The 72089-nt window shown below is 45.5% G+C and overlaps 1 protein-coding gene and 1 long non-coding RNA gene across 5 annotated transcripts; one reads left to right on the top strand and one right to left on the bottom strand.

Moving 5' to 3' along the window:
- The first annotated feature begins 37521 nt into the window (after positions 1 to 37521).
- On the top strand, positions 37522 to 48823 carry LOC109774004 (uncharacterized). Of its 4 annotated transcripts, XR_002235472.4 has the most exons (4): positions 40004 to 40501; positions 41303 to 41340; positions 41536 to 41608; positions 48306 to 48823. It is a non-coding gene; the product is annotated as an uncharacterized lncRNA (long non-coding RNA). The 4 variants fall into 4 exon arrangements; XR_006664258.1 differs by adding an exon at positions 37522 to 39997 and having other exon boundaries at positions 40114 to 41608; XR_012184855.1 differs by having other exon boundaries at positions 41303 to 41608.
- Positions 48824 to 54774: 5951 nt separating this feature from the next.
- LOC109774003 (cinnamoyl-CoA reductase 1) lies at positions 54775 to 58837 on the bottom strand. Its single transcript, XM_020332722.4, has 5 exons — positions 58532 to 58837; positions 58280 to 58434; positions 57991 to 58179; positions 56633 to 56985; positions 54775 to 55139 (listed from the first exon to the last, which is right to left on the bottom strand). The coding sequence occupies exons 1-5, from the start codon at positions 58689 to 58691 to the stop codon at positions 54947 to 54949; spliced, it is 1050 nt and encodes a 349-aa protein (XP_020188311.1). The 5' UTR covers positions 58692 to 58837; the 3' UTR covers positions 54775 to 54946.
- Between the last annotated feature and the right edge of the window lie 13252 nt (positions 58838 to 72089).

Here is a 72089-nt window from a genome sequence, read left to right as displayed (position 1 = left end):
GGAGTAATAGTAGTAGATGCAGGCAGGAGTCGGTCTACTTATCACGGACGTGATGCCTATATACATGATCATACCTAGATATTCTCATAACTATGCTCAATTCTGTCAATTGCTCAACAGTAATTTGTTCACCCACCGTAATACTTATGCTCTCGAGAGAAGCCACTAGTGAAACCTATGGCCCCCGGGTCTATCTTCCATCATATTAATCTTCCAACACTTAGCTATTTTTATTGCCTTTTATTTTACTTTGCATCTTTATCATAAAAATACCAAAAATATTATCTTATCATATCTATTAGATCTCACTCTCGTAAGTGACCGTGAAGGGATTGTCAACCCCTTTATTGCGTTGGTTGCGAGGATTTATTTGTTTGTGTAGGTGCGAGGGACTCGTGCGTGGCCTCCTACTAGATTGATACCTTGGTTCTCAAAAACCGAGGGAAATACTTACGCTGCTTTACTGCATCACCCTTTCCTCCTCAAGGGAAAACCAACGCAGTGCTCAAGAGGTAGCACGGGTGGAACTGCGCAGACTTAACAATTTTTGTTCAAGAGATTACAAAACATGAAAAGAAAAAGATAATCTGGCCACCTAGGCCAGAGGAGCAACAGCTGGATTGGAGGGGTCGGCGAAGATCGAGGCTCCGGGTGGTGGAGCGGCCGCCTGGCTGGTCTCGGCCTGGTCAGCGCCAGCAGGAGTCGGCTCGTCGGCGCGCCACCCGTTGGTCGAGACTTGGTCGGGCTGAGGCCGGCTGTCGTCTCCACCATCCAGCGCATCGTCTTTGTCGTCCTCATCCTCCTCCTCGCCTTCATCGCTGGAGGCGATCACCTCCACCGACTCCTCGCCGTCTTCTGGGTTCATCCCGAACCAGTTAGGCGGCACCTTGGCGCCCGCCTCATCTAGCTCGGGGAGGAACACGCTGGTGTCCGTGTATTCGGTGATCGCCGCGGCACGATGATAGATCTCGGGCGCCACCGCCTCCAACTCTTCGCCTGCTTCAGCATGGAGAGTGGCCAACTGGGCTAGGTTCAGCCCAGGGTACCACCCCTTGATGAACTCCAGGGCCCGCCTTCCGCCTGCCCGGGCTGCGGAGCCCTTCCACGCCTCATGCGGTCGATTGCCACCTCTAACCAGTCGAAGGTCCGACCGGGGTGCACAGAGCTGGGGTACCTGGCCAGAGGGCGGAGACCACCTGAGCTCCGGCGCGCTGCAGACGGCGGAGAGCCTGGTGCACCAGCTGAAGACGAGCTTGGACAGCGAGCAGCTACTCGGCGAGAGTTCGGGGGGCGTTGGGTGCAATTTCTACACTAGCCAGCCTCCGCTCATCATGGTGAGCCTCGACGGCTTGGCCGGCGGCGACGGCGTAACTAGGGAAATACTCTGCACGGGAAGAAAAAAGAAGTATGAGGCCAGAGGCCGGCTCATACAACAAGACGGCAGGGAGAAGAAAGAGAAGGATAACTCACCATTGAGCATGTCCTCGATCTCACCGTACCCGTCGGACAGGGCCTTCTCCCTCTCGACCCAGTTCGAGCGCTGAGTCTCGAACTCGGCCTGGAGGGCCTCCTCTGCGTCCTTAAGCCTCTGCAGCTCCGCCTTGTGCTGATCCGCCTGGTCAGCCAGCTGCTTGGCCAGGCGGTCGCGCTCCTGCTCCATTTTTCTACGCTCCTCCTCCTTGGCGTGCAGCGCGGTTTGAGCCTCGCCCAGCTGCTGCCGTAAGGTGGCGTTGGCTCCTGCAGAAGACAAGAAAGAAAATCAGCAAATCAATAAAGAAAGAAGTAGTTGCCAGAAGATCCAACCCGACTGCTCAGCAGTCGGCCCGAATCTCGGGGGCTACACCCCCAGGGGGCGCTGACGCGCCCCCGCGAGACTAAGGATTGAGCGATTCAATGAAAGAAAAAAGAAGAATGGTCGCCGGAAGATCCGACCCGACTGCTCAGCAGTCGGCCCGAATCTCGGGGGCTACACCCCGCGGGTGCATTGCCACGCCCCCGCGAGAACGAAGAGCGGAGTGCTTACTCCGGCTGTCGGCCAGGTCAGTGGCCCGCTAGGCCAGCTCCTGGACCTGGGAGTTGAAGGCGGCCGCACGGATGTTGTGGTCGTCCGGCGACGAAGACAACAGAAGAAAAGAAAGGGTTAGCACTCGGAACTTACCTTTAAGTTCCGAGCCGCCTGCTCAGCAGCCGGCCCGGAACTCGGGGGCTACACCCAGTGGGTGAGCTGGTGCGCCCCCACAGAAGAATTCAAGAAAATTACAAGAATCAGAACCAAGCAGTCAAGGAACATACCCGGACGGCGGCTCGCGACGCTAGGAACGTCTGCGTGTAGTTCTAGAGGGCGGTGCCTTGGGCCTCAAGCAGAGACTAGACTTCATGCGCAGCCTTGTTCAGGACGCCCGTCCCACCCCCATACGTCCACTCTCGCGGGACGGCGCTAGTGGCCTCCGCCTCTGGGGCCGACGAGCTCGAGGCCCCGATCTCCTGGGGCCGCGGCGCTGAAGTCTCCTTCGCCGCGCGCCGGCGCGCTGGAGTGCGAATAACGGGGGGTCGCCCCCACCACCAGCTCGCCGCCGACTTGAGGCGTTGGCGGCACGACAGGCCGACTGCCCTGGACCTCGGTAGTCGGCGCTTGCCGAGGCACCTCCGTCCTCAAGGTGGTGGCGTCGCCTCCTTCCCTTTCCATGACCCGCTGCTCATTGCCGGCTCCTCCAGTCGGTGCCGGGATCTCAGGTGCTGGCGGCGCAGAGTGCAGGGGGACGACAAGCTGCAGCGTCTGGTCGCACGTGGCCTTCTCCGCCCGCACCCTAGCGACCACGTCCGCCCGCTCCTTAGCCGCGGCGTTGGCCTGGGCCCTGGCAACCACGTCGGCTTCTTCCTGCTCCGCCTTGGCCGCCGCCGCCTTCTGCTGCTCCGCCTCCTCCCGCACCTCACGCGCCTCCCGCGCGTTCCGCTCCGTCGCTGCCTAGAGCTCAGCGTGCGGGTCCACGCGGCGGGTATTGATGGAGCCCTCCGTCCCCCAGATGATGGAGGCGGAGGTCAACCGCTCAAGGGAGAGAGGGGCCCTGTTCAAGCAAGACAAGAAGAACTTTGTGTCGACCGAGTTCATCTCCATGGGGTTGTGGTGTTCTTTTTTTCAAGAAGAAGGATGGCACGGACCGACTTTGTGTCGACTACCGTCCATTGAACAAGAAGACAATCAAGAACAAGTATCCACTTCCCAACATCAATGAGTTATTCGAGCAACTCAAAGGTGCTAAAATATTCTCCAAGCTTGACCTTCGTATGGGTTATCATCAGATTCGCATTCGTGAAGAAGATATTCCCAAGACAGCATTCAGAACAAGCTTTGGTTCTTATGAATATACTGTCGTGTCTTTCGGCCTTGTCAATGCTCCTCCAGTATTCTCTCGGATGATGAATTTCATCTTCAACCCCTATACCAGTGAATTCGTTCTGGTGTATCTCGATGATATCTTGGTCTTCTCCAAGAATAAGAAGGATCATGCCAAACATTTGCGATTGGTGCTCGACAAGCTCAGAGAGTATCAATTCTATGCGAAGTTCTCTAAATGTGAGTTTTGGCTCGATGAAGTTCTTTTCCTTGGTCACATCATCTCTGCCAAGGGCATCGCTGTTAACCCCGAGAAGGTGTCCGCAATTGTGAATTGGGAACCTCCTCAGAATGTCAAGCAGCTTCGCAGTTTTCTTGGTCTTGCAAGCTATTGCCGAAGATTCGTTGAGAATTTCTCCAAGATTGCAAAGCCTCTTTCCAACCTCCTCCAGAAGCATGTGAAGTATGTCTGGTCTCCTGAGTGTGACGGTGCTTTCAACACTCTCAATGAGAAACTAGTCACAGCTCCTGTCTTAACTCCTCCTGATGAATCCAAGACATTTGAAGTGTTCTGTGATGCTTCTCTCCAAGGTCTCGGTGCTGTGTTAATGCAAGAGAATAAAGTTGTGGCCTATACCTCTCGTCAGTTGAAGCCCAATGAAAAGAACTACCCCACTCACGATCTTGAGTTGGCGGCAGTTGTCCATGCATTAATAACGTGGAGACATCTCTTGTTGGGAAGACAAGTGGACATTTTCACCGATCACAAGAGTCTCAAGTATATCTTCACTCAGCCCAACCTCAACCTCAGACAGACTCGATGGGTCAAAATGATTCAAGAGTACAATCTGAGTATTGAATATACTCCAGGCAAAGCCAATGTCATTGCAGATGCTTTAAGCAGGAAGGCTTATTGCAACAGCCTAATTCTCAAGCCTTTCCAACCGGATCTTTGTGAAGCTTTCCGCAAGCTGAATCTCCAAGTTGTTCCTCAAGGCTTTCTTGCCAACCTCATAGTCTCTCCTACTTTGGAAGATCAAATTCGTGAGGCACAACTCCTTGATGCCATGGTGAAGAAGGTGAAACGTGGTATCGACAAGGGTCTTTCCAAATACAAGTGCTATCGCATTGATGACAGAGACACTTTATTCTTCGAGGACCGGATTGTGGTTCCTAAGGGTGATCTAAGGAAAGTCATTATGAATGAAGCGCACAATTCTCTTCTGTCCATTCATCCTGGAAGTACGAAGATGTACCATGACCTCAAGCAGTCGTATTGGTGGACTCGAATGAAGCGAGAAATTGCTCAATTCGTGAATGAATGTGATGTCTGTCGAAGGGTGAAAGCAGAACACCAACGACCAGCTGGTCTCCTCCAACCTCTTGCTATCCCAGGATGGAAGTTTGATCATATCGAAATGGACTTCGTCACTGGTTTTCCAAAGTCCAAGCGTGGAAATGATGCTATCTTCGTTGTCATCGACAAGCTCTCTAAAGTGGCTCATTTCCTTCCAATCAAAGAATCCATCACAGCAGCTCAGTTGGCAGAGCTATACACCTCCAGAATTGTCTCCCTGCATGGCATTCCACAATTGATTTCTTCAGATCGTGGAAGCATCTTCACCTCTAAGTTCTGGGACTCCTTCCAGAAGGCCATGGGCACAAACATTCGATTCAGCACAGCTTTCCATCCTCAAACTAGTGGCCAAGTCGAGCGAGTCAATCAAATTCTTGAAGATATGCTCAGGGCTTGTGTCATTTCCTTTGGCATGAAATGGGAAGATTGTCTCCCATATGCTGAATTCTCCTACAACAACAGCTTCCAAGCAAGTTCGGGCAAGGCCCCATTCGAGATTCTCTATGGCAGAAAGTGTCGTACTCCTCTCAATTGGTCAGAGACTGGTGAACGCCAACTTCTTGGCAATGACTTAATCACAGAAGCTGAAGAAATGTGTGAAGTCATCTGTGATAATCTCAAAGCCGCGCAATCGCGTTAGAAGAGTTACTATGATAGTAAGCACCGTGATTTGGCTTTCGAGATCGGAGACCATGTCTACCTCCGCGTCTCTCCAATGAAAGGCACTCGTCGCTTCGGTATCAAAGGGAAGCTTGCCCCTAGATACGTGGGTCCTTTCAAGATCATTGGCAAAAGAGGCGACCTCGCCTATCAACTTGAGCTTCCTTCCAACTTCGCGAACGTGCACGATGTGTTCCACGTGTCACAGCTCCGCAAGTGCTTCAAGACGCCTGAGCGCACTATCAACTTCGAAGAGATTGACCTCCAAGAAGATTTGTCTTATCATGAGCACCCCGTTGCTATTCTTGAAGAAACTGAGCGCAAGACTCGCAACAAGTCAATCAAATTCCTGAAAGTGAAGTGGTCGCACCATTCCGACCGGGAAGCCACCTGGGAACGCGAGGACCATCTCCGTTCCGAATATCCGGAGTTCTTTCAGTCCTAAATCTTGGGACGAGATCCTCTCGTAGTGGTGGAGTGTTGTAACACCCCGCATTTAACTTTCCATATTTGTAACTCCAACTCTTGCCATTTTCGGCTATGTGTTATGATATTCCCTCCGTGGTCGGGTTTTGTCTTTAGTTTTGCATTTTGTTCATGTCATGCATTTCATGTCATGTCATCATGTGCATTGCATTTGCATACGTGTTCGTCTCTTGCATCCGAGCATTTTCCCCGTTGTCCGTTTTGCAATCCGGCGCTCCTATCTCCTCCGGTGCACCCCTCTTGTTTTCTTTCGTGAGCGGGTGTCAAACATTCTCGGAATGGACTGAGGCTTGTCAAGTGGCCTTAGTATACCACCCGGAGACCACCGGTCAAGTTTCGTTCCATTTGGAGGTCGTTTGGTACTCCAACGGTTAACCGGGCATCCGCAAAGTCCATTTGTGTGTTGCAGCAAAACCCCCTCAAAAACCAGCCCAAAACCCACCAAACTCTCTTCCATGCTCTAGGTCGTTCGATCACGATCGTGTGGGCGAAACCACACCTCATTTGGAGTCTCCTAGCTCCCTCTACCTATTTATATGCATCTCCCCCGAAAAATGAAACGCAGACGAACCCTAACCCGCTCCTCGCGCCGCGCCGGACGTGTCCGCCGCCGGCCGGACACAACCGCGCCGCCGACCGTAGCCATTCCCGCGCCGCCACGTGTCGCCGTCCCCGCGCCCGTACGCCGCGGCCCGCCGGCCCGTTCGGGGCCCTCCCGGCCCGTCGCCGCGCCCCCGCGCCGTCTCCTCCGTGCCCCGCCGCCCTGCTCGCCGCCACGCCCGAGGCCGCGCGCCTCCGGTCGCCGTCGCCGGTGCCGCCGTGCACCGCACCGCCTCCTTCCTCCGGCCTCCCTCCGCCGGCGCCGCACCGCGCCCCCTCCCTCCGGCCTCCTCCTTCCCCTCGCCGTACCTCTTCCTCGTCCCCGCCGGCGGCAGCCTCCAGCGCCGGCCGAAGCCCCGTCGAGCTCGAGCCCATCGCCAGATCTCGATCCGCTACTGTAGCAAGGTTGACTTTCCCGAGCCCAAGAAACTTCCAAGTCTTTTTATTTCACAGCATGTGCCCATGTTCAACAGTGCATAACTCCTTGCATGTAGCTCCGTTTCGTGCGTGTAATATGTCAAATTGTTTGACTCGTGATGATCTACATTTTGTTAAATTGCACCATGTTCATTAGAGGTCATCTTGATGCCCAAATCTCTGTTGCAAGAGGGCTAGTTGCTGTTATCCTCTGGTTCTTATCAGAACTTGGAGATTAGTCATTTTTGTATCATTAAATCTGTGCATCTTATGGGCATGAGCTCTACATGTGTTTTGTTGTATGCCATGCCATCTTTCAGTGGTGTATGCCATATATTTTTGTGATCTCTGTGGTGGCTAGCACAAGCATGCAAAGTAGGCCCCGTAATGTTACTGATTTCAGGGACTTGGTGATTTCTCCAAGTCTTTGTCTGCTGATATTTTGTTGCCATGTAAACTTGATGCTACAGAGAGATCCATGCATATTTTGGAGATGTTAAGTAAGGATGTTTTGTATATATTGTTGTAATTGATCCATTCCTTCCCTTGTTTGAAATTATGGAGTGCCATAGCATGACTCAATCTTGCTCTACTTTTGCTATAAAATATTTCTGGCAGATTCTTAACATGATATTCATTTTTGCCAAGCTTGTTGTAGTTGATCCATACATGCTATCCTTTTGTTCTTGCCATGGATAGCTTCATAAACATGCCATCTTGCTGTAGGTATGCTAGTTTTTGTCATTTATTGCCTTGTAGTGAGTGCATCAAGCTCATAAACATGCCTTCATATTATTGTTTCTGCCATGCTCTGTTTTCTGCTAAGTCTGAAACCTGTTAACGAAACTTGCTATGTTTACATGCTTGCCATCATATCTTCTGGTCCTTTTTGGCTTATGGTCATTAAGGGACTTTTGTCATATTCTTTTAGTAGAACACTGCCATGCCTTGTTTTGACATGTTAACTTCCTGTAGCATGTTGATTTCGTGCTCTGAACATTGCTACCTGATGCTGTTTTCTGCCATGTCCAGTAATTTCACTAAGTCTGTGAACCTGTTATCTTTTGCACTTTTGCCATGCTTGTTTGAGCTTGTTAAGTTGTGAACTAGCCGTAGCTCAGTGTTCATATTTTGTCAAGCATCTCCTGTAGATTACTTTCATATGCGTTGTTGCTATGTTGGAGTGCTGTAGCATTGTTATTTGTTGCATTCTAAGTGCTATCATGCTGTTAATCGCAGATTCATGTCATTCTTGTTTTGCTTGCCATTTTCAAACCGTGCATACGTTTCCGGTGATCTTTATATCGATTTCGACCGAAATCATCTCATATTTCCAGTGGCATGCTTGGTTTGCCAAGTTACTGCCTTGTTCATCATTTTCCTTCCGGAGCACGCATATGCATCGCATATCATATCTCGCATATCATACATGTTTTGCATCATGTTGCTTGTGCATTTCTCGTGATTGATTGTGGTTCCGTTTGCTTGTGTTCTCGTCTTGGGTAGAGCCGGGAGACGAGTTCGTGAACGAGGAACCTGTTGAGTATGCTTACGAGGATCAAGCTTTCGACAACTCTGAGAACCTTGCAGGCAAGATGACCACCCCTCGAAATCACTTCTATCTTTGCTTTGCTAGTTGTTCGCTCTATTGCCATGCCGCGTTACCTATCACTTGCTATATCATGTCTCCCCTTTTGCCATGTCAGCCCCTAACCATCCTTTCCTAGCAAACCGTTGTTTGGCTAAGTTACCGCTTTTGCTCAGCCCTTCTTATAGCGTTGCTAGTTGGAGGTGAAGTTGAAGCTTGTTCCATGTCGGAACATGGATATGTTGGGATATCACACTATCTCTTATTTAATTAATGCATCTATATATATTTGGTAAAGGGTGGAAGGCTCGGCCTTATGCCTGGTGTTTTGTTCCACTCTTGCCGCCCTAGTTACTGATATACCGGGATTATGTTCCTTGAGTTTGCGTTCCTTACGCGGTTGGGCGATTTATGGGACCCCCTTGACAGTTCGCCTTGAATAAAACTCCTCCAGCAAGGCCCAACCTTGTTTTACCATTTGCCACCTAAGCCTTTTCCCCCGGGTTTTCTAGAGCCCGAGGGTCATCTTTATTTTAAACCTCCGGGCCAGTGTTCCTCTGAGTGCTGGTCCAAACTAGAGCCCTTTGCAGCACCACCTTGGGGAAACTCGAGGATTGGTTTTAGTTGTACGGACTGCTCATCCGGTGTGCCCTGAGAACGAGATATGTGCAGCTCCTATCGGGATTTGTCGGCACATTCGGGCGGCTTTGCTGGTCTTGTTTTACCATTGTCGAAATGTCTTGTAAACCGGGATTCCGAGACTGATCGGGTCTTTCCGGGAGAAGGTTTATCCTTCGTTGACCGTGAGAGCTTATGATGGGCTAAGTTGGGACACCCCTGCAGGGTATTATCTTTCGAAAGCCGTGTCCGCGGTTATGAGGCAGATGGGAATTTGTTAATGTCCGGTTGTAGAGAACTTGTCACTTGACCCAATTAAAATACATCAACTGTGTGCGTAGCCGTGATGGTCTCTTCTCGGCGGAGTCCAGGAAGTGAACACGGTTTGAGTTATGTATGACGTAAGTAGGAGTTCAGGATCACTTCTTGGTCATTGCTAGATGACGACCGTTCCGTTGCTTCTCTTCTCGCTCTATGTTGCGTATGTTAGCCACCATATATGCTTATTGCCGCTGCAGCTCCACCTCATTACACCATCCTTTCCTATAAGCTTAAATAGTCTTGATCTCGCGGGCGTGAGATTGCTGAGTCCCCGTGACTCACAGATTCTACCAAAACAGTTGCAGGTGCCGATGATGCCAGTGCAGATGATGGAGTCGATCTCAAGTGGGAGTTCGACGAGGAACGTGGTCGTTACTATGTGTCTTTTCCTGATGATCAGTAGTGGAGCCCAGTTGGGACGATCGGGGAGCTAGCATTTGGGGTTGTCTTATTTTCATCTGGTTTTTTGACCGTAGTCGGTCTATATGTTTGTATTTTGGATGATGTATGAATTATATTTATGTATTGTGTGAAGTGGCGATTGTAAGCCAACTCTTTATCCCATTCTTGTTCATTACATGGGATTGTGTGAAGATGACCCTTCTTGCGACAAAACCACCATGCGGTTATGCCTCTAAGTCGTGCCTCGACACGTGGGAGATATAGCCGCATCGTGGGCGTTACATCCTCCATGGCGGCCGCCCCCAAGTCGGGGTCGTCCGCATCACTCACAGTTCGGTCCGGCATGTACTGCTGGCCCTGCGCCAGGGCGTCGGCTACCGGCTGGGTCGTGAGGAGCTGCGTCGTGACCGACTGATCAGTCGGCAAAGCAGAACCCAGCAGACAAAGAAAAGACCAAGAGTTAAGAAGATTACCGCAGGTGGCGGGTGTGTGCGGGAATACGGCCGCTTGCCGAACTACCACTCTGACTCCGAGAGTTTGCAGTTTGAGATCACGTTCACCAGGCGGGCCACCTCCATGGCCGGCATCTCCCTGGTAGACATTCGGCATGGGTCTCGATGCCCGCTCATCCAGCTGATCAGATGAGGCCGGCCTTGAAGAGGGAGAACCCGGCGCTCCACGAAGGCGGTCAGCAAATCGGCGGCTTGGAGGCCCTCTGAATCCGTCATCACCTTGAGCCGGGCGACGGCAGCGGCGGAGGCGGCCGACGGTGTCCTCGGCTTGAAGGCCTAGTTGGTGCGAGGCTCAGTCAGCGGGCCGGCTTCATAGGCCGGCAGGTTGATGAAGTCGATAACCGGGTTGACGTTCTTGACATAAAAGTACGATTTTTGCCACAGCTTGACCGATTGCGTCAAGCTAAGGGATGGGAAGCGGTTCCTAGCACCCGGGCGCCGCACTGCAATGAAGGCTCCGCACTAAGCCGCCTTGTTCTTGGCGGAGGTACCGAGTTTGGTGTAGAAGAATTCCCCCCAGAGCTCGAGAGTGGGGAGAACACCGAGGTAGCCTTCGCAGAGCGTGACGAAGGCCGACAGCAGCACCACCGCGTTCGGTGTGAGGTGGTGCGGCTGGAGGTGGTAGAATTGAAGGAAGGATCGGAGGAAGCCGCTTGCCGGCAGGCCGAAGCCACGGAAGAAGTGTGACCGAAATACGACACGCTCACCTTCCTCCGGCGCCGGCGAGATCTCCTTCACCGGCGGAACGCGCGCCTGGACATAGCCCTCGCCAGGCAGCCGCCGCGTGTTGCGGAGGAAGGTGATGTGGTCATCAATGACGTTCGAACCATCCCAGTCACCGCCCCGCTCGCGCGCCATAGAAGCTCGAGGTCGACTAGGCAACGGCGTGGTGGAGAGGCTGGGCTCGGTGACGACGGGCTGCGGCAGCACCTCGACACGATGCGGGGTGCGGCGGCAGCGAAGAAGAAGAAGGGGAAGAAAAATGGCAGAGGGAGAGGAGGGCGCGCGTGCTAGTGCCGCCCCCTCCTCCCCCTACTTATAGCCCTAGGCTGCGAAGCCGAGGGGACGGGGAATGGGCATCGTTGGATTAACTGTGCCCATGACCCCACGACCCCGCATTTACCGCACGGTAACGGCGCGAAATAATTACGCCACGGAATCCAAACCGTCCGCCTCGAATGCACCGGATCCGCGCGCGCACCGAGGCTCGGTAGTGGCGGGCCCCAGCCCGCGGCGACGTCCCGTCGCGCGCGTGGGCTGGTAGGCCGACCCGGTTGGCTGGTGCCGCATGGCACGCATGCATCGGGCGGTGAGCCTGGCGCCTAGCTGGCATACCACCCGGCTCCCGCCGCGACATTTCGAAATCATCAGGAGGCCTGCTTGGCCATTGCCGGCTCCTAGCAGTCGGCGCTTCAGAAGACGAACAAAGCAAGAACAATCAAACCACTCGGAGTAGGTAGCTGCTAAGGCTTCTCGCCTTTTCAGCCGCGGCGCCCCACCAGCTTCGGGGACTACTGTCGGAGTAAATGGGCACGGGTAGCCTCATCTGCCCCCATGGCGATTCAAGACATCGGGGCTGGCTGCGCCCCTCACGCCTCGAAGGCGAAGAGCCGCCTTCTCAAGGCTGGCTGGTCCGAGCGGCCGGCTGCTAGAGGGCGGCAGTTCCTCGAAAACCGCCTTGACGTGGGCCGACTCCTACCAGGCGGCCTCTAGAGAGGCCGACTTCCAGGAGACGGCCCCCCTCCACCCCCTTGAAGTTTGCACCACGTTATGACAACGAGACGGGGCGTGGCTACAATGCAGCCTGTCACCCCTGAATCCAGGGCGGAGCCTGGCTACAATGCGGCGTAGTGGCGGACATCCCCCGCCCGGCACGGCGCTGTTGTCACGCGGCCCATGACATCACCGGTTGTCGGTACGGCCCACCCGCGGGGGGCCCTACCTGTCAGTGAGAAGCCAGAAGGCGGCGAGCCAGGACCAGTCAGCTCGAGGGGAGGCCGAGTCCCAACATGCGGCCCTCTCCCTCCCTCAAAGTCCGTGTGCCATTAATTAGAAGAGATGGGGAGTGGCTACAGTGATCGCCCGCCAGGCGGCGGTACTGTAGCCATGCTTTCCCTACAAAGCACACATCATCAGTGGCGTCGCCACAGTACTAAACAGCCGGCAGGACCAGCCAGCGGCGGGCACGGCCTATCGGCTAAGTACGAGACAGCCAGCATGGCCCACTAGGTGGCGGGCCCCAGCGGCTGGCGGAGAAGCCGGCGACCATAGTCACTGACAGCCGGGTCCTACACCCGGCCAAATTACCTTTGTACCCCTGGGGGGTAGGCCTATATAAACCCCCAGGGCACCCATGCAAAGAGGTTCAGCCTCGTTGAGACCTTAGTTCACCCACACCCATGTATAGAGAGAGGAAGCTAGGGCTAGCCTTGTTCTTCTTCCCCCTCTAGAGAAACAGCTCAGGGAGCAAGCTTGTAGCCACCGTTGTTGCTTGAGTGATCATGCGGAGACCCCGCAGAGCAGGAGTAGGGGTGTTATCTCCTAGGAGAGCCCCGAACCTGGGTAAGATTCGCCGGCGGGCATGTTTGCACCTTATCCCGTTTCCTGGCACCGGCGACGTATTATTAGCCCCCTCCATGATAAGCCATCCCTTGGCATATGTCGCACGAGACCCCCGACAAGGACCAAAAACAGTGAAAACCTGGCCAATCACAATGTTTGGCTATTGGGGTGGCTGCACAACAGGCGGCTGGTAAAGTACAATCGCATCAGGCAGTGAATCATTGCTGTTGGCACTGTCAGGAGCATCAGATTGACGCAAAACCACGGACTCTGAGATTGATCATTCTCATTGGCGGGCTCCACCTGAGCCTCATTGTTTTTAGGAGGAGGATTATCATCAGCAGAAGGCGGCACATCATTCCAACCCATCTCGGGGAACTCGGGCATAACCCAATTCAGGTTATCAAACTACAGCTGGCCAGGGAGCGGATGCGGATTCCCATTAAGTGGCATGGGGTCTTCATCCGCAGGAAGAATATCTGCGAAATCCATCGACAGAACATATACAGGAGCAGTCCAAGATACTTTAGTGGCATCAAAATCATTGTACTCCCTATAGACCACGTCACGAGGGACGAGAGAGGGAGCAGGGAATGAAACGTATGCCAAAGTAAGGACTAAGAGCTGATCAGCTTGGTGCCAAGTATGGAAACGCCCAAAAGTACTAACAGCATCAGCAATATACTCAGTGCGACAGTAATCCAGAGGAACCCCTAGCAACATGACCCAGCCACGATGAAAACCCTGGGTAGCTCTGTAGTTGATGCCTTCATCATGCGGAATAAATCAAACAATCTATTGTTGCCAAGCTTCAACGGAGGGTGATCTATCATAACTTGTCTAGAAGCAGCACTACGGAAGCGGAAAAGTCCAACTCCTTGGATCCATGGCTGAGCATCTAGAACATCTCTCCCAAGTTGATTAACCACAAAGTCACTCACCAGATGGCGGAAGTGTGCAGCTTCAACGGGCAACGGCTCTGGCTCCACAATGCTGATGGCATAAGGTTCATGATGTCTAGCCGGAGCCACAGATGGAGATAAGAAGGATCTTGGCAGACACAGAGGACCACCATCGATGACGTCAAACCCAGGCGACATGTACTCCATCGGATCCACCATGAAGTTCGCCATGACCTCAGGGGATGGTGGCGGCGAAGATGGCGTGGAGGGTGGAGGTGGAGGTGGAGTTGGCGATTGTGGTGGAGGGGGTGGCGGAGACGGCGAGGCCGATGGCTGTAATGGCGATGTGAGGGGTGCAGGCGTGGCAAGAACCGCCCTGTACCCTGATACGTCTCCAACATATCTATAAGTTTTGATTGTTCCATGCTATTATATTATATGTTTTGGATGTTTTATATGCATTAATATGCTATTTTATATTATTTTTGGGACTAACGTATTAACCTAGAGCCCGGTGTCAGTTTCTGTTTTTTCCTTGTTTTTGAGTTTTAAAGAAAAGGAATATCAAACTGAGTCCAAACGAGCTAAAACTTTACAGTGATTTTTTATGGACCGGAAGAGACCCACAGAGCATCGGAGTTGGGCCAGAAGACTCCCCAGGAAACCACAAGCCTAGGCCCCCCAGGGCGCACCCCCTGGCTTGTGGGCTCCTCGGGAACCCCCCTGACTTGTTTCCGACGCCAAAAATTCCTATAAATATAGAAACCTCCAGAAAGGAACCTAGATCGAAAGTTCTGACGCTGCAAGCCTTTGTAGCCATGAAAAACCAATTGGGAGCCAGTTTTGGCACCCTGCCGGAGGGGGAAACCATCACTGGAGGCCATCTTTATCATCCCGGCGGCCACCATGACGAGGAGGGAGTAGTTCACCCTCGGGGTTGAGGGTATGTATCAGTAGCTATGTGTTTGATCTCTCTCTCGTGTTCTTGATTCGGCACGATCTTGATCTACCGTGAGCTTTGTTATTATAGTTGGATCACATGGTGTTTCTCCCTCTCTATCTTCTCTTGTGATGAATTGAGTTTTACCTTTGAGGTTTCACTATTATCAGATTGAACACTATTATGGATTTGAGAACACTTGATGTATGTCTTGTGTGGGATGCCCGTGGTGACAATGGGGTGTTCTATTGATTCACTTGATGTATGTTTTGGCACTCAACTCACGGATTCCTGAGGTGACATCGGGGTAATATATGCATAGGGGTTGATGCATGTTTTTGTCCTTGTTTCTCTGGTAGAAATCTTGGGGCACTCTTTGAGGTTCTTTGTGTTGGATTGAATATTATAAATCTGAAGTTGTTTGATGCATATCGTATAATTGACCCACGGATACTTGTGGCGACATTGGAGTATTTTGGTGACATTAGGGTTGATTGATGTGTATCATATGGTTTTATTTTACTACGAACTCTAGGTCTGTTTGTGACACTTATAGGAATAGCTCAATGGATTGATCGGAAAGAATAACTTTGAGGAGGTTTCATACCCTACAAGCAATTTCATCTTATGTTCTTTGCGAGAGGAACTTTGGAGTGACTCTTTGTCGCACGTTGAGGGATTGCCATATGATTTAATTATGTTATCATTGTTGAGAGACTTTGCACTAGTGAAAGTATTAACCCTAGGCCTTGTTTTCAAGCATTGCAATACCATTTTTGCTCACTTTTGTTACTAGTTACCTCGCTGTTTTTATATTTTCAGATTACAACAAAAACCTATATCTACTATCCGTATTACACTTGTATCACCATCTCTTCGCCAAACTAACGCACCTATACAATTTACCATTATATTGGGTGTGTTGGGGACACAAGAGACTCTTTGTTATTTGGTTGCAGGGTTGTTTGAGAGAGACCACCTTCATCCTACGCTCCAAAGGATTGATAAACCTTAGATCATCCATTTGAGGGAAAATTTCTATTATCCTACAAAACTCTGCGCTTGGAGGTCCATCTATGGACTGGTGCAAGCATCTCGGAGTTGGAATATAAGCTTTGATGAAGTGATCAAAGCATATCGTTTTATACAGAATTATAGTGAAGTCTGTATTTACAAGAAAGTGAGTGGGAGCTCTGTAGCATTTCTAATATTATATGTGGATGAGATATTGTTGATTGGAAATGATATAGAATTTCTGGAAAGCATAAAAGGATATCTGAATAATAACTTTTCAATGAAAGACCTCAGTGAAGCTGCTTAGATATTAGGCATCAAGATCTATAGAGATAAATCAAGACGCTTGATAAGATTTTCAATGAGTACATACCTTGACAAGATTTTGAGGGAGTTTAAAATGGATCAGTTAAAGAAGGAGTTCTATCCTGTATTGCAAGGTGTAAAGTTGAGTAAGACTCAAAGCCCGAGCACAACAGAAGATAGAGAGAGAATGAAAGGCATTCCCTATGCCTCAGCCATAGGTTCTATAAAGTATGCCATGCTGTGTACCAGGCCTACTGTGTGCCTTGCCATGAGTTTGGCAAGGGGTGATACGTCTCCATCGTATCTATAATTTCTGATTGTTCCATGCCAGTATTATTCAACTTTTACATACTTTTGGCAACAATTTATATAATTTACTTGGACTAACCTATTGATCCAGTGCCTAGTGTCAGTTCCTGTTTGTTGCATGTTTTTGTTTCGTAGAAATCCATATCAAACGAAGTCCAAACGTGATAAAAATTTATGGAGAATTATTTTGGAATATATGTGATTTTTGGGACTTGGAATGACCGCAAACGGGGGCCCACAGTGACCACAACCCACCGGGGGGCGCCAAGGGGTGCCCGGCGCGCCCAGGTGTCTTATGCCCACCTCAAACGTCGGTTGGGGGCCTTCTTCTGGCACAAGAAAGCTAATTTATGGGGGAAAATTGTGTTAAAATTTCAGCGCAATCGAAGTTATGGATCTCCGGGAATTTAAGAAACGGTGAAGGGCCAAATCTGGGGAACGCGAAACAAAAGGGAAGAGAGAGAGACAAATCCAATCTCGGAGGGGCTCCCGCCCCTCCGCCGCCATGGAGGCCATGGACCAAAGGGGGAACTCTCCCCCCATTTAGGGGGAGGCCAAGGAAGAAGAAGGAGGGGGGCTCTCTCCCCCTCTCTCCCGGTGGCGCTGGAGTGCCGCCGAGGCAAGGATCGAGATGGCGATCTACATCAACAATCTTGCTACCGTCAGCACCAACTCTCTCCCCCTCTATGCAGCGGTGTAACACCCCTTCTCCGCGCTGTAATCTCTACTTAAACATGGTGCTCAACTTCATATATTATTTCCCAATGATATGCGGCTAGCCTACGATGTTTGAGTAGATCCGTTTTGTCCTGTGGGTTAATCGTGATCTTAGTTGGTATGATTGTATATTTTATTTATGGTGTTGTACTACGGTGTCATCCGTCTCGCGCAAACATGAGGGATCCGGATGTAGGGTGTTGCAATATGTTCATGATTCGCTTATGGTGGGTTGCGAGAGTGACAGAAGCTTAAACCCAAGTAGGTGGGTTGTTGCGTATGGGATAAACAGGACTTGATACTTAATGCTATGGTTGGGTTTCACGACCTCAACGATCTTTAGTAGTTGCGGATGCTTGCTAGAGTTCCAATCAAAAGTGCATACGACCCAAGTAGAGAAAGTATGTTAGCTCATGCCTCTCCCTCGTATAGAACTACAAGAATGATTACCGGTACTTGTTATCGATTGCCTAGGGACAAATGACTTTCTTGTTGACAAAAGTTATCCACTTTTATTATCTTGCAATTTATCCTTAGTTTTATTCTCGCAAAGTGCTCGTAGTTTTATTCTTGCAAAATAGTTTCATACTTGTTCTAGGTAAAGCAAACATTAAAGTGTGCGTAGAGTTGTATCGGTGGTCGATAGAACTTGAGGGAATATTTGTTCTACCTTTAGCTCCTCATTGGGTTCGACACTCTTATTTATCGAAGAAGGCTACAAAAGATCCCCTACACTTGTGGGTTATCAAGGGGGTACAATGGTGATCCAGGAGTAGATCACTGGAGCGGTCACAAATTATCCTTAGGTACCTTAAAGAGGACTAAGGAAATGTTTCTCGGTTATGGAGGTGATAAAGAGTTCGTCGTAAAGAGTTACGTCGACCCAAGCTTTGACACCGATCTGGATGACTCTGAGTCTCGATCTGGATACATATTGAAAGTGGTAGCAATTAGCTAGAGTAGCTCCATGCAGAGCATTGTAGACATAGAAATTTGCAAAATACTTACGGATCTAAATATGACAGGGCCGTTGACTAAACTTCTCTCACAAGCAAAACATGATCATGCCTTAGTACTCTTTGGGTGTTAATCACATGGCGATGTGAACTAGATTATTAACTCTAGTAAACTCTTTGGGTGTTGGTCACATGGCGATGTGAACTATGGGTGTTAAATCACATGGTGATATGAACTAGATTATTGACTCTAGTGCAAGTGAGAGACTAAAGGAAATATGCCCTAGAGGCAATAATAAAGTTGTTATTTTATATTTCCATATTCATGATAAAGGTTTACTATTCATGCAAGAATTGTATTGATCGGAAACCTAAATACATGTGTGAATACATAAACAAATATTGTGTCCCTCGTGAGCCTCTACTAGACTAGTTCGTTGATCAAAGATGGTTAAGGTTTCCTAACCATGGACATATGTTGTCATTTGATATGTCTCCAACGTATCTATAATTTATGAAGTATTCATGCTATTATATATTCTGTTTTGGATGTTTAATGGGCTTTATTATACACTTTTATATTATTTTTGGGACTAACCTATTAACCGGAGGCCCAGCCCAAATTGTTGTTTTCTTGCCTATTTCAGTGTTTCGAAGAAAAGGAATATCAAACGGAGTCCAAACGGAATGAAACCTTCGGGAGAGTTATTTTTGGAACGGAAGCAATCCAGGAGACTTGGAGTAGACGTCAGGGAAGCTTCGAGGAAGCCACGAGGCAGGGAGGCGCGTCCTACCCCCCTGGGCGCACCCCCCACCCTCGTAGGCCCCTTGTGGCTCCCCTGACCGACTTCTTTCGCCTATATATATCCATATACCCTAAAAACATCGGGGAACACAATAGATCGGGAGTTCCGCCGCCGCAAGCTTCTGTAGCCACCAAAAACCAATCGGGACCCTGTTCCGGCACCCTGCCGGAGGGGGGAACCTTCACCGGTGGCCATCTTCATCATCCCGGCGCTCTCCATGACGAGGAGGGAGTAGTTCACCCTCGGGGCTGAGGGTATGTACCAGTAGCTATGTGTTTGATCTCTCTCTCTCATGTTCTTGAGATGGTACGATCTTGATGTACCGCGAGCTTTGCTATTATAGTTGGATCTTATGATGTTTGTCCCCCTCAACTCTCTTGTAATGGATTGAGTTTTCCCTTTGAAGTTATCTTATCGGATTGAGTCTTTAAGGATTTGAGAACACTTGATGTATGTCTTGCATGTGCTTATCTGTGGTGACAATGGGATATCACGTGATCTACTTGATGTATGTTTTGGTGATCAACTTGCGGGTTGAGTGACCTTGTGAACTTATGCATAGGGGTTGGCACACGTTTTCGTCTTGACTCTCCGGTAGAAACTTTGGGGCACTCTTTGAAGTTTTTTGTGTTGGTTGAATAGATGAATATGAGATTGTGTGATGCATATCGTATAATCATACCCACGGATACTTGAGGTGACATTGGAGTATCTAGGTGACATTAGGGTTTTGGTTGATATGTGTCTTAAGGTGTTATTCTAGTACGAACTCTTGAATAAATCGATCCGAAAGAATAACTTTGAGGTGGTTTCGTACCCTATAATAATCTCTTCGTTTGTTCTCCGCTATTAGTGACTTTGGAGTAACTCTTTGTTGCATGTTGAGGGATAGTTATATGATCCAATTATGTTATTATTGTTGAGAGAACTTGCACTAGTGAAAGTATGAACCTTGGGCCTTGTTTCAACGCATTGCAATTCCGTTTACGCTCACTTTTATCATTAGTTACCTTGATGTTTTTATATTTTTAGAGACAAAAAGCTATATCTACCATCCATATTGCACTTGTATCACCATCTCTTCGCCGAACTAGTGCACCTATACAATTTACCATTGTATTGGGTGTGTTGGGGACACAAGAGACTCTTTGTTATTTGGTTGCAGGGTTGCTTGAGAGAGACCATCTTCATCCTACGCCTCCCACGGATTGATAAACCTTAGGTCATCCACTTGAGTGAAATTTGCTACTGTCCTACAAACCTCTGCACTTGGAGGCCCAACAACTTCTACAAGAAGAAGGTTGCGTAGTAGACATCATCATTTGATAATGGGATCACATCATTAGGAGAATGATGTAATGGACAAGACCATATGTTAGCTTAGCATATTGATCGTTCAGTTTATTGCTATTGCTTTCTTCATGTCAAATACATATTCCTTCGACAATGAGATTATGCAACTCCCGGATACCGGAGGAATGCCTTGTGTGCTATCTAACATCACAACGTAACTGGGTGATTATAAAGATGCTCTACAGGTATCTCCGAAGGTGTTTGTTGAGTTGGCATAGATCGAGATTAGGATTTGTCACTCCGAGTATCGGAGAGGTATCTCTAGGCCCTCTCGGTAATACACATCATAAGAAGCCTTGCAAGCAAAGTGACTAATGAGTTAGTTGCAAGATGATGTATTACGGAACGAGTAAAGAGACTTGCTGGTAACGAGATTGAACTAGGTATGAAGATACCGATGATCGAATCTCGAGCACGTAACATACAGACAAACAAAGGGAATAACGTATGTTGTCATAATGGTTCGACCGATAAAGATCTCTGTAGAATATGTAGGATCCAATATGGGCATCCAGGTTCTGCTATTGGTTATTGACCGGAGAGGTGTCTCGGTCATGTCTACATAGTTCTCGAACCCGTAGGGTCCGCACGTTTAACGTTCGTTGACGATATAGTATTATATGAGTTATGTGATTTGGTGACCGAATGTTGTTCGGAGTCCCGGATGATATCACGGACATGACAAGGAGTCTCGAAATGGTCGAGAGGTAAAGATTGATATATATATATATATAGGACGATGGTATTCGGACACCGGAACCGTTCCGGAATGTATCGGGTATTTATCGGAGTACCGGAGGGGTTACCGGACAACCCCGGGAGAATATATGGGCCATGAATGGGGAGCACACCAGCCCACAAGGGGTGCCCCCCCATGGCAGGAGGTCAATTGGGAGAAGGAAAAGAGGGGGTTGCCCCCCTTCCTTCTCTCTTCCCCCTTCCCTTTTTCTCTCCGGTGTATTATGGAAGGGAGGGGCGCCACTTGGGGAAACCCCAAGTAGGATTCGGATCCTACTTGGGGCGCACCCTGTCTGCCTCCCCTCTCCCTCCTGCCTATATATATATATGTGGGGGGCGCCCTAGCACACCCTATAAAATTGCCTAGCCGTGTGCGGCGCCCCCTCCACCGTTTACACCCTCCTGCGAGGATCACTTCACCATCACCGTCACCACGCCGTCGTGCTGACGGAACTCATCTACTACCTCGACGTCTTGCTGGATCAAGAAGGCGAGGGACATCACCGAGCTGAACGTGTGCAGAACGCGGAGGTGCCGTGTGTCCGGTACTTGATTGGTTGAAGCGCGAAGAAGTTCGACTACATCAACCGCGTCGAGAAACGCTTCCGCTTACGGTCTACGAGGGTACATAAACACACTCTCCCCCTCGTTGCTATGCATCTCCATGGATAGATCATTGCGTGTGCGTAGAATTTTTTTTGTTTTCCATGCAACGTTTCCCAACAAGTTGCTATCTATGATGATTATTGTGATGACATGTATACTATAAAGAGTAATGATATCCATGAAACTTGTCATCATGATTTTAATTTTCAATTGGATTATGCCTCCCATGATAGTTATTTTGTTGAATTTGCTCCCACTATTATGAATGAGAAGAATTTTGCTTATGTGGCGAGTAGTAAAATTTATATGCTTGTGGATCATGAAATGAATGATTTATGGGATAATTATATTCTTGAATTCATTCATGATGCTACTGAAAATTATTATGAGAGAGGAACATAGGGTTTTACATATTGCAATAATATCAAGTTTCATCTCTATGTGTTGAGAATCTTGAAGTTTTGCTAGTTTTTCCTTCCCATGCTAGTTGATTCTCGTTCCCATAAATTGTTTGCTCACAAAATCCCTATGCATAGGAAGTGGGTTAGACTTAAATGTGGTTGTCATATTCTTCATGATGCTCTGTTTGTGTTTCAATTCTTATCATTTATGTGAGCATCATTGAAATCATCATGCCTAGCTAAAAAGGCACTAAAGAAAAGCGCTTGTTGGAAGTCAACCCAATATTCATACCTACTGTTTTTGGTGTGTTCACATGATTATGCTACTGTAGTAATCATGTCTTACAGCTTTTGTTTCAATAAAGTGCCAACTAAGACCTTTGGGATGGTCTATGGTGATAATTGATTGGATCTTGCTGATAAAAAAAAACTTTTACGCTCATTGCTAGAATTTTAGAAATTCACAAAAGCGTGATTTTGATCTCAATTTTTTACACAATATTGATATACAAATTTCCTAGATTGTTCTAATTTTTCAGAATTTTTGGAGTTACAGAAGTATATGAAGTTTCCAGATTACAACAGACTGTTCTATTTTTGACAGATTCTGTTTTCATTGTGTTGTTTGCTTATTTTGATGAATCTATGGGTAGTATCGGAGGGTATGAACCATGCAGAAGTTGGAATACGGTAGATATAACACCAATATAAATTCAAAATGAGTTCACAACAGTACCAAAGTGGGGATTTGCTTTATTATACTAACGGAGCTTACGAGTTTTCTGTTGAGTTTTGTGTTGTGAATTTTTCAAGTTTTGGGTAAAGATTTGATGGACTACAGAATAAGAAATGGCAAGAGCCTAAGCTTCGGGATGCCCAAGGCACCCCAAGGTAATATTCAAGTACAACCAAGCATCTAAGCTTGGGGATGCCCCGGATGGCATCCCCTCTTTTGTCTTCAATCCATCGGTAAATTTACTTGAGGCTATATTTTTATTCACCACATGATATGTGTTTTGCTTGGAGCATCTAGTATGAAATGAGTCTTCTCTTTTTAGTTTGCTACAGTCATCCTTGTTGTACACACCTTTTGAGAGGGACACACATTAATCGTGAATTTATTAGAATACCATATGTGCTTCAGTTATATCTTTTGAGCTATGTAGTTGCTCTACTGCTTCACATATATCTTTTTAGAGCACGGCGGTGGTTTTATTTTGAAGAAATTGATGAACTCTCATGCTTAACTTATATTATTTTGGGAGTCTTAAAACAACATGGTAATTTGCTTAGGTTATGAATTTAGTCCTAATATGATGGGCATCCAAGAGGGATATAGTAAAAACTTTCATATAAAGAGCATTGAATACTATGAGAAGTTTGATTCCTTGCATATTGTTTTGAGATATGAAGATGATGATATTAGAGTCATGCTAGTGAGTAATTGTGGATTGGTATAAATACTTGTGTTAAAGATAGTGATTCCTGTAGCATGCACGTATGGTGAACCGTTATGTGATGAAGTCGGAGCATGATTTATTTTTTGATTGTCTTCCTTATGAGTGGCGGTCAGGGACGAGCGATGGTCTTATCCTACCAATCTATCCCCCTAGGAGCATCCATGTAGCACTTTATTTTGATATGTAATAAATTTTTGCAATAAGTATGTGAGTTCTTTATGACTAATGTTCAGTCCATGGATTATACGCGATGTCACCCTTCCACCGTTGCTAGCCTCTCTAGTACCGCGCAACTTTCGCCGGTGCATTAAACCCACCATATACCCTTCCTCAAAATAGCCACCATAACTAATTATTATGGCATTTCCATAGCCATTTCGAGATATATTTCCATGCAACTTCCACCATTCCGATTATTATGACACATACCATCATTGTCATATTGCTTTGCATGATAATGTAGTTGGCATAATATTTGTGGCTTGGCCACCGTTCATATTTTTTTATACATGTCACTCTTGATCATTGCACATCCCGGTACACCGCCGGAGGCATTCATATAGATTCATATCTTTGCTCTAGCATCGAGTTGTAATTCTTGAGTTGTAAGCAAAATAAAAGTGTGATGATCTTCATTATTAGAGCATTGTCCCGTGTGAGGAAAGGATGATGGAGGCTATGATTCTCCCATGAGTAGAGATGAGACTCCAGACTTACAAAAAAAGAGGCCAAAGAGCCCCAAAAAAAGAGAGGCCAAAGAGCCCAAACAAAAAAAAGAGAAAAAATGAGATAAAAAGAGAGAAGGGACAAAGTTACTATCCTTTTACCACACTTGTGCTTCAAAGTAGCACCATGTTCTTCATGATAGAGAGTCTCCTATTTTGTCACTTTCATATACTAGTGGGAATTTTTCATTATAGAACTTGTCTTGTATATTCCAATGATGGGCTTCCTCAAATTGCCCTAGGTCTTCATGAGCAAGCAAGTTGGATGAACACCCACTTAGTTTTCTTTTGAGCTTTCATACACTTATAGCTCTAGTGCACCCGTTGCATGGAAATCCCTACTCACTTGCATCGATATCAATTGGGCCTCTCCATAGCCCATTAATTTGCCTAGTTGATGTGAGACTTTCTCCTTTTTGTCTTCTCCTCACAACCTCCACCATATTCTATTCCACCTATAGTGCTATATCCATGGCTCACGCTCATGTATTGCGTGAAAGTTGAAAAAGCTTGAGAACTTTAAAAGTATGAAACAATTGCTTGGCTTGTCATCGGGGTTGTGCATGAGAAATATTTTGTGTGATGAAGATAGAGCATATCCAGACTATATGATTTTGTAGGGATAACTTTCCTTGGCCATGTTATTTTGAGAAGACATGATTGCTTTATTAGTATGCTTGAAGTATTATTGTTTTTATGTCAATAATAAACTTTTGTTTTGAATCTTATGGATCTGAATATTCTTGGCACAATAAAGAAGATTACATGGGTAAATATGTTAGGTAGCATTCCACATCAAAATTTCTGTTTTTATCATTTACCTACTCGAGGACGAGCAGGAATTAAGCTTGGGGATGCTTGATACGTCTCCAACGTATCTTTAATTTTTTATTGTTCCATGCTATTATATTATTTGTTTTGGATGTTTTATATGCATTAATACGCTATTTTATATTATTTTTTGGACTAACCTATTAACATAGAGCCCAGTGACAGTTTCTGTTTTTCCTTGTTTTTGAGTTTTACAGAAAAAGAATATCAAACAAAGTCCAAACGAGCTGAAAATTTACGGTGATTTTTTATGGACCAGAAGAGACCCACGGAGCATTAGAGTTCACTACAAGAAATATGTCAACTTGTGACCCTCACTATTGGTCCCTAAAAGGTCATTGATTTTCATTTGCGACCTTTTTTTGACCAAAAACAGAAGGTCAAAAGCTGGCAGTCGTAAACTGAAATTAGCGACCTTCTCTGTGAGAAGGTCATAGACGTTTACGACCAAAACAGAAGGTCGTTGAACCCATGACATTTTGTTTTGGTCACTGGCTGTCTGCCCAGGCCACGTCGGATCCGACGTGGCAATCGGACGTGGCAAAATTGCGACCAATTGAAAAGGTCAAAAATTAGAATCGGCCCGGTCCAATTGGGTGTTTATATGGGCCGAGCCCATTAATTCAGCCCATTTATATAAAAAAAATCTGCCAATTTTTGTTAGCTACTTGGGCCTGGACCAACAATTCGGCCTTTTATTTATTTCTGGGCCGTGGCCTTTTAACATTGTTTGGGCCATTATATTTTGAAGCTGGTCCCACCAATCAGATGGGTCCCACTTGTCATCATCTCACACATTGGGCCCACTTGACAGAAATTTCAAAACTGCTCAGATTATTTTCATAAAGTTGGTCCCACGAGTCAGGTTTCCATTCCACACGTTTTCAAATCACATACATAATCAATATTTCAGACCGAAGAGTACAAATGTAGTTCATCAAATAACACTAAGCCTACTACAATCTGTACATAGTCTATTACAACCCCAATATGCCTAATGTTACAATATTACAATATTACAGTCTATTATAGTCAAACATAAGAGACAACTCTTTGCTGAGTAGGGCTATACTATACGGCTTCAAACTTCAAATTTCATAGACCTGGAGCTCCTGTAAAAGAGTGAACACATAGGCTACCAGCATTAGAGTCGCTATTATTCCTGGACAATCGAAAAATTATATATTGAAAGAGATCTCATAGAAATGTAGATTTATGGACCAAATATATAATAAAGCAACAGGTTCAGCCAACTTCAAAGACCTAGATGTTTGTGATGCATCTTCACAGAACCACAAGAACACTATATATAGTATAATATGATTCCAGGAGCCAAAAGAGCATCAATCAGTAGCAGGTATATAGCTAGCAAACTACTACTAGACATCATTGACACTTGAACCATAGCATGTCCAGCAAGGAAACAAAAATGGGACATCCAATGGATAACATGTCCAGCAAGTACTAATTCTGGATAACATGTCCACGAAGGCCATCCAATGGTTTCAGCCACATCCTAATAAACCAACGGCACTCTAATACTACTAATTACCAGCAGCTAATCAAATAGCCAAATGAAGCACCAGCACTTGATCATCAACACAACAGTCGGCAAGGACTCAACCACGGTGCAAAAAGCATCGAAATCCTAACTAACCCATGAAACAGAGCATGGTTGTAGCATAGCAAAGGGAGGAGCTCACAGTGGTGGTTTGTGCAGCCGATGTCGAACAGCCTCCGTTTGTCGCTTGCGAGCACCATACACCTTGGTTGGCCATGAAGCCCTTGTCCTCTGCTGCACGGATGATATCCAAAGCATCGTTGTTGCATATGGATAGGAGGAGTCAGAAATTTTGAGGTCAAATCGAAAAGGGAATAGCATATAGTTTGCAAGTGCATGAGGAAGGAAAGCAATGCAAAAGTATCACTTCGAGGTGTAGAATCCTAACCACAAGAGCATCAATCAGCAGCAGGCATATATATATATAGCTAGCAATAATACCATGTACTCTCTTGTAAAGAAATATAAGAGAATTTAGATCACTCAAGTAGTGATCTAAACGGTCTTATATTTCTTTACGACGGGAGTAGTCAACAGCAGCATCAGCACTTGTACCATGACATGTCCAGCAAGGAAACAAAAAATGGGAAAAATAATTTATTCTAGACTAGATACCAACTGAACTAGCCAGAGGCCATCCAATGGATTAAGGAACGTTCATACTAAACCTACAAATTCTAATTACGTGCAACAAATCAGTAGCATAGGCAGACTATGCCGACTGAAAATCAAACTCCAGCCACATTGCTCTGTGTTCCTACACTAAACTGGAAACCACAGAAATCAAATGGGCTAAACAGCGAGTCAGAGCCCTCTTTCTAGAGTAGAGACTCCACTCTTACCTCCACATCACACTCCTAATGCTACTGATGCAAAACTACTCTTAATGGACTGCTACAGCTATACTGCAAGAAGTTATAGCTATACTCCATGTACTGCTCTCCAGGAGTACTCCAGTTCATCTTTTAAAAAATGTTCAAGGACTGACTATAAAAGGAATGCAAAAAGAGATGCAGTACCCAGCTGTACTCCAGTGGAGAGCATCAGCCCAAAAGAAAACAAAGATAATGGCTGAAAAAATTACTCCAGTTTATACTCCTCTTTTAGCAGTACAGATTATAGCTAATGCAACATCATGGGAGCTGATGTACAGATCCAGCGAAGGGTTTGTTCCACTCATTGCCCAAGTGGCTCTTCTTGTATGCCTTGTTAGCCCACCTCTGGTTCCTGCGGTGGGTCTTGAGCTTGCGCCCAGCTCCCATACCATGTGTCTTACTGTAATAAGAATCCATCCATACTTACATTAATTAAAAAGATCTCAAAAGTTGTGTAGATGTGTATAAGAGCATGTCACTGAGCTGAGCTGATGAATACTGCATGTATACACAGATGTTCCAAGCATTTCACCTCGAATACTAAACTAGAAACTAGTTAACATATTATAATCATGTTATTGCAATCACAACAAAGAGGTGGATATATTCTAAACATGGCAATCATACAGAGCATCATGAAAACCGAGGTAGATATTATCTAGCTACCTACACTAAGAACAGGCAAACTGCGCCAGCCTAGAGGCTAAAAAGGAAGACGTCCTGTATGCTACCATGCATAACTTCCATGGCCCAATCATCTAGACAATGGAATACAGATACCACGGCAGCAATGAATTCATGTCGCTCCACACATCATAGTGCTACAAGCAAGCAAGCAAGCAAACATGCAAATACAAGTAGTAGTATTGGCTGTCTAGTGAATGGTATACAGGATTCTCCTCAAATAAAATAGACAAGGTTTTCTTCTTCTTTTTTCTAGTTAATGACAAGCAGTCATCAATAAAGCAAGCAACATCACATTGGTACAACAGCTAGCATCGTTCAGCATATAACACCTACTAATTTTATTTTATTTGTTTGCATCGAGTCAGCACCTAATAGATGGGATGGAAATGCATCTTCTGTATTAGTTGTGGAGCATGCGTGTATTATTAGCAACGAAAGCACTGGTATTTTTCATCAGCGCAAGGCGAGGCGAAGAACAGCTCCTCGCTACGTGCACAAGAGCTTGATGATCCTCCTACCCCACATCCACTTCAGCAGGATCTTCATGTGGGTCTTGCTGTTCAGGCCGTCCATCGCAGCATCCTGTCGCCATGGTCAGATATTTTTCATCAGCGCAAAGCATATAAGCACTGGTATTACATGATCCCCAAATCATAAGTTCTTGATTAGATATAAACAGTAGTACTGAATGTTAGATATAAAAAGTAGTATTGCCTGAGCTCAATTTTTTTTTGCAAGGACAAGCATGTCCTAAACCGCCACGGCGCCACTGTGAGATCGTTCAAGTACTAGATGCCAGAATGTAAGAATGGATAAAACAGAACATGAATGTTCTCAAGTGCCATGAATTGAGCAAGCAGGTAGTCAGACTAACTGCATGTCCGGAACAGATTCAGACTAACTACATGTCCATAAGGACGGGCCATCCCCAAGCATTTCAAGACACCAGCAGAAACTTGGATGCTATCTATCCATACTAGTATAGAATGATACGAGGCCAGTAGAAACTGTTTGCTACCGACAAGCTCACCAAGGTGCACAGTTGTTCAGAAAGGAAGCACATTTGACTAAAGTACCATATTTCAGAGTTTGTAATAGCATCATGAACAGCACCTGTAAATTACTAAATGTTACCATACTGAATGCTATCTAGAAAGATAGATACGATGCAGGCGGTGTCCATTACCGACGATCTTGCCGAGGTGCATGGAGATGGAGTTGAGCTGGGCCTTGTTCTCGTAGAGGTGGTTGACCGCCTTCGTGGACTGCAAGCTCCTTGGCCAGCGCCTTCAGGAACAAGCATCACCAGCAGAGGAAACCAAATCAGTAAATTATCCCAAATGGATCCATGGCGTAGAGTATATATGTAGGTAGGTACCTTGGCGGCGTCCCGGATGGCCTTCTCCACCTTCTTCTCCTCCTTCTGCACGTCTGTGCACCGGCCCCAAAACCAAAAATCAGCAACCAGTTGAAGGCCTAGAGCCCTTGATTGGATCGAATCGGGGAGGGAGGGGAGGGGAACCTCGGATCTAGCGCTCGATGTTGCGGCCCTCGTTGCGGAGGCGGCGCTACCACTCGCGCAGCTGCTGCTGCGGTGTCGGCTTCGGCTTCAGGAGGCTCTTCACCACCTCCATCGGCGCTCCGCTCCGATCCACGCGGTGGCGGCAGCGGGTGGTGGTGCTCTGGTGGGATCGATCGGAGGCAGAAGCAGTGGGGAAGGAGGAGAAGGAGTTGCTGCTGTGTGCGGAGGTGGAAGGGGAAGCCCCTAGCCTGGTCGAGGAGGTTGTGTGCGGAGGCGTGGTGGACGCCGACACGGAGGAAGTTGGAGAGGAGCGCGGGCGGGAGTAGCAGGTCGAGGAGGACGATGAGGAGCCCGATGAGGAGCAGGTCGGGGCGGCGGCGCGTCAAGATCCAGAGGGAGGGAGTGGGGTGGGGGCGGCGGCGCATCGAGATCCAGAGGGAGGGAGTGGGGTTGGGGGCGGCGGCGGTGGATCTAGAAGGAGGAGTGGTGTGCGGCGGCGGTGGATCCAGAGGGAGGGAGAGGGTGAGAGCGCTAGGGTTCGCTGCGCGTGGAGAGAGAGGAGTGGTGTGCGGTGGGTTTTTTTGAGGGGTAGCTCGCGGTGGGTGGGTGAGAGGGTGAGCTGCGGGTCGTTGGATCCCGGAGCATCCGACGGTGATTTATCCGCGATCCGCGTGAGAGGCCCCTGTACCAATCAGAACGCAATATACAGATATGATATTTTGACCATTTAAATTGGTCGTAATCGACTAAAAGTAAGGTGCTAAATCATGTTAGCTATTTTATTATGACCTGAAAAATTGAAAAAAAAAACTTCTCATTATCTCAGCAAATTTGACTAGAGTTTTAAGGAATAATCACAAATTGAAATAAGACAAATATTTTTTTTAAAGTTATGAGAAATTAGTTCTTTTAAATCATTTTTTTATTTTTCGAGTGTCCAAAATGAGTTCTTTTGTGAAGGACATATAATATATTTGTTGCAAAATTGGACCAAATCAATTTTCTAAAATACTAGGACATATTTAATGCACAATGAACTGCAGCTGCCTCATAGTTTGCTCTTTATTTTTTTCCAAAAATCATTTCTAGGTACATAAGTATCTATTTAATCATAGAAACACCAAAAAATCCAAGATTCAACCACTAGCTAGGAACGGTCAAGCCCGCCGTTTTGACCGCATTTTGAAACGGGCATAAAAAATTCAAAAAAATCAAAAAAATGGAAAACCTTCGCATTGTGTCATTATATGTGGCCAAGTTCCCAGGAAAAATAATAAACTTGTAATACGGCAGTTATTTTAAAAAAGTGTTCTCAGAAACGAGCTATCACGTGTGGAGATCAATGGCTTTCAAGCCAAATGATCAATCTTATGGCCACATTCATGGCATAGTTTGTTTAAATAATCTCATATTGTGCACAAGGGTGCATATTGGAATGGCAAACAATGTTGCCTAAGGAAGTTTTCATTTTCTTTGGACGAAAAAACCATTTTCCATTTTTCGAGTGCCCAAAAGGAGGTTTTTTTGTGAATGACCTCCCAAATAATTGTTGCAAAATTGGACCAAATCCTTTTTCTAAAATACTAGGCCATATTTAATGCACAATTGACCAAATGGTTGGGTGTAAAAAGTTTTGATCCACCTCTCGTGAAAAAGACAAATTTCCGCCGATTTAGTTGGAAGCGGGTCAAATTTGAACTGTAGCTGCCTTGTAGTTTGCTCTTTATTTTTTCCAAAAATCATTTCTAGGTACATAAGTATCTATTTTATCAGAGAAACACCAAAAAAATTCCAAGATTCAACCACTAGCTAGGAACGGTCATTCCCGCCGTTTTGATCGCATTTTGAAAGGGGCATAAAAAATTCAAAAATAATCAAACAATTGGGAAACCTTCGCATTGTGTCATTATATGTGGCCAAGTTCCCAGGAAAAATAACAAACTTGTAATACAGCAATTATTTTAAAAAAGTGTTCTCAGAAACGAGCTATCACGTGTGGAGATCAATGGCTTTCAAGCCAAATGATCAATCTTATGGCCACATTCATGGCATAGTTTGTTTAAATGATCTCATATTGTGCACAAGGGTGCATATTGGAATGGCAAACAATGTTGCCTAAGGAAGTTTTCATTTTCTTTGGACGAAAAAACCATTTTCCATTTTTCGAGTGCCCAAAAGAAGGTTTTTTTGTGAAGGACCTCCCAAATAATTGTTGCAAAATTGGACCAAATCAATTTTCTAAAATACTAGGACATATTTAATGCACAATTGACAAAATGGTTGGGTGTAAAAAGTTTTGATCCACCTCTCGTGAAAAAGGCAAATTTCCGCCAATTCAGCTAGAAGCGGGTCAAATTTGAACTGCAGCTGCCTCATAGTTTGCTATTTATTTTTTCTAAAAATCATTTCTAGTTACATAAGTACCTATTTAATCATAAATGCATGGTTTGTTGGCGATACATCGAGGTTAGGGCGGTGGCCGAGGGCCCCAACTCTAGAGCGCGTAAACTCGCATGCCCGCCGCGTGGTCACCGCATGACCGTGGCGTTGCCATGTGTTCTGGGCGGCCTAGGCATGTCTAGTGGGTTGGGCACTCCCCAGGTAGGTGCTAGGAAGAAAATTACAACATACAATTCTCACGAGGAGACCGATCGATGCTCAAACATGAATTAGCAGCCAAGTGTTTGATTAGCGGTACGGTAAATGTACATGGCTAATGGGCGTGAGTTTTGGCTGAGGATGATCAGTTACTAAGAAGACCGTCTTCACAAATTTTCAGCTCAAAAGGAGGAGCCTAGGTGGTACTTGCTTTGCAAAGTACCACACTAGACATAAATACGAATGTTGAAGCTGGGCTCAAAATAATGAATGGATTGAGCTGGCATTTGGTGGAGGATGGTTATTTGGGCATAGGAAAGCACTGTAGAAAATGAATACTGTTTGGACATGCCAAAGTGGTACTTCCTTCACAAAGTGCTGCTCTGAACAGAATAGGAAAAGAATATTGTTGAATTATTTTTGAACTAGGCAAGGAAGGTTTTTGACATATTTGATGAATATATGATCCAAATAATTTATGAGAATTTTTTGGGAAATTTTGGAATAACAGAAATATAGGTTGCTTCACAACCTAGGGCAAAAATTGACACATGGACATGACACATAGGCAAAACTGATGAGATGGCGCCTAGTCATCGCAACCCACCACAATTTACAAGGCTATGACCATCTATATTAGTTGTTAACAAGTAGAAATAAGGCAGCGGACTAGCGTTGTTTGCTTTATGACCATTTCGTGTAAGGAAATTACGACCTTTTTGACCAAAATGGTCGCAATGGTTTAGGGTTTGGAGCCCCCCGAACAGCTTTTGACCAATTGGTCTCAAATGGTCATAGATCTATGACCAATTCTTCCAGGGTCACTGACAGACAGTCACTAGTTGACATATTTCTTGTAGTGGTTGGGCCAAAAGAGTCCTGAGGCGACCACAAGCCTAGGGGGCGCCCCCTAGCTTGTGGGATCCTCGAGAACCCCCCCCCCCCGGCTTGTGTCCGATGCCAAAAATTCCTATAAATATAGAAACCTCCAGAAAGGAACCTAGATCAGAAGTTCCGCCGCCGCAAGCCTTTGTAGCCATGAGAAACCAATCGGGAGCCCGTTCCGGCACCCTGCCGGAGGGGGAAACCATCACCAGAGGCCATCTTCATCATCTCGGCGGCCACCATGACGAGGAGGGAGTAGTTAAATCTCGGGGCTCAGGGTATGTACCAGTAGCCATGTGTTTGATTTCTCTCTCTCGTGTTCTTGATTTGGCACGATCTTGACCTACCACGAGCTTTGTTACTATAGTGGGATCATATGGTGTTTCTCCCCCTCTATCTTCTTGTGATGAATTGAGTTTTACCTTTGAGGTTTCACTATTATCGGATTGAATACTATTATGGATTTGAGAACACTTGATGTATGTCTTGCGTTGGGATACCCGTGGTGACAATGGGGTGTTCTATTGATTCACTTGATGTATGTTTCGGCACTCAACTCGCGGATTCCCGAGGTGACATTGGGGTAATCTATGCATAGGGGTTGATGCATGTTTTCGTCCTTGTTTCTCCGGTAGAAATCTTGGGGCCCTCTTTGAGGTTCTTTGTGTTGGATTGAATATTATAAATCTGAAGTTGTTTGATGCATATCGTATAATTGTCCCACAGATGGTTCTGGTGACATTGGAGTATCTAGATGACATTAGGGTTGATTGATGTGTATCTTATGGTGTTATTTTACTAAGAACTCTAGGGCTGTTTGTGACACTTATAGGAATAGCTCAATGGATTGATTGGAAAGAATAACTTTGAGGTGGTTTCATACCCTACAAGCAATTTCATCTTATGTTCTCCGCGATAGGAACCCTAGGCCTTGTTTTCAAGCATTGCAATACCGTTTTTGCTCACTTTTTTACTAGTTACCTTACTGTTTTTATATTTTCATATTACAAAATCCTATATCTACTATCCATATTACACTTGTATCACCATCTCTTCGCCGAACTAGTGCACCTATACAATTTACCATTGTATTGGGTGTGTTGGGGACACAAGAGACTCGTTTTATTTGGTTGTAGGGTTGTTTGAGACAGACCATCTTCTTCCTACGCCTCCCACGGATTGATAAACCTTAGGTCATCCACTTGAGGGAAAATTGCTACTGTCCTACAAAACTCTATGCTTGGAGGCCCAACAAGGACGAGGTTTATCCGCAGGAGGACCTGTGGCCACGGTCACTGGGTCAACCTTATGCCAGTGCGTCTTCACACAAGCATGCGCCCTCCGTGCTCCTTCAAAGCATGCAGACCTCCTCCAGCTATCAGCACGCGTGACTGCCCCCCGCAGGCGCATCACAAGGCCGAAGAGGCTGCCCAGAAGGGCGTCGGCAGGCCACTGCCGGCCTCGCGATGCGGAGCAGCTCGGACAGCTGCGTCATTCGATTGTTTAGAAGCTGCGACACCGGAGAACCCGGGAATTGTCCCCAGAAGGCCTTCTCCACCTCGTGACTCGCCAACTGGTCCAAGTGTGCAACGGCATCCGCCACACTCAGCAGGAGATCCGCAAAGATCTCTACGGAATGCCACAGCTGGGTGAGCTCGACGCACCACTTGCTGCCAAATACACACTGCAGTAAATATTGCATACCCGAGGTGATTTGCTCCAACTGCTGGAGCACCTAGTAGTCCGCCTGGGCCGTGGTCTTGAGGTCGGCATGGGCAAGCTGGAGCTTTTCAAGCTCCTCCTTCGTTCTTTGCCCCTTCGCCTGAAGCTTGTCGCGTGCCTCAAACATGCCCTGCACGGTCTCCTCGACCTCAAGGACCCGCACCCGGTCCTTGTCCTCAGCCACCTTATCGGTGGCTCGGGCCTCCTCCGCCTTCGCAGCAGTAGCTTCATGCTGCCTTGACTCTTGGCGAGCCTTTTTGAGCTCGGCCTTGAGCCTCTCAAGCTCAGCTAATGCTGCTATCATTAAAACAGTTCGACCTTAGTTTTTGATCTAGCAAAACCTACTTTTCCTCATAAAATTTCTTGCAAGTTTGACTTGCTTACCTTGAGACTACTTGAATCTCTGATTCACCAGGTCAAGGTCCTTCTGGGACCTCTAAAGCTTTCGGTTCATCTCTGCTATCTCCTCGGACACGGGGCTCAGAACCGAGGTCGATACCTGACAATAGAAATCCTTATTACAAAGCCCATAGTCACAATTATTAAAGATCCAGGACGACTTCTTTAAAGCAAGGACCTAGGGGTTACATGACAGTCTCCTATTTAATTTTACGACCCCAATGCCAGTTTCTTGAAACCATCTTTGGGCTCGAGGGCTACTCAGTCACTAAGCCGTTTAGAAGGCTGTGATAACATGTCTTCGGACAGGTGCATAAACCTTTCGAAATGACCAAATAAAGGGGCAAAAGCATACCTCGAAGCTCGCCACAAGGCTCTTCAAAGCCTCATCCAGGCCGGCCCCTGCGAACCGGAAATGTAGCAGAACTGCGTGGCACAGTGCTCTTCCTTAATGGAAGAACCCTTCAGGGTCTCCTCCATTTCCTCGGTCCACCCCGCGCCAGCCCATTCTTGGGCAGTTGGCGGGGGTGGTGGGATGACCTCCGACCCAGGCATTGACGTGCCGGGCCGAGCAGGGTCCACCTGTGGTGGCGAAGCTAAAGCAGATATTGGTTGGGCCAGTGACTATCCCAACCCCTCCTTGATGACCTCGGGGAGTTTCTCCCCCGGGTCTTGTCGTGCCGAGGTGTCGACCTCGGGCATGACATCCACCTCCTCGACCCTCATCGTGTAGACGTCGGGGGCCCGGGTGGATGTTGCCTCCCCTAGCCCGTCATGCGTTGGGGGAGGAATGGCGGGCTCCAGAGTCCCACTAGCAGAAGGCAACCCGCTCGAGGAACCGCTGGGATCACCTTTGGCAGACTGCATGAGAAAAGGTACTTTGTGAGTCCTCCCTTGCTAAAAGAACTTGTCGAATAAAAAGGCAGGATATAAAGATGACGGTTTACCCTCGAGGCATCGGTTTCTTCCTCCCCATCGCAAGGAGGTCTTATTTCGAGTCACCAGAGAGCTCGACTCTCTCCGGCAACTTGACGGCGGCTCTAGCCGAGGTTCTCCTCGGCCTCCTCGAGCCCTTGGGCTGCCAGCCTCAGCGTCTTCTGACGTCGTCCTCTTCCCCTTCAGGGGAGGGATCTTGTCAACATCACCCTCCTCCGCGTCGCCGTCATGGCCTGCGGAGGCATGGATCTCTTCGGTCCGGATAACCAAGGTCTCCCGGGCCCGACCACCAGGCTTGCCCTTCTGGGACTTCGCCCCTTTTGGGGCCACCACGTGCGGCTCCTCGCTTTAGAGCGCCGCAAGCAAGGGGTGATGGACTCCTCTGGTAGTGGAACCGGGCACCACACCCCATGCACCCAGGGCAGCCACTTCTGCAAAGCGTCAAGCATAGCGATTCACTAAAATCTACTCATCGGAGGACATAAATGATAACTTGTGAGTAAGGTCACTTACCGGGGGGGCTTCATAGCCGTCCTCGAGGCCGCGGTCCTCGAATTCCTTGGGGATCCAGTCCTTGGCCAGCTTCATGACCTTAGTCCACATGGTGGCCAAGGTGGAGCGGAAGAAGGCGGTGAGGGGACCCATGTCATTGGTCTTTTGTGCCCACATCGGGGAAGCCTGAAGTTGGAGGGGGAGCATGCGGCGGTTGAGCATGACGTTGATGACGTCGGCAAGCTCGATCTTCCCCGTGGTGGACCACCATTTGACCCCTTTGACCAGGGCCTCCACCTCCTTTGGGTTCCCCCAGGAGACGCCCTTCTCCCTCCAAGACTTGAGCTTCTTTGGAGGCCCAGCCGAGAAAGCTGGGACCTCAGGCTGATCAGGGGCGAGTGGTTCGGTAATGTAGAACCACTCCCGCTGCCACCCCTTCACCGTCTCGATCAAGGTGCCTTTGAACCACTCGGCCCCCTGGTTCTTGCTAATCACGGCCCCTCCACACTCCCCGAGGTCGGAGCCACTAGACTTCGGCTTGATTTCAAAGATCTTCAGCCACATGCGGAAGTGTGGCTCACAGCGAAGGAAGGCGTCTGTCACGACTTCGTTAATCTCAAGATGATGTACCAGCTCAGTCTCTCGGAGGTGCTCATAGGGGTAGGGTGTGCGTGCGTGCGTTCATAGGGATGAGCATATGTGCATATGTATGAGTGTCTGTGTACTGTGTTAGAAAAATGATCCTTAAATTATATGGTCATCCCGTAGAACCACTTTTATGGGGGTGATTTTTTCAGGAGCTATTGGAGTTGTTCTTACAGATCAGTGCATCCTAACATGCGAATTTTTTTTGCGGAGAATCCTAACACGCAGCTAACTCATAGATTCAAATTTCTAACTACTTATGAGACTTGGCTGATGTTACTTTTTCTAATAACGAATAAAGCATGAGGGAACGATAGTTGGGTATGAAAATTAAGGTAGAAACCACTATTTGTTGCACTTCACTCCATTATGGCCATCTCAGTTTCACACACAATGTTAATAAAGAGTCATCGAAGATAGGGATGAAAACGGAGCGGAAACGAACGAAACTCACTGATACCATATTTGTTTTCATATTTTTTTGCAAAAGTAGAAACGAATACAGAAACTCCGAAAATGAATATGGAAACATACACTATTGGAAACAAACACGAAGCGAATACAGAACGGACACGAAAACAGGGGCGTTGACCGAAACTTAAAACCCCCTTAAATCATAGAGAAATACACACAAAAACAAACAATTTAATGAATTGGCAACATGGCTACAAAATAATATGATTATGTTAGCAACTTAGCATAGTATTGCAGTAGTACTGGACAATTGCGTGCAGGGTCTAGTTGAGTACGGGTGTGGTAGTAGAAGTTGGGTTTCAAATGATCTATTCTGCTCATTGTGTCATTGTGTGTTGTTTGGTGGTTGGCCTACAAAGCAATCATAAGCATGTAGTAAAACAGAAATTAAACGGAAAGTTCCGTTTCCACGTCTGTTCCATCGGAAAACACCGTTCCGTTTTTGTTTCTGTTTCCACATAAAAAATTCCATTTTCATTTTCGTTTTGCAAATTACCGTTTCCATTTTCATATTTCCTCTCATTTTTATTTTTCTTCTTGAAAAGCGGAAAGTTTCCACTCTGTTTTCATCCCTAATCGAATATTGAATTCGACGTATAGACAAACCTAACACAAAACACAACATGAGCTATTACTTCTAGTGGTTAACTATGAAAATAACACATTTTAATGGATTATAAATACCTCTTGGTTCAATCACAAATAAGGTTGCTAAAATATGAACCTAATTAATATCGACTGTCAATTTAAATCATCAAACTACCGGCACAAAGAAGCAATCGTTGAAAAAAAAATGTAAGTTACTTCACAACCAAGGACCATGACATGATTGTCAAAAAATAAAACCTTATTCTTAATTTCTTTATATGAAATTAACTGAAATATTGTACGACATAGCGCCAAAAATTGGCGATGAGAGTGGCCATTGTGAACTCAATAGATAATAGAGTGGACATGCATAGATAAAGCCAATTCAAATAATAATCAGTGTTGATCATTGGTTGGATTTAGCTGTAAATTAAGTCACAAAATATGACTAGTAAAAGATATTTTAGAAAATCTTGTTCTCAATTCTTTTGATGAAATTACACGAATACTACTGCCATAGAGCAAAAAATTAGCCATTACAGCATGACCATATGTGAACAAAATCATTAGAAGAGTGGCTATGTATGGATAAAATCGACTCAAATAATCATTGATGGGATCGGGTTATATGTTAAATTACAACCATGGAGCAATGATAAAAATTTAAAGGTGACGGATAGACACAAAAGCCACATGTGTCAGACTATGCAAGAAGAAACATTTAACTAATGTTTCAAAAATAATGTCATGATAAAAATATATATAGACTAAAAGTCGGCAAAAAGAATCAAACAAACCCAAAGCAAACCCACCGAAAAACCAAATATGCACGTAGATATCTCGGTCAAGAGGACCTCACACCCGCCAAAAAAAAAGAGGACCTCACACCGCAAAGCGTGAACTGGGACCTCCTGTCATGCAACACTGTCCCTGGTAGCCTGGTAGGCATATCAGCACCTCAAAAAATATATTCGAGCTGGAGAGAAACTCCAAAGGTAAAAGAGAAGGAAAAACAGAATCTCGTCCTCATGCGCCGTATACCCAACCCTAAAAACCTAGCGGCAACATGGAAGGACCAGAGAGGCATCTGGCCTATAATAAGGCCGGCGGTGCAGGCCTCCCTGGTGTGGCATACAACCAGATCGAGCGGTTGAAGAAGAAGACAATAGGATAGCCCTCCCAGATCTGGCCGGCCGGACCGACTGGCGCCGTGCCGACGAGGCGACGACGAAGGCGTCTGTGTACATGGGTTTGATCTTTCTCTCTCCGCTTCCGCTCCTCTCTCTCTCTCTCTGCGTGTCGACCGTCTGCTGTGTCCGATGGGATCGGTCGGGGGCTGCGGTGGAGGGTTGATGATGGTGCGAATGGCTGACAGAAGAGAGTGAGCACACAGCGGCAGACTACGTCTGGTAAAGAGGACGGATGGATGCGAAGAGAGAGATAGACGCAGCTGCTGTTGCGTGCTCACCCTCTCTCTGTCAGCTCTCTCTCCGCCTTGGGACTTGTTCCGCCATCAATCAATCTATCCATCCATCTCCCCTTGCCGTTCCCATCGCTTCGCAGCCATCTTTGCCTGCATCGACTGCCGAGAAGAGGCAGGATGAGCTTTGTCTTGCTTGCTGTGTCCCCACCTCAGCCCTATCTTGTCCGGATTCCGACGGCCTAGCCTAGCCCCCTGCTATTTGGAATAAGGTACGCTGTGCGCATGCACGCCATGGATTCTTGCGCCGGCAGCCACCAATTCCTATTCCTTTAAATTTCCCCTCTTTGGGGTGTCTCTCTCTCCTAGCCGTCTTTGCTTCTTCCAGGATTAGCTATCGCCTTGGGGAAGGGGGACGCGTGTTGATTTGATTAACGCAGGTGGTGTTATTTTGCTCGACTCCCCAGGAGTGCTTAACGGAAAGCACTGTTTGACCAGTCCTTGCCATGCCCTTCTCCCTCCTCCTCCTCATCATCTTCTTCCTCCTGTACTCCACCCCCTCTCTCTTTGTTGCTGCTTTAACTTTTTTTTCGATGGATCACGAAATTTCCATAGTTTTTCTCCCCCTTTTGCTTCCTTATCTCATGTGCTGCTGTGAGGCAGGCAGGAAGGAGGCAGCTATGGCGGCGGCGGCAGATCTACAATACTTGGCTGCAAGTGGAAAGCCGGCACATAGCCGATGGCGACGGCGCCTCCCAGATCTGTGGGAACGTTCGGTCAGTCCATGTTTCTCCTTAATTTGTGTCCCGATAAAGTGGCCATGCCTCCTCGTACATGGCCTATTAGTGGTATGACCATGTGAGTTGTTTGCTTTTTCTGTATTATTGTTCCTGATGGTTTTGCCTCTAATGGCGACTCTACATCTCATGGACTTGCCTGTGATGTGAACTAGAAACGTATATCCTGCAGTTTAGCCTCTGCCGCTTTTTATTCAGCCGTGTTTTGGTCTTTTAATTCCTGGCTATATGGTCTCCATGTAAGAAGCTGCAAACGAACAGCCAGCACAGTCAACCCCATGGTCGTTTCTTTCATTGTATGCATCGTATGTAGAGCTTGGTTCACTTTTGAGGAGATCTTCTTGGAGATCCGTAAGAGTATGGTTTCTGATAAATCTCCGCAGTTTCTTCTAGCTTCACATAAAATTGCTATTTTATTTTTCCTGGACATCGATTTTTTTCTTAGGTGAATCAACAGTACTTAACTCTTGCCAACACTTTTAAATTTGGCATATGTGTTCTTGTTTCTCACACAAGCTATGCAACATTGTCAACTTATAGGCATATGTACTGGTGGTTTCTCAGCAATTTATTTCTCTTTGGCATTAGACCCCTTCGGCTCTAACACCAACTTAATGACGCATAGAGTTGCTTAATTTCTAGCAAGCAGCAAAAGATATCATTTGTTTGGTTACCTGATCATGTAATGGATTGCCTGGTAGTATAACATATTTGGTCACCTGATCATGTAATGGATCTTTTTAATAGTATGACTTATTTTTGGATATATTACATGTGCAGAGAGCACAAGACTTTTCACCCTGGAAGTACTTTTCCTGGTAACGTTCAATTGAGCTGCTTATGAATGGCCTAAAGTAAAAATTTATGTTGAGCGGAAGAATGCTTCTGGGTTTTATCTGTAATGACAACTAGTTCTCTATTGTACATAGAACTAGTCTACTGCTGTTCTCCATAATTAACCCATAATGACCATCTCTCAATTCTGACTGTTCTTTTTTGACATCCATTACTAGAACAACAGATGCATGCTGCCTTCCAGGAGATGAAGTGGCTGCATGACGGCACACTTTCGTTTGCTACTTTCAGGTGTTCCTTTTGTAGCCTTATCTCAAATAATTTTATTAATGCCGCAACGAAGTTACATTTGTATTGAGATTGAATTTGGTGGATCATGCTACCCCTTATATTTTTCTTAAAATCTGCATACTAAATATAGAGTTAGAGATATATTCATATAGTTAAGCAAGTCATGGACTTGGCAACACCTTAATTAGGTATTAAAGGCATCGTTGCATTTGATTTGCTTAATATGCTCATGCCTATTTATTGAGTTTACAAAGTGTACTTCCCTACAAATATTTAGTACGCAGTTCATAGATCCCTTTACAATGCAAATATTTGGTTAATGATGTAGATAACCACAAATTGTAGGGTTAATTTTATTAGGAATGATGTCCAAAATACTTGCCTTGGTATTTGGCTACAATGTTATGCTTGTTTTGAACCAAGGTACACCTTTACAATCAACCATTGTCATTGCAAACATTAACACTTACTAGTCAAACAACACACTTTCACAGTTCCTCATTATATGCGTGTTACAATATACTTCTAAAAATGCCCTCTAGGTGGAGGTTAATTATCCAATGCTAGTTCAAAATTTATTCTTCTCTGTCACCAACCAAAGGAAAATCTTTTCAAAGCAAAATATTGAGTGTTGCCAATCTCCCATGGAAATCGAAACCCGAAGCTCCCACCTATAGCACTTTCGTCTAGTCGAGTGTGCAATTTTGGACCTAGTTATCATAACATTTTTTGTGTCATTTCGTGTTGGTGTAGCAGACATGTATGTTGTAGTTTGCACAAGTAACGTTGTTGATGTGCTTTCATGCATGTGTCTATTGCACTCCCGCTGGACTATAAGTTGATGTGCACTTTATGTTAATTTAATCCTTTATGGTGTACAAGTGTATTCAATAAATACACTTGCACTTGATTTAAATACTACTCCCTCTGTACCGAGGGAGTACTTCCCAATTGTTGAATTGCTACTCCAGTGACATATATATCGGTACAGAGGGAGTACTTCCCAATTGGTGAATTGCTATGTCCTATAACTAAACAGGTGATCCCTACTAAGATATTTATCTCAACATGCAAACATTCCACCTGAATTTGCAGCCATGCATGAGAAAAGACCCACCTCGACATGCAACCATGTATGCTTTCCATGCACACAGTTATGCTATCTACATATTGAATAAACTTGACAACTATACAAGAGTCAAATACAATAAATCATATGTATTTTCAGTCTCTTATTAATTAAAATATTCATGTGACATACAACCACACTCATTGATTTTATATTGCAACCAATTACCCTGACAATCGCATTAGAAAATCCTCAAAATGAACGAGTTTAATCTACAACTTTTTCTAAAAGAAAGTATTGAACTCCTTATTTATGACCAACTTCCTTCGTGATGGCTTCAGTTATATCCTCATCCTTACATGAACGTCCTACAGTTGTTCCACGACATGTAAGAGCATGCTGCAAATTCTATAGATAGTTAACTCACTCATTTCTCACACAACAGCATTTATTTGTGTTATATTTAGCTTCAATGCAAGTTTGAAAGACATATTTAATGTTAATATTTACTGTACTTTATTGTTTAATAGCACGGTAAACTATGGAACACTCTCGCAAGAATCATGGGTTTCTTGCTCGATACATATATGTAAAGTGATAAAAACATACAACAAAGAAAGTAATACATATGATCCCAATAAGGTTTCCACGATTTGTGGCATCCTTTTATCTTAGGCCCCTATCTACGTGCTCCTTCCCTCCGATTCATTGGTAGTGCCATCAATACCTAGTGGTGGGCTCATAAGACTGTGAGAATATCATCTCTCTCATCTTTTGGCACTTCATTTTACATCGGTGGTGAACTCATATGACTGTTAGAGTTACACTTTTCTTAAGAGAATGCTTGCTAGAGGTGCTTAGAGAGAAAAAGCACCACATCAAACTCACTAGGTGCTTGAGAAAAAGAAGTGATTCAGTTTGTTTCAACGCATCCCTGGTGCTTGTGAAAGTAACCTAGTCCGTTTTTATGTATGATGTTGGATCATCCTTGATGCATGTTTTTCTTGTCCCCAAGCATGCATGTGACCACCGTATTCTTGAAGTAGATGGCCTTTGCTGAGCAAGAGCTAGTAGAAAAGAGGAGTTGCGGCCCTATGAAGGTGTGATGAACAACTGGCTGCTTGCATGGATGCGCGATTTGAGCATGGCGGCGCAAGAGTCGAAGTTTGCAACAATGTACGGGACAACAAAGGAGGTGGTGGCGGCGGGGAAATGTCTCAGGCAACATATACGAGCTAGCGGTCAAAGTTGATTGGTAGTACACCAACAACCATAGCCTACTACACGACACCTCCTCGCCTTGTTCGTTGTGTTTGTCTTCTGCCAACATTGACAACCTAACTTCATCGTCGCATCCCATGCCCTCCTTTGCCGCTTCATAGATTGGAGCTCTTAAGTCTAGCAAATTGGTCAACAATGGTGTAGGCCACACACGAGTGAAGGTGCGAAAGTGATTGGCAAGCCAGACTACCGAAGATGGTGATAGGGACCGTGTCACATGTTGCTCACAACGGCCACTCCATCGGAGAGTCCTTTGTCGACACAACTCCATTTATATGACGCAAGATGTCAATGGCGAGATACAAATTGGGGATGTCAATGTCGACACAACTCCTCTATCATGTCCCCACGACGTTGTTCCCTAGTTGCCACTCATGCCCATATCTCCATCGAGGCAAGGTTTTGTCAGTACCCAATCCATGTTGGGTAATTTTGCTCATGGGGATCTCCGCCTGCTCCACTAATGTCGAGCAACAACAACAAATAAGGGTTCTGAGGATGCCATCAATGGACGGTGGGGAGAGGAAAGAGAGTTGTCAATAAGGTCATATGAGGCGATAAAGTTCGGTGAGCTAGGCACGATGGATCATGGGGATTGGGGAAGGGGTGGCGGGCTACCAATGGCGAGCTGGCAAGCCACGGTGTGTGGCGTGCAACTTCCTTGATCTTGTGGAGATGGGAGGACGTGAGGAGAGAGGCTGAGAGGGGTTGGCTGTTGGGTGCCTGGGAGTGGATAGGTTTGACTTAGGTTTAGGATTTTTGTGTGGGTGCCTAGTTGCGTATAGGTTGATTTAGATGTAGGGTTTTTGTGTGGTCATGCGAAATTGGAGGTTTATACGGTAGACTTGTACTGACAGGTACCCATGGGTATCGGGCACAAAGAGCAAGTGACTATATTGGTTGACTATAGTCCAGACGATACATGGTGATAGTTGTTGGCTCATACTCGTGGTAATGAATTTGACCTAGACCCAACCCCTACTAGGGGTATAATAATGGGTACTCGTTCTTCTTGATGTAATTTTTTAGACAACGACCTTGAGCTTGCATGTGAGCATCGAGCTAGCTAAAGTGACTTTGGATGGCTTCGAGGCCTTTACCAATGCATTGGTGCTTAGGTGAGGTGTTAAGTACGTTAAAAGGCTTAACAACTTAGTGTCAGTTCTTTTGTGGCTTATTTGGGGCTGTGGAAATTAGTTGTCCCCAACCCAATCTAAAATTTTATTTTAGAAGCCGACTAGTTAACCCTTAATTAGTAAGCTTCTAAACTGAAATTTTAGATTGGGCTTCTAGAATAAGCTCGGTAGAGGGTTAGCTTATTTCCACAAGCCCAAATAAACCACAAAAGAACTAGACTTAATCTCCCTAATGCATAGGTGCTTGGCTTTTGTAGCTAAACTTCATTTAATTATTTAGCAGCTAAACTCCTTCATAGATTGGTGCTAGTCATTTTGCATAGGTTTTCATGCTTGATATCATTTCTTCCTAGTGTCACGAAAGTGTCTCCTCCTTAAATGCTTTGCCACATCAGCTTTTTACCTATGTGGCATTCTTAGCTCCTCTACATCCTGGAGCATTGGGAAGGGCCTTATTATTTTGAGGAAATGTACACAATTAAAGCCATCATTGCATCAATTAAGTGCTAAGGAGACGGGCAAACAACTTAACAACCTATGTAGAGTTTCTAGGAAGCACCTATGTAGTGTCTCTAGCAAAATGAAGGTTTAGGAAGGTGCTTGGTGACATGGCAACATTTTGTATCATTAAGAAACTTTATTTAACTACCTAGCATGCTACATGCCCTTGCTCACCTACTAATGTTCCCTTGTGTAGTTAATCTAATCTGAAAAGGCTGTCCTTAGTCAGTGATAAGCTCCATCCCCTCCTGACCCAGTCCTCCGTGTGGGCAGGAGCTGGTCACGCCCATTGCTACGGTCGGAAAAACCTATAACTATCTGAATAATTTTTTTATTTATGTTCATTTTTTGGACAATTTTGCTAATTCGTATTCTTCATAATGTAGTTGTAGTTTCGGAAGAAGGTGTGTGTCCATGAGTTTGACGCCACACTTGATTACACTCAACGCTCGAAACTCCTTATGCAACATTGGACTGAAAAAAAGGCCATGAAGGTGACAAAAGTCATTGAGAAACATAGTTTTGGAGTTGGACAGGTAATGAGAATTGGAACTGTTTTGTATTCCCTACACGTGCCTTTTGTAATAGTTATGTTTAATTTTCATGCAATATCAGGTTGTTGATGACCTAAAACAACCGTTCAAATCTCCCAAACAATCAATTTTGCTCTAAAAGACTATTTTATTTTTGAGCTCCTTCAAATAAGGTAGCTATTCAAAGTAAGAGGATTGTTTTGGAGATTTGAACGGTTATTTTAGGTCATCAACAACCTGACATTGCATGAAGATATAACTTATTAGCAATGATTACAAAAGACATGTAGGTAATACAAAATAGTTCAAGTTTTCGTTACCTGTCCAACTCCAAAACCATATTTCTCACCAATTGTTGCCACCTTCATGGCCTTCTTTTCGGTCCAGTGTTGTGTAAGGGCTTTTGAGTCTTCAGTTTTGCCGCGTCAAACTCAGGACACGCACCTTCTCCAAAAGCACAATGACATCATGAAGTATAGAATTAGCAATAATATCAAGAAACCGACCATACAGCAAAGAATATTCATATGGTTATAACTTTTTCCAACCTGTAGCAATGGGAGGTTCCCCATCCCAGCCTTCCATTGTGGCGTCGTAATCCTATCTACGAGATGCCTTTTTCATTTTGTGATTGTGTCTTGCAGCTTTTGTTGTGTCTCTGGTTTGTGTTGTGGTTGACGGTTGTGTTCGTGTAGATCTTGGCTCATGTGTGGGGTTTTCCTGTAGTCCTTTAGCCTCGCTGGTTGCCAAATTCTCTTGGGTGAACCACTGTGTTGACGGTGTGGTGCCCTTCGATTTAGGGCGAGAGGTACGGCCCTTTTAGGCGACCTAGAAGTATGTGCCCATGTTTGGCCAATTTGGAACGGACAAGGGCACTCCCTAATGTGGTGGTGCCTCCGCCGACATCCATTTCAAGCCTTGCTTCATCTATTTCTTTGATTTGCTTGTTTTTGCATTTGTATGTGGGCTATTTCGTAAAGTATCGAGCGTCTGTTTTTGGGGCTTTATTAATATATAAAGTTGGGCGTACAAAGTAGAACAATTTGCTATTACTATTAGACAACAATATATGTGATTCGCAAAAAAAAGACAACAACGTGTGTAGAAATAAATGCATATTATTTTAGCCTTATATTTTTAGTTTGTGAGACCAACAGGTGTTTTATTTTTATTGTTGCGTTTATTTTTATAACTAACAGGAACTTAAATTGTCTGACGTACCAAATTCTCTAGGTAGGAGGAATACCTAGGTTAACAGATATTGGATACACATAATTAATTGTTTATCTTTTTCAAAGATAAATCAATGATTGTCGAATGCTTAGTGCTTGAAATTGTTTCTATCAAATATTTGGGTTTGTTCTCATAATAACATTGAATTTTCATTATTAGTTGGTTTTAAAACTTAGGACGAGCACAACACACAGTCCATGCTGGTATTGGATCTATTTTTATAATTTAATGAGGCATGGTCATTTGGTTGTTGCCATGTCGCACAATAGAAGTCCTATACCAACCAAAATATCCGTATTCTCGCTTCCCAAAAACTATCATGGTCTGTATTTTTCTTGCAGTGACATGAAGACTTACTGCATAGTTCTATCATCAGCTTCATTGTAAAATATCTGTCTCTTTGCTTTATATATAAAGCGGGGTGAAAGTCTTTTTCAGTAAAATATCTATCTCTTACAGAAATATTCGAGATGTTTGCATTGCTCCATACAAATTATAATCCATGTGGTTGATTTAAACATTTTATCAGCATCTTTAAGTGCATCCTGAGGTTTTTCATCTGATGAAAATCTCTGGTTAAGTTTGAATACAAGAAATTATAGCATTTGGTTAGTGCCTCATTGCTGTAGGATTTGCATAGTTGGGCTTCATATTGGTATGCAGACTGAGTAAACATGCTCCTTCAGATTTGCATAGTTGGGCTTCATATTGGTATGCAGACTGAGTAAACATGCTCCTTCAGTGTATTTATGATTTTAAGACGTTGATCTGGTCTAACTATGTATATATTGTTGCAAGAGGCAACTTTGTTGACATATTTCATACTTTTTTTCTCTATGGTGTTTCGCATCTTAAATTTTAGATTCTACATACTCCAGCATGCCTACAGAGTTTGTATTTTATGGCCAGTCAAGATTATTCACATCTGGATCTGGAATGTGTAGGGAAAAGTTGGAGCAGAACAGAAATAATTTACCCCCTAAACCAAGAAATGTATTTAAAAGGAGAAAGCTGTGCCGCCAAGCCTCAGAAACTTATGCCGAAGATGTATTTCCCATTTGGTGAATCCATGGTGCCACTTCTATTTATCTATCATGAGTTCCAGTTAGCCCTTTCTGGTGTTCGTGATTTCTGGCTTCATCAGGAAATATGGCATGAACGGCATGATCTTTTCTTCCGTGCAATTCAGGAGACTGTTGCAAGTGTTATGGGAAGCATCATCCTTTTTCTCATGTTCGTCATCTCTTAAAAGCATTGTAGTTTCCTCGTCGCGTCTTGTAAGCTTCAGATTTTGTGCTCCAATATCTGCTGATATATCCTCCATCTCAACGATGAAGTATGCAGTTTATCGTCTGGTTTGGTAAGCTAGCTTAAAGTCTGCTGTTTACTTTTGAGACTGGACTCGCGATCTCTGTAACAGATTGTCTTTCTGTACAAAATAAAAATTCACTGTAAATTTTAAGCTGCTTCTATATTTCGGTTGGAGGGGTCTGAATGTATCGGCACTGCCTCCAGTTTCACTTTCATAGAACTGATGAAACCGTCCATCCGGCCTTCCATAGAGCTCTGCACTGACATCACATACATGTAAGCTTGCCTTAAAAAAATCAAATACATGTAAGTTTCAGATTATATCTCTTGCTGAAACTGACATCACATACATGTAATATGCTACGAGTGCAAATACTGTCCTCCCACCCCTTGAATGCTCCCATCTTTCAAAAAACAAATTTAAAGGTTTTAAAGTTTCTCAAAATAATTGTGGCATGGGTCTATAATCCCCAAAAATTCCAGATCCAAATCGAAATACACATGAAGAAACAAAAAAGACAAATCTAGATGAATAGTATCACAAAAAGACAAATCTAGAAACTACAGTGTTCACGTCTGGATTTGTCTTTTTTATTTCTTCATGCGTGAGTTTGATTTTGGATCTGAATTTTTATAGGGATTGTAGGCATATGTCTCTTAAACATTCACAAAAATAGTTATTTTTTGAAACATTAAAATTTGATTTTTGAAAGCCTAGAAGGGTTTCTCGTTCAACAGCCACCGCCGTCATTAAAGGCATCATGGTCCCCTCACCTCTGGCTGCCATCTTGGCGCTGAGAGGTGGAGGGCCTCGGATCTTCAAGAGTTTTATGTTTTTCTTCAACGTCCAGTGATCATTTGTTTTGTGAAAATAAAATTAGTCTCCTTCTTTCGATGGTGCCATGAATTTACAGAGTTTTGTGTCCTCATAGATACTATTATCTGGATCTAATGAGTTTATGTTAGGGTGTCAAGCATTTTTTGTTTTGTTTATGTTAGTGTGTCATGCTTTGTTTGTTTGTTTGATTCTTTGTGGGGTGAAAGCTTCCAGCCACACTATGGCGAGGATATTGTGATTCGCCTGCACTTTTAGAAAATCATCCCAGACCCAAGTACGTTCATCGATCAAGGCTTCCCCTTTTTTTTGGATGGACGATTGTAATAATGTTCGTGCGAGTGGAAGAGTGGCAACATCGTTGCGCCGGTCCAATACAATCTCTTTACTAAAGTCTTGAAAGTATTTCTTCTTGAAGAGACTGATACTAGAAAGAAGACGTGCCCAAGAGATCTCATTGCAATTCTTAGTCATAAGAGTTACTTTATATTTTATTAATTGATCCAAATCGATGTACATGTAATTATTACGAGTATGAATAAAATTCTCGAAAAACAAAGCAGGACGCATATGAGCATCTAAGAGTAGGAGGACCGGATTTTTTTTTCAGCTACTACATGACACAACGGGCAAACCCTATTTGACCCGCGTTGCGTCAAAGTAGTCGGGGCTCCTACGACTGGGCCGGCTCATTTTCTTTCTGTTTGATTTCTTTTCTTCTTTTCTGTTTCTTTTTTTCAAAGTTTATTTTTGTTTTCAAAATATGTTCAACAGTGGCAAAAATGTTCACATATTTTCGAAAAAAAATTCGAATTTTTTTTCTTGTTTTATAAACAGTCGGAAATTTGAAATATGTTCAGAAATACAAAAAAAGAGAATTCCGATTTTTTTAATATTTATTCTAAAGAATTAAAGATAAAAAATCAAAAAAGGGTCACAATTTTAAGCTTTGTTCACAAATTCAAAAAATGTTCTATTTTCCAAATTGTTTCAGAAATTCAAAAAAGGTTCAGGGTAGTTGAAGAAATGATCGCATTTAAAAAACGTTAGTAGTTAAAAAAATGAAGATTCCCCAAAAAAATTCGAGTTTTAAAAATATGTTCACAAATATATTCACATTTAAAAAATTCACTTTTTACAACAACAAAATCACATTCAAAATTTCAAAAAAATATTTAAATCTGAGTTTCCCATGCTTCCTATTTACACACCAAAGTTTAGTAATTACAGTGGCTCGACGAGTATCACAAACGAGAGGTCCCCTTGTTCGAATTGTCACAGTCACATTACTTTTGTTGTGAGAAGTTTACTCTTTGCGTGTGACTGGGCCGGTCGAGTTAAATCAGCCAGTGTGCGGCAAGCGTCTGTTGGACGCAATGCACGGTGGACGAGCATCCACTCGCCTTAGGCGAGCATAAAGTGAGCAGGCCTAGTAGCGTTAGTTTGTTAGTTTTTTAAGTGCATTTCTATTTTGAAATATTCTAAATAAATATATTTCAAAAAATAGTTTAGTCAAACTTCTACAAGTATTCATGGCACATTTAAAGAATGTCCATACCGTGTAAAAAGAATGTTCGTGCAACTTTTAAAAATGTTGATAGCATTGAAAATATGTTCCGTGACATTCAAAAAATGTTAATGGATTCAAATTTATGTTTATAACATTTGTTTAGAAATTTCTATGCAATTTTAAAAAATGTGTCATTTTTTAAATGTTTGATTCAAAAAAGCATGCCAAATGCTCACTTCTGTCAAAAATGTTCGTGAAATTTTAGAACGTTTTTCAATGTATAATAAAATATGGTAATATAACATTAATTTTTTTGAAATTTTTTAAATTACCCATTTCAATTATAGGTTCGTGATACTTTATGAAAATGTAAAATTAATGTAAAAAATGGTTACAATTTGTTTAAATGTTCAATGTGTATTTGAATATGTATTTAAAATAATATTCATCATGCATTTGAAAAATGTTCAACGTGTTTCAATAAATGGTTCCACGTGTATAAGAGAATTGTACAATGTTTATTGAAAAAGTAGAAATGTATTGAAAAACGAAAACGAAAAACATGAAAAGGTAAAAGGAACGCCCCCCCCCCCCCCCCCCACACCTACCCCCGAGAAAAGTAGTAAAGAAAAACTGAAGAAATAAACAGAAGAATATAAAAATATAATTCAAAACTAAGGAAAAGAACCGAAGAAACAAGCATAAAACCAAAGATATAACATCCGTCAAAAAAAGGATATAACATTCGTTACTTGGCCAGCCCATTCACTCCAGGCTGTAGGCGACAGATGCATATATCTCGCAGTAAGCGTACTGCAAGATATGGCCTCGCGGACTGTGTTGCCCAAGCTCACGAATTGCAAAGCCCCCTAGCGTCGTCATGGTGGATCTCTCTCTGTGCAAGTTCTCATTGAGCCCACTTAACGCGGCCTGTTAGGGTGTGTCGTTCCTTTCCTAATTTATTCCCGTTAACCAAACCCTAAACACTTCCCAAAACTTACCTTTTGAAATATGTTTGATCTTCACTAAAGTTGAATCATGTGTTTTTGATACTTGAGGTTACTATATGATGTCTAGTCTAGAGATCAGAGGTAGCCGATTAACTTTCTGGTTTATCAGTTTGGTCCATGGTGATTGGTCTATGTGTTGGCATCGGTGAGTTTCAAAGCTTTTATGTTTGCAAGGACAAGGACTATTCCAAATATGAGATTATTAATATGGACATTTCCAGTGTTGAGCTAGGGCACTAAGGTTGTACTTTCTCCGTTCAGGTTTATAAATCCTCTTCGTATTTTGTGTCAAACTTTGATCATGGATTAACTACACAAATTAAACTTACATATAAAAAATTTATAACATTGATTTGTATTCGACAAAGGTCTTGAATGGTATTATTTTTACTATATATAACATATACTTTATTAGTAAAATTTATAATCAAAGTGTGGCACAAAATACAAGGGGGGCTAGTAAACCTGAACGAAGTACTTAACTATATAATTAACTGGACATGACTACAGAGTGGCGCTGCACTATGGTTTTTATGTGCCTCCTCCCCAGCCACGTATGTTTCAAGCATTTAAGCACATATCACCATTTTTTTTGGTTGTGATTTTTTTTTAGAAAAGATTATCTCTCGAACCCTTGACCCAATTGACAATACGGTGTCACCATTGGTTTCGTCATGGCAATAACTAGTAACTTAATTGCCTTGTTACTGAACGTTACTCTCCTCCCATGTAAGATTTGCATGGTAGTACTTATATGCTCCAATATTTTCTCTTGTTTTAACACATGAATACTTACTCTCTCTTTTTCCATACATTATTTATCATAGAAAATGTTTGTTACTAACATGGCAATCATAATAATATAACCTGACAACCTGAGGTGAGTTTTTTTGGTCAAAACATAGCAGCATGAGACCTTGTTTTTAAGCCTTCATGGAGTCAAACCCAAAGGTGAATGCTTATCATTGGTCAGATTAACGATTTGTGAAATTGATCATTTGGAAAGCTAAATCTAGCAATTAACACAATATTGTTAGTATGAGGTGGTAGATTCTTGCATGCATATACCTCCACTCTCCATGGTGTATCTTTCTTGCTTTCTAGGTGTAGCACCACCATAAGACAAGGGTGCATACCTATGCCACTTAGATTGTTTGCAGATAATTTGTCACTGTGGGCTATGTGTTACGCTAACTTGTTTCTTGCAACTTATATGGGCTTCGTGTCATCAATGAATTTGCAAAGTTTATTCAAAATTTGATTAGGGTACAAGTCAATATATTTTGTTCTTATGTTCATTCCCTTGACGAAGAAAAATAGATCACGAATATGTCTGATGTGAGGTCATCCAAAGCTTCATGTCGGATTTGTATCGTGTTATTTTTTGTGTGATTTTGATTTGTCTTTGTTGATGAACATAGACATATTGGTCCTTGTTGTATCACGCCTGACTTGATTGACTGCCACAGATTCTTGCTCTTATTCACTTCAGGTCCATAAAAGATGGCCGGGACTTGGTTACTAGTACATGCCCCTTGTTCTATACTTGTTTTTTCTCAACAACTCCCATGGTAAAGGAATTCTAACTTGATTACTAGCCATTCTTTATACTATCTTTTTCTTTTGAAGTGCTATATGTGTCTGAACATTACACTTTGCCCCGATGATAGACCAATCAGATCATATTTGAATATGCCCAGTGATAAGCTCTTGTTTTATGAAAATTTCAAGTGGCTAGTGGTGACTGTGACCACTACAAAGTTGCCTCCCATTTTGAATCAAGTAAAATTGACAGCTCAACTTTTAGAATATTTAGCTTTCCCTTTAATGATCCTATGGAACATATTCTTTTTGCCAGAATCATATGAAATATTTAATATAGAAAATCGCTCAATGATTATGGCAATCTGGAATTATTGCAAGCAAGGAAGCATGAGCAGTATACATAAGTCCACGAGAATAGCGCAAACAAAAATCATCTTAGATTCACTTTCCTATTTTTTTAGCTTGATCATCTGCAAAGCGCAAACCTTAACTAAATAGACCCTTATGAGTTACTCCCTCCATTCCGAATTATAAGATGTTATAACATTTTTCTGAATCAGATGTATATAGACGTGTTTTAATGTGTTTGTTTGCTCATTTCAGTCCGTATTAGTCCATACCGAAATATCCAAAACGTCTTATATATAATTCAAAACAGAGGTGATATCTACTTGAAATGCTATAAGAAACATGCTATCATAAGAAAATTATTGTAACCAGTATTATGGCTCAACTGAAACTTGAAAGTTACACCAAGACACCTTTGCTATAACCACTCTTCTGTCCTTACCTAAGATAGCTTTCTGCATATCTTCTAGAAAGATAATTTTGTTGCTTTTGTTTTGTTACTCGTATAAGTTAATATTGCTTTCGCACATGTTCTCCGGTATCCCCTTTCTTGGCATGTGATTACCCTTCCCCATGGTACAGGTTGCCATCATCGTACCCTACCATTATTGCGCTGGCAGAAGGCTATTTCTTGAACACTTACATTCTTTCACCGTGTATCTATATGTGGAGAAGGTTCTACAAGCCGCCTTGTTACCTAAATTCCATGTATTAGTGAGTAGTGACATTCGATATACTGAAAAGATACACTGTTGCCATGTGAGGCTATATCTATTTGTGAGAGAATGTTCAGGCACATACAAGCAATTGCATTGCATCAATAAAGAAGGAATGCTGGCAACAAACCCAAGGAATAGTTTGCGAAAGCTCACTTTTAAGTGTCGATCATCGAAGCCGATACATTACCATATTTGCTTAGTCCACTTAAATAACACGATATTAGATAGAATGTATACACAAACAGACCACATACGATGTCCCACCGCGTTACAGAAAAACGTGAACCGCGCTGTTTCTTCAGCACCATCACGCTGTTGCACCGTCCAGTTCCGCTGGGAGGATATCTTTCCTCGGCGCCGGGAGGTGCCCCTTCTCCTGGAGGCTCTTCACCGTCTCGTACAGAGAGTCGTTGACAGGAGTGAACTGGAGGCCAAGATCCTGCAGCTTCTGGTTGGACATCTTGTAAGGCTGCTTCCGTGGGTTCACCTCGTCAGAGCACCTGCGCACAGCCATGGCACACATGTCACCAAAGATGCCGCATACACCAAAGATGCCGTACACTTTAGTGATCTAAATGCTCTTATATTTCTTTACGAAGAAAGTACTATGAAACTGCAGCAGGTTCCATTCATTTTACCACTTATCATTGCGCCAGAGCAAAATGAAAAGTATTGCTCCCTTGGGTGGCACTACATGCTAGCTACAGACGAACTTGTCATTCTCCACCATCCGTTCCATTTAAGAACAGTCACTACTCACCACATCCGCAAAAAGAAAGGTCACCGCTCACTAGATGAAAGGTAGGAAAAGTGTTTCTGGATGATCGCGCAGCACAACAGTTAGTTTTGATTTGCTTACATAAGCCAATAATGGCCCATATGTCTGCACTGCACTAACATGCTACTGAGCTTATTGAGTATGATGATCACACAGCACAATTGTTCGCTTTAAACAAGGCGTCAGGTCATCAGGAGCAGAAAGCTCAAGTTACGTGATTTGGTTCCTATTTTAAATTCAGGAGCAGAAAGCTCAAGTGACATCATTTGTCTTCCCTTTTAAAACCGGGATATGCTATTTAGCCAAAGTGCACAATTTTAATATGATCACTTGCCACTTCACTACTTCCTGACCATGAAGCTTTCCCCCCTAATTGCTCCACTTGTCAATTCATAGGACATGAAGTGTAATTAATTTGGTCACTCCAAAAGAACAGAGGAACTGAGTAAGCTATCGCCAATCATTGAGCAGACGAATATGTCTAAGATATCTTGATGCCACATTTTCTACTAATTTCAACTACTACCACTTTTCAGGCTCACTATCCACCAAGGACAGACATTCAAAGTGGGTTTGAAACTGTCTGGAGAGGTCTACTTCTTGATGGAAGTGCTTCACAGGTACTACTTTTCTTATTTCAGTTTTTCATTGCTAACATAAACACTATTACAGATTAGGTCAGATCTTTTTTACTTGCTTACGTATTGATCAAACTGAAAGGTTTGTCAGCATGCATATTGATCTTGCCTGCCAGCAAGGGAATGTCCATTTACACGTCAGGACAAGTGTTCCAGCCAGTATGCTTCACTCTTACACATGACAGTTTAAAAGCTTTATATTCCAAGTCGTTTCGCGGTACTAAGTGCAAGAAAGCCTAGGCTTTTCGTGGCGTCACCAGTGAGTTCTCGTTCACCCGCCGCACCTACTCCTAGAGCTTTAGTGATCAGTAAGCCGCTCTGCGCTCTTGTCCCTACTTACCAACCTAGGGTGGGATCCACATCCACCTTAACCAAGCACTAAATAAGATTTCCAAATCAGCACTCATCAAGTTACCAGTACTCATAATAACCAAATTAAACTTTAAAAATCCTCAAGTAGAGCGAGTAAATCCTCCGAAGTGAGATCACAAGATCAGAACATGAGACGGCTAAGCTGAAACAGAGCAAGAAATGTTGTTGCGAGGGCGCACGGTGGATGTTGCATGTGGGCACTCACCTTGTTGGGACGGGGTACTCGGGAAAGAGCTTGCCGAGGATGTGGACGACGTCCTCGCGGTGCAGGACGCGCTCGGCGCAGAGGTGCCGGCCGGAGGCCCCGGGCGCCTCGAAGACCCGGACGTGCGCGGCGGCGACGTCGCGCACGTCCACGTACGCCTGCACCGCGTTGGCGTACTTCTTGGCGGAGCCGTCGAGGTACTTGAGGATGTGCGCGGCGCTGGCGTTCACCGTCGGCTGCAGCAGCGGCCCGACCACCAGCACCGGGTTCACCACGACGAGGTCGACGCCGCGCGCCGCGGCCTTCTCCCACGCCGCCTGCTCCGCCACCGCCTTGCCGTAGCAGTACCAGTTCTGGTGCACCAGCAGCACAAACACAACACAAGATCGTCAGTGACTCTGTCAGGTTCGGCGCTGACGTCGTCCCTATGCAATAGTTACGCGACAGCGCGCATCTTGTGGGACCGTGGTGAATACTTTTCCGGATTTTCTAGTCGACATCTATGTCCTACTTGCACAGAGGCTTTTGATCAACTTCGCAATCAAAGAGGCTTGTGCTACACTATTATGCGAGGAATGTAATGATACACGTCGACAAGGACATGCATCGACCATGAACAAATTGACTTCGAATCGTGTGGTTTCGTGATACGTCTTCAGTTGATCTGTTGGTTAATCGTCTTACCCAGATGTTATATTCTGGAGTTGGTGGTGAAAACGACGCTCCGCTTTCCTTTTCCGTACGTTGGAGGAAAAAATTGCACGTGAGTGTGCGACACGTGAACGACGTTGCCGAATGTTTGAGCTTCCGTAAGCAAAGCTGCCGGCTGCACACGCGTGCACCAAACTGTCTAGTGTACTTACTGTTTATGCGTGTGGCCAATTTCGACATAATTTAGCATGCCGGAAGCGGGTTGCTTAATCGGTATAAGTACGGGTACAAAAAAAGAAGAATGCCGGAAGCGGGCTGCTTAACCCGTAAGTACAATATAATAGGAGTAATACAAAAAAGAAAAACAATTTCTCATCGACACACTTAGGCCATAGCATTTTTAATCTACACATACTCTGTCTTTTTCGTTGTTGTTGAGAAAACTTCTAAAATCTAGATATTGTGCTTCGCTTGTGCATGCAACAGCTCATACAATTAATCATGCCCTGTTTGTGTCTCGATCACAGGAGGGCATGAAATTAAACCATTAATTTTATGCCTATTCTTTTTCAAGGGATGTTCTGCCTATTCTGGATGGATGCAACTAACAAAGACTTCTGAAGATTCAAAAAATAAAGATAAACGAAGACTTCTGAAGTGGAACAAAAGCCGAAGGGAATTGAACAGAGTCTGGTCGGGTTGCTGACCTTGGTTTTCTTGCAGAATTCAAGGTCGCTCCAGCAGGACTCGTCGACGACCACGTCGGGACCACGGTTGGGGTCCATGGTGACGGCGCCGATGGACGACGTGAACACCACCCGGCGCACGGTGCCGGCGTCCGCCGCCGCGTTGATCACGTACTCCGTGCCCCTCACCGCCGGCTCCACCATCTGCTCCTGTTCAGACGCACGACCGAGTTCACCGCAGGCGTGAGCAAGCGAACCGAACAAACATCAGCACGCAACGAACAAGGACAGGACAGGAGGCGTGGCGTACGGGGTCGTCGGTGACGGGGGAGGCGGTGTGGAACACGCCGTGGCAGCCCTCGACGGCGGCGCAGATGGCGTCGTAGTCGAGGAGGTCGGCCTTGCAGAGGACCAGCCTCTCGGCGGCGCCGTCCAGCGCCTTCAGATGCGCGTTCTTCGGATCATCTGCAGCATCACATCACGCACGTTAATTAGCCCCGAAGTTAAACGACGCAGTAATGTCGTCGGTTACTATGAACTTGAATCTCGATGGTGCGCGTGCCTGGGTTCCTCACGGTGCCCTTGACGGTGTAGCCTCGCTCCAGGAGCAGCTTGACGAGCCACGACGCGATGTACCCGGCGGCGCCGGTGACGCACACGGTCTGCCCGTGCCCGGGCAGCTCCTGCGCCGCGGCGGCGGCGGCGGCGGCGACGACGGTCATTGTTGCTGTCACTTTTACACTGCTTGTCTAAACAAGATTGTTGGTGAGATGGAGATGCCACGTACGAGCTACGGATAGAAGAAGGAGCTCTACTGCTGTTGGTTAAGTTTGGAGCGTCGCCAACTTTATAGGGCCGGAAAGGGAAGTAGTTGAGAGAACGAGAGGGCGGAGGCCGGCCATGCGTGCCTGTGGCCCCTATAGACGGCGACGCGGAGTTAGGTAAGGCGGTAACAGTAATACGATACGTAATAAGCTTCCTGGTTTCATGGCTCGAACGAATCATTTTTTTTTTGAGGGGAATGCTCGAACGAATCATTAGCGGGTGAAACTTACGCCCCTTTGCCGGCCTACACCAATGCGCGCGATCGACGGAAGATATCTGTACCACCACCACCAACTTTTGCAGCCAGTTGTCCCCTTGCAATTAACCACGTCGATTTAGGCCCAAATTAAACTTCGATCGTGGTAGTAACCTTTTTTCCTGGCGACGCACAGTTGCACTGTGCGTTATTACTGTATGTGATGCGACGTTAGGGTAGGAATAATGATGGCAGGGTGAGTGTTAGGAAAAGAATTAGGCACGAGGCGTGCATTTGCATTTGCCTCGCGGCAACCACATCAAGCGAGATAGTATTTGGATATTGGAACGTCTGCATGCATGTGGGACAAAAAATAACATATTGGCTGCACGGCAGACGATGAAGCTCGGTGACCAGCACGTAGTACTTCCTCCTGAAGGTTCGACGGCGGCGAGCGGTAGCGTGTCCGCGCCGGGTATCCGTTAACAGCGGAATTGACGCTCTGAGATTGTACTGTAGGCGCGGCGGCGGGGCCGGGGGAGGGCTAGTTGGACGGCAAAAGAGCATGGGGCTGCACTGCACAACCACTACGGGCGGCAGGGCGAGGCCATTCCCGCTGTTTCCGCTGGAAAGAAGGCGTTCAGCTGGCTGATGCGATCCATGGAAGATCTGAGCCACTACGACTACCAACTTTATGGGCAGTAGTGGTCTCCCTGTAACCACATCGATTTAGGCCACATCGGAAAGGCCAGTGCTAGGCGCCGGCCGGCCGGCCCAACTTTCGGCCGGTCGGGCCCCAGCCTTTCGTTCCTTTCTGTCGTAGCCGTCCGATCGAGCCTCTTGCACGCGTTCCTTCTTCCTCTCGATGCAATATCCCGTAGCGCGCCTCGTCGCCCCTTCCTCCCCTCTGGCTTCGTGCTTGCAGCTCCGCACGCCGGCTCACCGTCGCTGGCGTAGCTCGTCGGCTCGGCGGTTGCCGCGCCGGTGCCCCGCATGGTTCTGCCCCCCTATGCAACAAAGCGTGCTGCTGGTTCCAGCAAATTAACTCGCAGGTCGTAGCATCGTCATTGTTGCTCCATCGTAGCTGATTGTAGCAACGGCGGCTGCCGGCCGCAGCTCACCATGGTCGATTGTAGCTTCCACCGACGTCGGTTGTAGCTTGCACAAATGCTGGCTGCAGCAAAAAACACGCCGCCGCCGTCGGGGTCGCATCATCATCCTGAAACGGTTGTAGGATTAGTCGACGACGCCTCACCAGTTGTAGCTCCGATATACGTGGTTGTAGCATCTCCGGGAATTGACTGTAGCTCCTGCGACGCACGGTTGTAGCACGGCGTCGCCCGGCTACAACTCCGGCGAACTCGGGTTGGAACTCAGGCGAACGTGGTTGTAGCTTTTATGGTGAATGGTTGTAGCATTTGTCGACACTTTGCTGGTTGTAGCTGTTGGGGAACGTAGTAATTTCAAAAAAATTCCTACGCACACGCATGATCATGGTGATGCATAGCAACGATAGGGGAGAGTGTCGTCTACGTACCCTCGTAGACCATAAGCGGAAGCGTTATGACAACGCGGTTGATGTAGTCGTACTTCTTCACGATCGACCGATCCTCAGTACCGAATGCACGGCACCTCCGCGTTCAGCACACGTTCAGCTCGGTGACGTCCCGCGAACTCACGATCCAGTAAAGCTTCAGGGAAAAGCTTCGTCAGCACGACGGTGTGGTGACGGTGTTGATGAAGTTACCGACGCAGGGCTTCGCCTAAGCACCGCTACGATATGACCGAGGTGGATTATGGTGGAGGGGGGCACCGCACACGGCTAAGAGAGATCAATGATCGACTTGTGTGTCCTGGGGTGCCCCCTGCCCCCGTACATAAAGGAGCAAGGGGGGAGGCCGGCCGGCCCTAGCAGGGCACGCCAAGAGGAGGAGTCCTCCTCCTAGTGGGAGTAGGACTCCCCTTTCCTAGTCCCACTAGGAGGGGGAAGGAAGGAGTGGGAGAGGGGAAAGGCAAGGGGGGCGCCGCCCCCCTTCCTTGTCCTATTAAAACTTAAGGGGAGGGGGGCGCGGCCTTCCTTGGCCGCCCCCCCTCTCTCCACTAGGGCCCAACAAGGCCCATTAATCCCCGGGGATTCCGGTAACCCCTCCGGCACTCCGGTAAAATCCCGATTTCACCCGGAACTATTCCGATGTCCAAATATAGGCTTCCAATATATCGATATTTATGTCTCGACCATTTCAAGACTCCTCGTCATGTCCGTGATCATATCCGGGACTCCGAACTACCTTCGGTACATCAAAACACAAAAACTCATAATACCGATCGTCACAGAACTTTAAGCGTGCGGACGCTACGGGTTCGAGAACTATGTAGACATGGCCGAGACACGTCTCAGGTCAATAACCAATAGCGGAACCTGGATGTTCATATTGGTTCCTACATATTCTACGAAGATCTTTATCGATCAAACCGCATAACAACATACGTTGTTCCCTTTGTCATCGGTATGTTACTTGCCGGAGATTCGATCGTCGGTATCCTCATACCTAGCTCAATCTCGTTACCGGCAAGTCTCTTTACTCGTTTCGTAATACATCATCCCGCAACTAACTCATTAGTTGCATTGCTTGCAAGGCTTATAGTGATGTGCATTACCGAGAGGGCCCAGAGATACCTCTCCGACAATCGGAGTGACAAATCTTAATCTCGATCGATGCCAACTCAACGAACACCATCGGAGACACCTGTAGAGCACCTTTATAATCACCCAGTTACGTTGTGACATTTGGCAGCACACAAAGTGTTCCTCTGGTATTCGGGAGTTGCATAATCTCATAGTCATAGGAACATGTATAAGTCATGAAGAAAGCAATAGCAATATATTAAACGATCGAATGCTAAGCTAACGGAATGGGTCAAGTCAATCACATCATTCTCTAATGATGTGACCCCGTTAATCAAATGACAACTCATGTCTATGGCTAGGAAACTTAACCATCTTTGATTCAACGAGCTAGTCATGTAGAGGCATACTAGAAACATTCTGCTTGTCTATGTATTCACACATGTACTAAGTTTCCGGTTAATACAATTCTAGCATGAATAATAAACATTTATCATGATATAAGGAAATATAAATAACAACTTTATTATGCCTCTAGGGCATATTTCCTTCAGTCTCCCACTTGCACTAGAGTCAATAATCTAGTTCACATCGCCATGTGATTTAACACCAATAGTTCACATCACCATGTGATTAATATCCATAGTTCACCTCGTCATGTGGCTAACACTCAAAGGGTCTACTAGAGTCAGTAATCTAGTTCACATCGTCATGTGATTAACACCCAAAGAGTACTAAGGTGTGATCATGTTTTACTTGTGAGAGAAGTTTAGTCAACGGGTCTGCCAAATTCAGATCCGTATGTATTTTGCAAATCTCTATGTCTACAATGCTCTGCACAGAGCTACTTTAGCTAATTGCTCCCACTTTCAATATGTATCCAGATTGAGACTTAGAGTCATCTGGATCAGTGTCAAAACTTGCATCGACGTAACCCTTTACGACGAACCTTCTGTCACCTCCATAATCGAGAAACATATCCTTATTCCACTAAGGATAATTTTGACCGCCGTTCATTGATCTACTCCTAGATCACTATTGTACTCCCTTGTCAAACTCAGTGTAGGGTATACAATAGATCTGGTACACAGCATGGCATACTTTATAGAACCTATGGCTGAGGCATAGGGAATGACTTTCATTCTCTTTCTATCTTCTGCCGTGGTCGGGCTTTGAGTCTTACTCAATTTCACACCTTGTAACACAGGCAAGAACTCTTTCTTTGACTCATTTTGAACTACTTTAAAATCTTGTCAAGGTATGTACTCATTGAAAAAACTTATCAAGCATCTTGATCTATCTCTATAGGTCTTCATGCTCAATATGTAAGCAGCTTCACCGAGGTCTTTCTTTGAAAAACTCCTTTCAAATATTCCTTTATGCTTTCCAGAAAATTCTACATTATTTCCGATTAACAATATGTCATTCACATATATTCATCAGAAATGTTGTAGTGCTCCCACTCACTTTCTTGTAAATACAGGCTTCACCATAAGTCTTTATAAAACTATATGCTTTTGATCAACTCATCAAAGCGTATATTCCAACTCCGAGATGCTTGCACCAGTCCATAAATGAATCGCTGGAGCTTGCACACTTTGTTAGCACCCTTTGGATCGACAAAACCTTCTGGTTGCATCATATACAACTCTTCTTCCAGAAATCCATTCAGGAATGCAGTTTTGACATCCATTTGCCAAATTTCATAATCATAAAATGCGGCAATTGCTAACATGATTCGGACAGACTTAAGCATCGCTACGGGTGAGAAAGTCTCATCGTACTCAACCCCTTGAACTTGTCGAAAACCTTTCGCAACAAGTCGAGTTTTGTAGACAGTAACATTATCGTCAGCGTCAGTCTTCGTCTTGAAGATCCATTTATTCTCTATGGCTTGCCGATCATCAAGCAAGTCAACCAAAGTCCACACTTTGTTCTCATACATGGATCCGATCTCAGATTTCATGGCCTCAAGCCATTTTGCGGAATCTGGGATCACCATCGCTTCTTCATAGTTCGTAGGTTCGTCATGGTCAAGTAACATGACCTCCAGAACAAGATTACCGTACCACTCTGGTGCGGATCTCACTCTAGTTGACCTACGAGGTTCGGTAGTAACTTGATCTGAAGTTTCATGATCATCATCATTAGCTTCCTCACTAATTTGTGTAGGAGTCGCAGGAACAGATTTCTGTGATGAACTACTTTCCAATAAGGGAGTAGGTACAGTTACCTCATCAAATTCTACTTTCCTCCCACTCACTTCTTTCGAGAGAAACTCCCTCTCTAGAAAGTATCCATTCTTAGCAACAAATGTCTTGCCTTCGGATCTGTGATAGAAGGTGTACCCAATAGTTTCCTTTGGGTATCCTATGAAGACACATTTCTCCGATTTGGGTTCGAGCTTATCAGGTTGAAACTTTTTCACATAAGCATCGCAGCCCCAAACTTTAAGAAACGACAACTTTGGTTTCTTGCCAAATCACAGTTCATAAGGCGTTGTCTCAACGGATTACGATGGTGCCCTATTTAACGTGAATGCAGCCGTCTCTAAAGCATAACCCCAAAATGATAGCGGTAAATCAGTAAGAGACATCATAGATCGCACCATATCTAGTAAAGTACGATTACGACGTTCGGACACACCATTAGGCTATGGTGTTCCGGGTGGCATGAGTTGCGAAACTATTCCGCATTGTTTCAAATGTAAACCAAACTCGTAACTCAAATATTCTCCTCCACGATCAAATCGTAGAAACTTTATTTTCTTGTTACGATGATTTTCTACTTCACTCTGAAATTCTTTAAACTTTTCAAATGTTCCAGACTTATGTTTCATTAAGTAGATATACCCATATCTGCTCAAATCATCTGTGAAGGTGAGAAAATAATGATACCCGCCGCGAGCCTCAACATTCATCGGATCGCACACATCAGTATGTATTATTTCCAATAAGTCAGTTGCTTGCTCCATTGTTCCGGAGAACGGAGTCTTAGTCATCCTGCCCATGAGGCATGGTTCGCAAGCATCAAGTGATTCATAATCAAGTGATTCCAAAAGCCCATCAGCATGGAGTTTCTTCATGCGCTTTACACCAATATAACGTAAACGGCAGTGCCACAAATAAGTTGCACTATCATTATTAACTTTGCATCTTTTGGCTTCAATATTATGAATATGTGTATCACTACGATCGAGATCCAACAAACCATTTTCATTGGGTGTATGACCATACAAGGTTCTATTCATGTAAACAGAACAACAATTATTCTCTAACTTAAATGAATAACCGTATTGCAATAAACATGATCAAATCATATTCATGCTCAACGCAAACACCAAATAACACTTATTTAGGTTCAACACTAATCCCGAAAGTATTGGGAGTGTGCGATGATGATCATATCAATCTTGGAACTACTTCCAACATACATCGTCACCTCGCCCTTAACTAGTTTCTGTTCATTCTGCAACTCCCGTTCCGAGTTACTACTCTTAGCAACTGAACCAGTATCAAATGCCGATGGGTTGCTATAAACACTAGTAAAGTACACATCAAGAACATGTATATCCAATATACCTTTGTTCACTTTGCCATCCTTCTTATCCGCCAAGTATCTAGGGCAGTTCCACTTCCAGTGACCATTTCTTTTGCAGTAGAAGCACTCGGCTTCAGGCTTGGGTCTAGCTTTGGGCTTCTTCACGTGAGCAGCAACTTGCTTGCCGTTCTTTCTGAAGTTCCCCTTCTTCCCTTTGCCCTTTTCTTGAAACTAGTGGTCTTGTCAACCATCAACACTTGATGCTTTTCTTGATTTCTACCTTCGTCGATTTCAGCATCACGAGGAGCTTGGGAATCGTTTCCGTTATCCCTTGCATATTATAGTTCATCACGAAGTTCTAGTAACTTGGTAATAGTGACTAGAGAACTCTGTCAATCACTATCTTATCTGGAAGATTAACTCCCACTTGATTCAAGTGATTGTAGTACTCAGACATTCGGAGCACATGCTCACTAGCTGAGCTATTCTCCTCCATCTTGTAGGCAAAGTACTTGTCGAATGTCTCATAACTTTCGACATGGGCATGAGTCTGAAATACTAATTTCAACTCATGGAACATCTCAGATGCTCCGTGGCGTTTCAAAAACGTCTTTGAAGCCCCGATTCTAAGCCGTAAAGTATGGTGCACTAAACTATCAAGTAGTCATTATATCGAGCTTGCCAAACGTTCATAACGTCTGCATTTGCTCCTACAATCGGTCTGTCACCTAGCGGTGCATCAAGGACATAATTCTTCTGTGCAGCAATGAGGATAATTGTGACGCCCTCGATTCAATCGTACACTAATCATACACGCAAATGTGTACGATCAAGATCAAGGACTCACGGGAAGATATCACAACACAACTCTAGACACAAATTAAAATAATACAAGCTTTATATTACAAGCCAGGGGCCTCGAGGGCTCGAATACATAAGCTCGATTACACAAGAGTCAGCGGAAGCAACAATATCTGAGTACAGACACAAGTTGAACAGGGATGCCTTAAGAAGGCTAGCACAAAAGCAACACGATCGAAGAGGCAAGGCCTCCTGCCTGGGAGCCTCCTAACTACTCCTGGTCGTCAGCGGTCTCCACGTAGTAGCAGTCATCGGCGGTGGCATCTGGCTCCTATGCTCCGACATCTGGTTGCATCAACCGGAAAGGAGAAGAAAGGGGCAAAAGGGGGAGCAAAGCAACCGTGAGTACTCATCCAAAGTACTCGCAAGCAAGGATCTACACTACATATGCAACATTATCAAAGGAAGGCTGTATATGTGGACTGGGCTGCAGAAATGCCAGAATAGAGAGAAGGCCTAGTCCTATCGAAGACTAGCATCTTCTAGAAACCACCATCTTGCAGCAACAGGAGGAGGTAGAGTAGCATAAAGTAAAGTAGTAGTAGTGTTATCAACCTCGGCCAGAGATCCTTTCTCGACTCCCTGCGAGAAAGCAATCCCAGAGCCATACTATCCAGTTATCATCTAATATCCAAGTCTCATCTCAAGTATCCAGTTCTAGTTGTATCGATCGGGATACAACTCCAAGTGTCCGTTACCGTAGGACAGGCTATCGATAGATGTTTTCTTCCCTGCAGGGGTGCACCCACTTACCCACCACGCTCGATTAACTCCGGCCGGACACACTTTCCTGGGTCATGCCCGGCCTCGGCCAAACAATACGCCGCAACCCGACCTAGGCTTAATAGAGAGGTCAGCACGCCGGACTAAACCTATGCCCCCAGGGGTCATGGGCCATCGCCCCGGGAACTCCTGCACGTTACGTGGGCGGCCGGTGAGCAGACCTAGCTACCTCCTTAAAAAGGTAGGAGCTTACCAGTCCAACCCGGCGCGCGCCGCTCAGTCGCTGACGTCTATTAAGCTTCGGCTGATACATACGACGCAGAATGCCCATACTATGCCCACGTGATGGTTAGTGCTATCAGGCCAGAGGCCCCTCGGATCAAATATCCAAATCGTAGTGGATTAGGAACGCGCGGTAACAAGCAGAGACTCACGAAAGATGTGACCCCGTCGCCCCATCTCGAGGACTTGCGACAAGGGCTAAGAATGCCCGGCCACGCCTTGTATTCAACTCTCGGGTACCCTCCAGGTCAACCCGTCTCCACATCACTCGCGGGTACCCCTCAGGGTCGACCCGCCTTTCCAAGTAACAATTGTAAAGTCCAAGTATCCGTGTGTCCAAACATCAAGGGGAAAACCCGAGGAATCACCCCCGGTGGATTCCACTCGATGTAATCATCAAGGTGAACGTAAGAGGAATCACCCCCGAGGTTCACACTTGAGGGGTTGCACGACAGAGTCGTATCGGAAGTGGTTAAGGCGGAATCACCCTCGATGACCACGAACGAATAGCTACACTACAGGGTTAACATCAGAAGTGCTGTAGAGGTCTCACCCTCGGCACTCGATAGTAACCCAGCAGTGTCGCGCAACTAAGGGGAAAGTGATGTGCCATGCCGGGGCCTGGTCTTCGATCCCGTTGATCGGGTCTTCGATGATGAAGCAGGGGCAACAAGGTCAAGGTGGGGGTCACTGATGGATCACTAACCAACCTATACTAAGCAGTTTAGGATAAGCAAGTAAGGTACAATGAGCAGGTTACAAAAGCAGGCTATGCATCAGAATAGGAGCAAACAATAACAGTAGCAAAATCTAATGCAAGCATGAGAGAATGGAATGGGCGATATCGGGATGATCAAAGGGGGGGCTTGCCTGGTTGCTCTGGCAAGGAGGGGTCGTCGTCGACGTAGTCGATCACAGGGGCGGCATCAGTCTCGGGGTCTATCGGAGAGAAGAGGGGGAAGAAACAGTAAATATAAAGCAGACAAAGCATCACAAAGCATAACATGGCAATATGCGCTGCCGGGGGTGACCTAACGTAAGGCTACACAATATAGGTGAAGGGGGAATTCAACCGGGAATGTTTTCCCGGTTTCGGACCTGTGTCAGACAGATGACCGGAGGGGGAATGTTCCATGTTCAGATAGCTAGAGGCATCCGACTGATGAATGGACCGCGTATTCAGATTCGTTGGATTTTTCTGAGCAACTTTCATATAGAAAACATTTTCATCTGAGTTACGGTTTATTTTCTATGAATTTTCAAAGATTAAAGTATTTTCTCAAATTATAAATATTAACAGAAAAGGAATTATGACGTCAGCAGGGTGTCAGCATGACATCAGCAGGTCAACAGACCCGCTGACTGGTCAAACTGACCAGTGGGTCCCACCTGTCATAGACAGTGGATTAACATAACTTTAAACTAACTAAAAAGAGGTTAATTAACAGCTGGGCCCCACATGTCAGTGACTGTTTAGCTTAACTAATCACTTTTATTTAGAAAAACGTTTATTTAACAAAATATGCGATGGGGCCCGCGTGTCAGCGACACTGTGTGCCCAGTCAGCACAGTTGACCACGGTCAACGTGGTCAACTGGGGCCAGGGGGCCCACGGGCAGTGACCCAGAGGCGGGCCCCAGGTGTGCCACATCGGCAGCGTCGGGGATTCGCCGCCGGCGACCAAAACAGCGGCGGGGCTCGCCGGACTTCACCGGGAATCGCGCACAGGGGGTCTTTTGGCCCGGGACTTGGCGCGTTCGAACGAGGAGATCCCGCCGCGTCGCGTGGTGAGGCCGGCCAGAGCTGGAGCTGCCGGAAACGGCGTCGGCGACGAGTGGAGGCAGTGGTGGTGTTCGGGACCTCGTCGGGGTCGCGCTAGGGGGTCGACGAGGTGGGCAAGTGGCACGGGCGGCCTCGGCGGGCTGCACTGAGCACGTTCCCGTGCTCAGGCGAGCATGGCAACGACGGCGGCCAGCTGCTCGGTGGAGCCGAGCTCGGCCATGGCGGCGCGGTGGCTATGGTAGCGCAAGAGGCCAGGGGAGCGAGGAGAGAAGAAGAGGGGCTCACCGCGCGGCGCAAGAAAGGCCCTCGACAGGTTAGGAGCGCAGGGGAAGGCCGAATCGACGATGGTTGCGTCCGGCGACCCGGGGATGAAGAAGACGGGGATTCGGTGTTGCGGGGCTTGCCAGCTCGCGTTCGTGGCCGTAGTCATCGTAGCGGAGCGCGACTGGTTACGTCGGAGGAGCACGAGGGAGGCGGTCGCCGCGGTGATGCAAGGTGGGACGGCGGCGATGGCGCTTGGGTCAGAGAAAGGGGAGTGAGCGAGCAGGAAGAGAGATCGACGAGGGAGAGAGGGGGCAAGTGGGCGAGTGGGGAGGGAGCCCGAGGCGTCGGGGCTGCCCTTATCCCCTCGCCGGCGACGTGGCAGCGCGGGGCCTCGCGCCGGGTCCGGTGGGAACGTGCTGGGGGGGGGGGCTCGGTCGCGTGAACAGAGAGGAAAGGGATGACCGGGGAGGGGGAGCGGGCCGGCCTAGCTGGGGTGGGCCGAGGCCCAATGGGAGGCCAGGGGTTCTAGCCCCTTTTCTCTCCTTTTGTTTTTGTTTTAACTTTTGCTGTCTTTTTTAACAACTTTCTTTTATAGCTATTTTAGGCCATTTAGGTACTTTGCAAAAAAATGTTGGTTCACCACCAATATTACCAGAAGAATATTTTCCACACGATGAACATTTTAGTTTTCATGTTTGAGCATTTTGAATTTCACTCATAATTTGAAATTGAATTCAACTGGAATTTAAAAAGAGAGAGGAGAAAATGATGATCAAACACTTGTTTAGCAAAATGATTAACTTAATCCCAGGGGTTACTGTAGCATCATTACATCGGGGTGTTACAACTCTCCTCCTCTAAAAGAAATTCTCGTCCCGAGAATTAAGAGGTAGAAGGGAACAGGTCGGGGTATTCAGCCCGGAGGTTCTCTTCGCGTTCCCAAGTGGCTTCCTCTTTAGTATGATTCAACCATTGCACCTTGAGGAACTTGGTAACCTTCTGGCGTGTTCGACGTTCAGCTTCTTCAAGAATGCAGATCGGATGCTCCTTGTATGTGAGATCATCTTGAACTTCAATCAATTCCGGATCCACTTCATGTTCCGGATCCTTGAAGCAACGACGAAGTTGTGACACATGGAAGACGTCATGGACGTGAGAGAACTGAGGTGGCAACTCAAGTTGATAAGCCACCAGCCCACGACGGGCCAGAATGCGGAAAGGACCAATGTAGCGCGGAGCTAGCTTGCCCTTGACTCCGAACCGATGAGTGCCTCTCAAAGGAGTGACACACAGATAAGCTTGTTCACCAGGTTGATAAGTTGAACCCCAGTGTTTCCGGTCATAGTTGCTCTTCTGGCGGGACTGGGCCGCCTTGACATTATCCCGGACAATGCGAACCTGCTCTTCAGCTTGTTGAATAATGTCTGGACCAATGAGCGTCCGTTCCCCAGTTTCTGACCAATTCAGAGGGGTTCGGCACTTACGCCCATAGAGCACTTCAAAGGGTGCCATCTTCAAGCTGGCTTGATAGCTGTTGTTATAAGAGAACTCCGCATAAGGGAGAGATTCTTCCCACTTCTTGCCGAAAGAAATAACACAAGCTCGAAGCATGTCTTCAAGAATTTGATTGACTCGCTTGACTTGGCCTTGGGATTGGGGATGATAAGCAGTGCTCCAGGTAATATGAGTTCCCATTGCCTCTTGGAAAATATCCCAGAACTTTAAAGTGAATATACTGCCGCGATCTGAACTGATCTCCTTCGGAATGCCGTGGAGTGACACAATTCTGGAGATATACAAGTTTGCTAATTGACTAGCAGTGATTGTCTCCTTGACCGGCAGAAAGTGAGAAACCTTCGAGAATTGGTTGATGACGACAAAGATAGCATCGTTACCTTTCTGAGACTTGGGAAGGCCAGTGACAAAGTCCATTTGGATCTTATCCCACTTCCATTCAGGAATCGGAAGTGGTTGTAGAAGTCCAGCCGGTTTCTGATGTTCTGCTTTGACGCGACGACAAACGTCACATTCTTCGATATATCGAGCAATGTCTTGCTTCATATTAGACCACCAGTACTTCTGACGGATGTCTAGATACATCTTGGTACTTCCCGGATGAATAGAGAGAGGGGTGTCATGCGCTTCTTTCATCACCTTCTCTTTCATAAGCTCGAACCGGGGCACTACAATGCGATCTCTGAAGTATAAGGTTCCATCTTCACCAAGTGAGAAATCTCTAGATTTCTCTAATGCAAGATCCTTTTTCATCAAATCAACGTGAGCATCTTTGGCTTGAGCAGACTTAATTGCTTTCGGCAGAGTTGGTTCTAGGACAAGGTTATTCAGAGAACCCTGTGGAACTAGTTGAAGGTTCAGCTTGCATAGCTCTTCATAAAGGCGGGGTTGAGCTTTGTAGACCATGTGATTGTTGCAATAAGACTTACGGCTCAGGGCATCGGCCATTACATTAGCCTTGCCAGGGGTATTGGATATACCGCAGTCGTAGTCAGCAATAGCTTCCATCCACCGCTGCTGACGGAGGTTCAGATCTGGCTGAGTAAACAGGTACTTCAGACTCTGATGATTAGTGAAGATCTCACAACGATTACCGAGAAGGTACTGTCACCATAGCTTCAGTGCAAAGACAACCGCAGCAAGCTCGAGATCATGAACTGGGTAGTTCTCTTCATGAGGACGCACTTGACGGGAGGCATATGCAATTATTTTGAGCTCTTGCATTAGGACACAGCCTAATCCTTGATGTGAAGCGTCGCAATAGATGACGAAGTCCTTGCGAGAATCAGGGGGAGCAAGCACTGGGGCAGAAGTCAGCTTGTCCTTGAGTGCCTGGAAACTTTCCTGACATTTGTCTGTCCAATCAAACTTAACGCCCTTGTGCAGCAGATTAGTCAGGGGCTTGGCAATCTTGGAGAAGTTCTCGACGAAACGGCGGCAATAACTGGCAAGTCCGAGAAAGCTTCTGACTTGCTTGACAGTCTTCGGAGGGGTCCAGTCAAGAAT

The sequence above is a fragment of the Aegilops tauschii genome, chromosome 5 (genome assembly GCF_002575655.3).
Source record: "Aegilops tauschii subsp. strangulata cultivar AL8/78 chromosome 5, Aet v6.0, whole genome shotgun sequence".
NCBI classification, from domain to species: Eukaryota; Viridiplantae; Streptophyta; class Magnoliopsida; order Poales; family Poaceae; genus Aegilops; species Aegilops tauschii.
This window is presented reverse-complemented; position numbering and strand designations above follow the sequence as displayed.

What these genes read in the sequence shown, in the direction of transcription:
- LOC109774003 (XM_020332722.4), bottom strand. Translation starts at nt 58,691, where the DNA reads ATGACCGTCGTCGCCGCCGCCGCCGCCGCCGCGGCGCAGGAGCTGCCC. An exon ending in CCCCCGTCACCGACGACCCC is followed by an intron (nt 58,180 to 58,279) that starts GTACGCCACGCC and finishes GCGTCTGAACAG; the next exon opens with GAGCAGATGGTGGAGCCGGC. An exon ending in GAGTACCCCGTCCCAACAAG is followed by an intron (nt 55,140 to 56,632) that starts GTGAGTGCCCAC and finishes GGCTGTGCGCAG; the next exon opens with GTGCTCTGACGAGGTGAACC.